This window comes from Pantherophis guttatus, chromosome 3, assembly GCF_059756535.1.
Source record: "Pantherophis guttatus breed Tessera chromosome 3, ASM5975653v1, whole genome shotgun sequence".
Taxonomy (NCBI): Eukaryota; Metazoa; Chordata; class Lepidosauria; order Squamata; family Colubridae; genus Pantherophis; species Pantherophis guttatus.
Genome location: NC_142065.1, coordinates 75,121,973 through 75,179,043, shown reverse-complemented (window position 1 = coordinate 75,179,043; position 57,071 = coordinate 75,121,973). Strand labels below are relative to the sequence as shown.

General features: G+C 35.5%; 1 protein-coding gene across 3 annotated transcripts; it reads right to left on the bottom strand.

Annotated features, from left to right (window-relative positions):
• Positions 1-15,008: 15,008 nt before the first annotated feature.
• Positions 15,009-32,837, bottom strand: PTGFR (prostaglandin F receptor). 3 transcript variants are annotated; one of them, XM_034437056.3, is made up of 3 exons: positions 32,653-32,837; positions 27,859-28,694; positions 15,009-19,704 (listed from the first exon to the last, which is right to left on the bottom strand). In XM_034437056.3, the coding sequence occupies exons 2-3, from the start codon at positions 28,633-28,635 to the stop codon at positions 19,396-19,398; spliced, it is 1,086 nt and encodes a 361-aa protein (XP_034292947.2). In that variant the 5' UTR covers positions 28,636-28,694; positions 32,653-32,837; the 3' UTR covers positions 15,009-19,395. The 3 variants fall into 3 exon arrangements, with proteins under 3 accessions (XP_034292947.2, XP_034292946.2, XP_034292945.2); XM_034437055.3 differs by having other exon boundaries at positions 32,583-32,834; XM_034437054.3 differs by having other exon boundaries at positions 32,333-32,823.
• Positions 32,838-57,071: the final 24,234 nt, after the last annotated feature.

Below are 57,071 nucleotides of genomic sequence, written 5' to 3'. Positions count from 1 at the left end.
GACTCAGCCTTCCATCCTTCCGAGGTGGGTAAAATGAGGACCCAGATTGTTGGGGGCAATATGCTATTTAGTATACTGTTGATTGTTGTAAGTCGCCCAGAGTCCTCGGAGAGTGGGCGGCATAGAAATATGATTAATAATAATAATAATAATGTCACCAAGCCACGCCCACAGAACTGGTAGTAAAAAAAAATTGGATTTCACCACTGTTTGGAACCCTTAATTCTACTTTGAAAGAAGCACAAGGAATCTTTCATCTGGACTGTTACTTTTTTGGGGCAATGGGCTTCAATATGTTGCTTTGAGCTCTACACCCCAGAAGCATCTACCATGTTCCTAATGTGCTCTTGCTTCTTAATCTATGATTATTAATCTATTAGCGATCTTGATTTTAAATCAGCACATAATAAAGAATGTAAATATGGAGATACACTTAACTAAATGTTTAGTTTAATTGTCAGTGTTCCAGAAAACCCCCGACTCCCAGTAAAGACGCGGAAACAGGCATTTTCCAAAGTTCTCTTTACCAGCAATAGGTAAACTGGCACATCTGGGAAATCCCAAATCTGAAAAACCCGGACTTTCCTTCACTAATACAAAGCTCCCAAAGCCAACCCCTTTCTCTCCTTTCGGTCACATGCTCCAATCACCGTCGGTTTCACCTCGGCCCAGCCCTTGACCACTCCTCCTCCAGATGCTGGACCGCCCTGACCTTGACCGATATGAAAAACTGTTATTATGTCTACTAACTCCCCTCTCCTATTTTCCCACACATGAGGAGATGGCAGCATTGAAGCTTCTGGCTTAATATGGCTTCCAAGGCTGACATTAATTTTAGTATGTGCTGTTAGTTAATTATATTGGTGTGCGTTTTCAGAGACAGATTGAATTGTTTCAATTCAGTGAGAAAGAGGACACATTAGTGAGGGAATCAAGTTCCAGGCCTGTGGATGAGTTATTGTGGAATAACTGGTAAGAGTCTTTCCTTATCTTCTTTAGTATAGTGAAATCAATCATAACAGAGGAAGGAGTCAAAGCCAGCCTCTGCTGAATTGGCGTGCTCTGCTAAGGCTGGTAAAAAGGGTAGTTGTAGGACTAGACAATTTAGAGCAACAGCTATAAAGATGATATATTCCCCCAAAAAATCCTGCTAAAAATATTCAAATTACCAAACAACTTAATTCATCTCACATGTAAGCAAGGTAATTATCATGATTTCACAATCTAGACTTGACAAATAAATGAGCCGGACTCAAGAAGAAGCATCCAAGATCACATTGCTTGCATTCTATGGATTATGGAATAGGCAAAAATATTCCGAAAACACATCTATTTTTGATTTATTGATTATACAGAGGCTTATGACTATATATGACAGAATAAGTTCTGGATAGTCGTTTTTTCAAACAACCCTAATATTATCTCCACAGGCAATGACAGTCCAGTACACTCAGAGATACATTATGTTGAAGAAGGAACAAACTTTATCTTTGTATTGTCAGTTTTCCCAGTTGTAACATATGGTTTGTCCAGGCAGTGCAGGAACAAGATCTGGCAGTGATCCAGATATGTGCAAAGCATTAGGTTTCTGCATGGAATGCCAGAACCCTCTCACTTCATGTTCTTTGTTTACCAAAGCCAGTTTGTCAAGACAGAGCGGAATCAAGTTTTGACAACAATCCAGCTCTGTTTGTGCAATCCCCAAAAATGTGCAAATCTCCTCAGATTTATTTAAGATAGTAAGCTCTTCACACTCTGGAATTTGACACTCTGGGATTTGACACTCTGGAATTTTTCTGCTAAAGGAACAGGGATATAGGTGCCAATGGTTTTCCAAATTAGACAGTGGGTTCTAAGCAATTCAAATTATGTGGGGTAGCAAATTTTGGGAAGGAGGCCTACCGTTTAAGATCTGAATTCATTAGCATGAGATTTTCTGTGAACTACACTGTTTCACTAGCCATGAACAAGATTTCCAAAAGGTCAGGTATAAATGTCTCAGATTCAGCACACAAAGCAACCAAGTTTTCTTCAATGACATCACAAGAAATAATTGATTTCTATGAACCCCTTGAATGTAATGTTGGGATCTGCATTTCCAGAAGTAGATAGAGGTAAGGCCCAGAGTTGATAAAACAAATTGTATTTAATTGAGATAATTGAGTGTGATTGCTCCCTTTGGTATTTAAGTAATGATTGCTTCTGTCACATTTAACAACTACAGTTAAATAACAAATTGAGAGGCTCTAAATAGTGCTGATTTGAAGGAATATATACATGCTTTGGGTCTTAGAGTATACATGGTTGGCTTGTAACATTCAACTTCATGTTATATCTATACTCCTGACATTTATTTATGGATATATGAATCTTCAAATGCTAGGAGTCTGTTTTGAATAGGCTATGTCATTCCAGAATTTAAACACTGTATTTTCACATTAGAGTTTTCCCAGCTTTAAAGATTGTGTTTCATAGAAATATGACTTCAATTGAACTGAAATAGAATTTGCTGATTATTTGTCTTTAATTCTGAAGATAAATCCAGCTGCATGTGATAGAAATGCTGTCCTTGAATCCCGGAATGCCTATTAAGACATGAAAAGCCTCAGCATAAATTTTGGTTAATTTTAAATGCCATTAAACATTTGAACAATTGACCTAATGGGATTGCACAAGCATAACTGAAAGCAAAAGTTAATTTTGGCTAACTATAGCTGTAACATGTAACATGTAACATGTATCAACGATTCTGGTTGCTACGGTTTTCAAATTCTAGCACTAAATTGGGTTTGTTTAAAGCCAATGATATCTCTCTCTCTCCTTCTCCTTCTCCCCCTCTCCCTCTCTCTCTTCATAAAATTGGCAAAGTTAAAAGTTCTATGTGAACGAAAACAAATGCTCTTGAACTCAAATTCTCAAAACCTTTTCCTTTAGCTTTCTTTCCATGAGGTCATTCTTCATTCTTGTGTTCTAGAATACTGTAGGCCCTGATTTATGACAATTGGGACCAGAATTTCTGTTGCTAAGCAAGGTGATTGATAAGTGAGTCACATCCAATTTTGTGATCTTTTTTTGCCATGCCTGCAAAGCAAATCATGCATTTGCTTTGCAGGCTTCCCCTGTTGACTTTTGTTGAATTCAGCTTCCCCTGTTGACTTTTCTTGTCAAAAGCCATCTGGGAAGGTCACACATTGTGATCACGTGATCTCAGGAATGCATCTCAGTTGCCAAGCACCCAAATTTGATCACATAAACGTGAGAATGGTGGTAAGTTTGAGGGCCATTCATAAATCACTTTTTTTCAGTGCAGTTGTAACTTCAAATGTCACTGAATGAATGGTTGTAAGTCAAGGACTACCTGTAAATCCTTCTCTCTGTTACAGTAGGATCTACGAGGCTTAAATCTTCATATGAAGGGATAGAAATTCTGGACTACAAAACAGCATGAGAGCTTCCAGCCAACAGGACCATTGATCTCTAATGGACACTTACTATTCATGGTAAATTAAACAAAACCATCAATTCCTCAGTGGAAACTAGTATGGTAGCCAGGTTGTTTTGTAATCATCAGAATTTTAATAAAAACTTTATAATGGCTTTTGCTTTGTTTTTGTGTGAGCTAATAAAAATCTCCTCCTTTATATTGTTGTATTTAAAATGTCTCCCTTTGTTTCAGCAAAACAACTTTTTGTTCATTTTATTTTAGTACCTGATATGATAGCACTGTTCATGTGATGTTTATCCACCAAACTAAGAATATCGAGACTGCCTGCTGCTACCGACGACCTCCCATTGACCCGTGCGCTCCCACAGAGAGGGCCTCCTCAGGGTGCCATCAGCCAAACAATGTAGGCTGGTGACCCCCAGGGGGAGAGCCTTCTCTGTGGGGGCACCTACCCTCTGGAATCAGTTGCCCCCAGAGATAAGGAGAATCCAAGACCTCAGTGCCTTCCACCGTGCCCTTAAAACCCACTTTTTCCAGCAAGCCGGGCTGGCTTAAGAAGAATTTTTTAAATTTTTTAAATGTTTTAATTGGTTTGTGATTTTTAAATTTTTGGGCCAAATTTATATATATTTTAATTGTTCTTAATATTTGTAGTTCATGTTCTTAATTCTGGCTGAGCACCGCCCTGAGTCCTTAGGGAGAAGGGCGGTATATAAATTGAATAATAAATAAATAAATAAATAAATAAAATATTAATATAACTATTTTTCTTTTAAAACAGAATTATTAGAAAGTCAAAGACGGGGCTATCCTTAAGAACTTAGAGTCACAACAACCTCTTTAGTCAGAAAATGCAAAGAATAGCATGAAGAGAAACTCTCTAAAATGAGAAAAATTAAATTGTAGGAGTTAAGTCAACCTGGATTTCTCCAAAGACTAGAATGCTGAAAAAAGTCGAAAAGCAAATGAAGTAAAAGGAGATGAAGAAGCTTTCTTTTTTAAAAAAATAAATTTTATTAAATTTTCCAAGTTAAAATCAACATAAGACAAAAACATTGATTATACATAACAACAAAAACCATACACTCCCCTCTCTCCCTCCCCCATTCATAACACTAGACATACAAACACATCCATCCCGGCAGATAATATTCCTGTCCTCATTAATAAATAATTATGTCCACAACACAGAATAAAATAAATAATCCCCAAATATGATTTTCAAACAATTATCTTTCAATCTAGATAAGTATATCTCTCCTCATATTGACTTAGGCCCTCACTTCATGAGATGAAGAAGCTTTCAAGTGCTTCTTACAATAAGATCTGTTTCCAAGCCATCATATGATGTATACTCCAATTACTCAGTCCTTCTGCCAGAACCTTGGAGTTAATACTGCCCACCTATCACTTCCCTCCAATATAAGCTGCAGGATGGCACACCAACGGGATATACTGTATAACAGGAAAAAATCCTTGGATGTTTTCTTTTTATCACTTACTCCTGAGTAACCTTTCTACCACTTGCTTTCTTAACTGGACCCTTGTGTCTTCCATCTCTTTTCTGTCTATTGTGGTCTTTTTAAGCTGCCTGATTCAGGAGAAATCTATCTTTAAATCTCCTCTTCCTTTCTCCCTAACTCTCAAAATAAACTTTCAGTCTCACTTTATATCTCTGAAATCTCTTGCTTTTTTTTTTTTTTTAATCTCCTCAAGATGCTTCACTAAGCTAATCACATCCTGTTCTTTTTCCCAGCCATTTCTTTCAGCTTTGGTCTCCCCTTCTTTGGGTAAAATATTGTGTCTGTCAAGTGAATTCCTTAGATCTGGGTGCATACTGGTGTATCTGCACCCTAATTGCGTACCTTCTTCTGTGTTTTCCAAATTTTTCTTCTCGCCTTATATCAGAAAGACAGTTCCAATCTCCTTGCTAGCTTCCTGCTGTCTCATGAAAGCCTTTTTATTTTATTCAAGTTACCCTTTCTCCTTATTTATTGATACATCTTTGTTCTGTTCTGTCTCCATCTAATTACAAATTCTGAGCATCCAGATTCAAGTTTTTGCTCACTTTTCATAGCAAACTTCTATCAGTTTAACAGAGTAACAGAGTTGGAAGGGGCCTTGTAAATCATCTAGTCCAACCCTCCCACCCAAACAGGTAACCCTACACCATTTCTGACAAGTGGCAGTCCAGTCTCTTCTTGAATGCTTTCAGTGATGAAGCTTCCACAACTTCTGAAGCCAAGTTCCATTGGTTGATTGTTCTCCTTATTTCTAGGTTGAATCTTTCCTTGATCAGCTTTCATCCATTACTCCTTGTCTGGGTGCTTGTTTATTATTCCTTGTCTGGATGCTTTGGAAAATAGTTTGACTCCTTCCTCTCTGTGACAGCCCCTCAAATATTGGAACACTGCTATCATGTCTTCTCTTCTGGTCCTTCTCTTCACTAGACTAGGCATGCCGAATATGTGCAACCATTCATCATATAGTTTATGCTAGCTGTACTCAGTTTGCCACTTATTGCAACCCACTGGGTTACTTTTATTATTTTTATTATTTTACAGTTAGTTTTATTTTCAAAAACTTTTCTGAATCTTTATACAACTTTAGGCTTACCTCACCAAACCAAATCATCATGATTTGGAAATACATCTGGCTGATTTTTCTTAATTCTAGAGACCATAGTTCAACTGTTACCAGTCTGGAACGTGTGACCAAAAATTTAGCTGTGGATACTTCCTTTGGCAAAAGATTAAATCTTTGATTAAATTAAGAAATGAATAGGAACTTAGTTTAGCAAAGCAAAACATCAATTTCCAGCATTGTGTTTATTTCTATGAATGCTCTTGGGCCTTCTGTTATAGCCACATTTTCAAGGAACTTTAAAAATTGCTTTCTTCGAAAGTTTGGCTGCTTCCCAACTAAAAATAAAGCGAATAAATATAGTGTGGAGCGCGATGGGGCCATGGAAAATTTCCCTTCTTATTAATGAGTATGTTGTAATTAGCTACAGCCACTGTAGTAGCAATGATAAGAAAGCATTTACAGTCTGTTCCACAATTTCCAGTGATTCTCACTCTTCTGAAGGCTGGGAATTACTCCCTTAGGTCCAATAATTCAATGTTTTTGTAATCCAGCACTTCAGGTTAGTCCCCTAGTTTTGTCTGTTTATTGGGCACTAATTATAATATAATTTATTGGGCACTAAATATAATATAATTTACTATAATGGTATAGTAAAAAATGGTAGAGTTAACACTACAGTTGCATTGATACTTCTGCATATTATTTTTTCCCAAAATGTATGGATCCAAACCAGTGGTGGGTTTCAAAATTTTTTACTACCAGTTCTGTGGGTGTGGCTTGGTGGGCGTGGCTTGGTGGGCATGGCAGGGGAAGGATACTGTAAACTCTCCATTCCCACCCCAATCCAGGGGAGGGTTACTGCAAAATCCCCATTTCCTCCCAATCAGCTGAGAGTTGGGAGGCAGAGAATAGATGGGAGCGGGGCCAGTCAGAGGTGGTATTTACCGTTTCTCCAAACTACTCAAAATTTCCGCTACCGGTTCTCCAGAACTGGTCAGACCTGCTAAAACCCACTTCCGATCCAAACCACATCCTGCAACAGGATAAAATACAGATGGTGCTGTCTTGCATATGACAAATCTATCCATCAAAGAAATTATTGGTTGCCTGTAAATTTAGCCAGTGTGGTCTCACTATACTAAAAAGGGGAGGGGAAGCATTTACCTTTTTTATGACTTCCCTGTAACAACTGATAAATTCCGAGAGACCTTCAGTTCAAAATAATTATGCCATATGTATATTGTTATACATCCCTTATATACCACTGGAAGGCATTAGCTCTCTTCTTAAGGAAGCAACTGCAGTTTTCAGTGGAAATTTGCTAAGGTCATTGTATTATTTCCCATAATTGTGCTAGAATATCATAATTGCACACCGCAATGCGATGGTTTAAATTGTCACAACAGATTTATTCTGCTAGATGGAATTAACTTTGTGCTCACTATAATCTCATTATTACGGGCTAAATCTGCATATTCAAGATACCATGAACCTAAGTCAATCTGAAAGGTTTCACAATTCAAGAAATATAACAGAGTTAAATTGCTTTTTAAAAATTATTTATTTAAACAAATCTTCAATACCTAAAGTCTGAAGCCTACATAAATTTGCCCAAATAATTGAAAATGTAAAGATGGGTTTGCTGTTCTATGAGGAACTCATTTTTATTCATGATAATGAAAGTCATAGAGTGTCACTAGTGCAGAAGTACTTTATCAGAGGTTGAATTTTTAATCAGGTTCCATTTCAGATTGAATTAATCCTCTAAGGTTAGAGGCCAAAAAGATCAGAAATATTTAGCTTTCAACTGCTTACTCAATCTTTTCAGAGTTTCTGGTTGCATGGAGTTTGGTAATCATTTATGTACTGCCACAAAAATGGTCTTAGCCTAATACACTTTTTATTTTACCATAATAGATTCATGCTATAATGAAGGTTCATTATAAATAGACCATCACAATTAAATTATGAAAATGAACGATCAAATTTAAGTTATCAGAATTTTGCAATGTTTAGTACTGAAATGGGAACCTAAGGGAGAAAACTGAATAGCATGTTTTAAAATACTTAAAGGCAGCAACATCTTACAAACAGAGCAAGCAGGGAGTAGAATGTTGCAGCATCGCAATGTGAGCGACACCCAATGTCTGCATCATTGTGATGTCTTACACCCCCGCCAAAAAGGGGCAGTTTCCTGCGTGATGTTGTGACATTGCTTTTACCACCTTTTGTCACTTTTTTTTCCTTTTATACAAAAATGAAAAACCAACTCGAGCTGTACATTAAGAAATAATTTTGACAGTGGAACCAATTACCCAGAGGTCACGTCACGGGTACTATTTATTTAGATTTATTTATTGTTATCCCATTTTTATTATTTGTATAAGGGACTCAAGATAGCATAAACACATACAATACTTCTTCAACAGCAACTCTGTGAGGTGAGTTGGACTAAGAGACAGGGACTGCCCCCAAATTCCCCTTCTGGCTTTCAAGGGATAAGATGGGAGTAGAACTCACAGTTTCCTGGTTTCTAGCCTATCCACTATACCAAATTGGCTCCTTCAGCATAGGGGGTAATACTCTTTATCCTAAACAATCCTTTCTCAGTCTATGATTTAAGGTGTTACATTGACTGACTTAATGTCAAAATATTATGACTAAACAATCCAGTGGTGGGTTTCAAAAAATTTTACCACCAGTTCTGTGGGTGTGGTTTGGTGGGCATGGCATGGCTTGGTGGGGGTGGCATGGCTTGATGGGCATGGCAGGGGAAGGATACTGTAAAATCTCCATTTCCTTCCAATCAGCTGGGGCTCGGGAGGCAGAGAATAGATGGGAGCGGGGCCAGTCAGAGGTGGTATTTACCAGTTCTCCAAACTACTCAAGATTTCCACTATCGGTTCTCCAGAACTGGTCAGAACCTGCTGAAACCCACCTCTGAAACAACCTGATGATTGATAAGCTAAACTGTAGAATCAGTTTCTTAGAATCAGGAATAAAGCCAGTTCTCCAGTCAAAAAAACCTTTATCTTTTACACAGATAAAAAAATTTATCTGTGTACATATAAATTACTTGTGCATCCCCTGCACAAGTAATTGATGTCCAGATGGTAAATATGGAAGTTATTAAATCACAAACATAAAGGTGTCCACTATATACATAATCTATATTACTTATCTAGTACCAAAAATAAGCACCAGGTAACTAGTTCAGTCTTTTCATTTAACACTTTATAATTGAATTTTTCAATTGAATGCCAGCAAAATTGTTTTTATATCTCTTGCAAGAAAACTGAGCATATAGTATTTTCAATCTCTTCCACAAATTAAAATGCCTTTGTCTTCTCTATGTTTCAAATTCTTGTTTTAAAGTAATCGATCAGTTATAATAGAGTTAATGTAATGCTTCAGCGGTCATTAAAATCAATAATTCATATCAAGTCTGTTTTTCCTCGTCTCCCTCTTTTCCTTTTTTCTTCTCTTTATCTATTTTTTTTTTGTAATGTGTAACATTCATTTCAATCAAGAATAGATTCTGATTTATCAGAAGGAAATATTTATCTGATTTTATTTAACAACCATTTGCCAGTTACAAGAACCGTAAGGCCTCTAGGTTGTGGGCTTATACCGGCTTCTAGCCCAAAAGAGAAAAAGACTCCAGCACTTTTCCATTAGTAATCAGCACTCAGATCTAGATTAACTCCAAGGTTAACTTCAGACCAATGATCAAGTAATACCCCAATCAAGAAACTGCGAAAGAGCCATCAGTACACAGCCTAGCCAAGGAATCTCTAAGACTGCTCCCACCCACACAGACATGCAAAACACCAGAATATAAACTGACAGCAAACAGCACTCCTAACTAGCACTGATGATGTTATCTAGTTAAGGTAATGAAATGTCTTCAAGAAAATAAGCAAATATTTGCTTATTAATATTTGACTTTAATCAAGTTATGAGCTTTCTCATTTGGCTCTGAGCAACTGCATACAATACCATGAATACAAATTAAAAGCAATATAAAAACAAGCAAGAAACATTAAGAACCCATGTTGGGAGAGCAGCATAGAAATTTTATAATCTACATGAAATCAATCAGAACGGAATCATCCTTAGCTGTGCTAGTGTTAAAGTAGCATTTTGTCACTCTTTTCTGACACAATCTGTGAGCAGTCTCAGTGTAAAATCTATTTAGGTCCCAGTGTACCTCGGAGGCATGTCAAGTGACTTGAAATGAAGACATTTACAGCAAGATAAGTTTGGGCATTGAGACAACAAATTTCTTACAATATTGTTTCCTGCTGATACAATTATGGGTAGAGAATACTTCAGTACCCACTTACCATCAAAACAATCTAAAAGCATGTTTCTCTGCTCCAGTTTCAAATCATATCAAGTTCCATATCATGTTACTTCAGACTTCCTTTTCCAATAATGAGCTTCAATACCTCTTTAATTGATATTTACGATACCCTCCAAGATCTTGAAGGCTTCCCGATACCATTAATGCTATAATAACACAATGGTTATAATACTTGGATTATAAATAGAAGGTTGCTTGTAAGAAACCTATCATAAATGTAGGAGTTTTGTTAAATAACTATTTTTCTTTCTTTGTTTTGAATTTCAAACTTACTATTGTGCTTTAAGTATAGTAGTGCATCATGTTTTTCGTATTACAGATGCTCCTAAGGAAAGAGTTTTAGCTCCAGCTTCCAAATAGATCATATATATATATATGTTATTTGGGAATTAAAGATAATATCTTTCTATTTTGACCAACAGGAAGGAAGGAAGGAAGGAAGGAAGGAAGGAAGGAAGGAAGGAAGGAAGGAAGGAAGGAAGGGACTGATTAGTCATTTTATCTTATGTTGAATCCAGAAAGTCATTGCTGCAGATGATAGTAGAGAAAAACATTAGAGGAATATCATATGAAAGTGCCTCTAGCCTTTTCTGTGAAGTTTTTGGAATCTGTGATGGTAACGTGAGTTCAGTGGTTCTATATGGGCTACCACCAAGTGCAGTGTCATTATTCAGTAATGGTTTAATAGGAATGCATTTGTATGGCTTGAGCTGTGAACTGTAGCTAACAGTGGTATTCTGTTCCTGTTACCGGCCTTGTAATACTTCATCCCTAATAATCTATCTGGAATTATTGATATTAAACAAACCTGGAAGAAAGGGCAAAAAAGAGGGGAAAAAACCAGGAATTCCAGTAAAAAAATAAAATTCAAAGAAGCCCAAATTCTAGTTACCTCAAGACAAAAATTTAAACTGATATCTTAAAACTATCTTGGGCCGTAGGTAGTATTTTCAGTTTAATCATTAAACTGGTTTTGGCTTAATAGAGATAGTATATTTTCCTACAATTATATAACAGATGTGTTTCTTCAAGAGTGCTCTGAGGCTAATCAGTATAATGGTCTCAAGCTTAATTAGTATAATCAGTTTTGAATACTGGCCTCAGTCAAGTGCATTTTTAAGTACACAAAGACTATAATCATTGGCTTTCTTCCCAGCCTTTCATGTTGTCTATATTCAGTTTTCCAAGAAAATATATTGACTAGATATGACATAAAGAAGAGTTTGTGGCATTCGCCAGTTTCCATTAAATCTAGTTCTTTCCTTTTTAGATGATTTTGGACGCAAGAGGGTTTTTATTCTACTTTAGCACTGAAGCCAAGCATGCTTCTAGGATTTTAATTGTCAAGTTCTCGGTGTGAAGCCAGTTAAAAAAACATTTCAGACCTAATAATATAGCACTGAGATAAATTACTAAGCAAGCAGAAAGTTAAGTACCTATGTAAGTTTAGCAATGGAACAAGAAGCCAGGGCACTAAAACATCCCACCCTTGATCTTCATAAAATAGTTTCCCAAGAACATTTATGAATTCAGATAGTTCAGAGGAATCTGGGAGTATGTGCCAGTAGCACAGAAATCACGAACATGCATTAAGTGCTGTTAGAGTTCAGGAAAGAGGCAATATTTAGAATTCTGAGGAAACACATCTCAAGACTTTTATTAACCTGAAAAAAAGCCCCCCAAAAAAGTCTAGTTTACTTATAATAATGCATAACGATTGTGTCCATTCCAACATAAAACTCACTTACTTTTTATTTATTTGTTTATGAAATTTATATGCTGCCAATTTCACTATCAAGCAACTCAGGGCGGCTTAAGATCACGGCCCTGTCTTGTCCTGCTTTGCTTCCGTAGCATGTCATTTTGTGGTCTCTTTGTCTTTAGCTTAAACACAGCACATTGCCCCATTCTTTGTGGATTACATCTTAACCCAGCCAAAAAATGAAATCATTGATCTACCGTACTTTGCTCAATGCTATCTTTACTGAGTATTATTGTATTTTCAGGGAAGGGCTTGAAAGATCTTTCCAAGTGCCAGGCCACAGATTGAGTCTGGAACTTCGTGCATGTGAAGCAGTCGTGGGATTTAAATTTTTTTACTATCGGTTCTGTAGGCGTGGCTTGGTGGGTATGGCGTGGCTTGGTGGGCGTGGCAGGATGAGGATACTGTAAAATTTCCATTCCCTCCCCACTGCAGGGGAAGATTACTGCAAAATCCCTATTTCCTCCTGATCAGCTAGGATTTGGGAGGCAGAGAATAGATGGGGGCAAGGCCAGTCAGAGGTGGTATTTTCCGGTTCTCCAAACTACTCAAAATTTCCGCTACTGGTTCTTCAGAACTCATCAGAACCTGCTGAATATCACCTCTGATGTGAAGTAGATGTTTTTCCTTTGAAAGGCAACCCTTCCCTAGGTTTCAACTAAAATATACACTTTTTGTAGCTTTTGTCTTCAAATAATAATTGTTATGTGACCAAAGCAGGACATCAACACAGAAATATTAGATGCATGTCTGGATTCTGAGGTCTCAGAAGTGCTCAGCGGTGTCTACAAGGCAGAAAGGTGAACAATAATGAAACCATTCATTGTGACGCACATTCTACCTCCTATAAATCTCTGTTCAGTGTGATGATGCAAGGGCCAAAGGGCAGGGTTGCACTATAATATCACAATATAAATTTTGGCATCATGCTGAATAGCATTGATGTCATGGAATTCTAATATATATATAGAAAAATTCTGGTGAAATAGAAGGAATGCTCAATGGCTGAAATGTGTTTGAGGCACAAATAGAATCCAGAGAAAACATCATAACTAAGTACTTGGATACCAAACTGAATGACCCTGCTGCATTTCATCATAAATCTAAAATATCCAAACCTGAGGTTCTAGTGTTGGCCAGGCTATCATAAATGATCTTGATGAAAGTTGCTATGTTGAATTGTGTTAATTGGGAGACAGATGCCTGAGTATGTGAAGATGTGTCGGAGGTAGCTGAGACAGCAACAAGTCTTTAAAAGGAAATTGCTCTGACTTCTCTGGAAATTACAATAGTTTTTTTAAATAAACTTTGCTGAAATTGCTTATGTTCACTAAATGAGAGGAAGTGATGAGGATATTTTAATATATTTTTGTTCCACAGATGTGTTTCCTTTCTAATGAGTGTGTTTTTCCTTATGCAATCAAATAAAGTATAAGTGCTTGCTGAAATATTGTACATAGTCCAGCCTTATGGGAGAATCCATCTTTGCTCGAATCCAAACAAACATATCACTTAAGTGAGAATTGGGATCTGTCTCTGTACATGCCAGGCCTGACCTGATCTAGAGATTGTGCATAATACTAGGTCACTTGCACTCTCCATATGGAATCTCTTTACAGTTTCCAATCAATTATTTTAATAAAACATAAAAGGAAATTATTAAAAACAAGGGGGAATAATATTTTGGTTTTATGCAATCCATTTCATTTAACTTACCATATATTAAATTAGACTGGAATTTTCCTTTCTAAACCTATTTGTCTTTGAATTTCTTAAAATATTTTGCCCAAAAATGGACACTAAACTTGACAGGAAGTTTGATCAAAAAGCAATGGAAAAATGATGACTTCCTATGATTTAGAAAACTTCTATTGATTTTTTTTGAATTGCATTTATGTCTATAGCTACATTGAATTGGTGACTCCATTTAGTTTGCAACAGACTGCTACCTTTTTCAAAACTATTACCAAACCAGATATTTGATATCTTATAGCTTTATATCAATTTGTTTCCTAAGTGAAAAAGATTGCAATTGCTTCACTGCATTTAATTCTGTCCCTTTTAGTTTGTTTTCCTGATTTATTAAGATTTAATTTTATTTTTGCCTTCTAGGGTTATTGCATCCATTTTTTTGTCATCACCAATTTTGCAAGCATTCTCTTTATACCAATGGTTAAAAACAAACAAACTGAAGAGTAAAGATTCCAGGATTGATTCTTGTGGTCCCCCTTTGATCTGTAGTTTGTTGGATCTTTGTTTCTCCTCTCAGAAGATAAGAACACAATTCAAATCTCCAGAATTTCTCAGAGTTCATACATAAAGGATTATTGATTCAAAATAGACAGGTATTCCACAGTCTGGTTCACTAAGGCCCCAATTATGAGGGAACAACATGTGTGTTATATGTAGTCTATTAAGTGAAAGTGAGTAAAGAGCAAATAAATATCAAGAGTCTCTTATTACCTTTAAAACAGTTAGTGGGTAACATTTAGCCAAATTTAATGCTCTATCTGAAATCCCTCCCCCCACATGGAAAATCAGAAATTCAAGACGAGGCTAGAATCTTTTTCTCTAATATATTCATTTATAATGCAGAGGATATTATTTGTTTAAAGAGTAGAGTATCTAAAATAGCACTTATTAATATAAAATCCAACTACAGTCTGAACTCTGAAAACATTTCAGTCTGTGTCCTGGACATGCAAGTTCTTTGGATATTCTTAAAAGTTGTCCAGTTGAGTGAGGAAGGTACAGAAAAGAAATTCATATGATCAAATGTTCTACCTAAGTCTGGTGGAACGTAATAATGTTATGTTCTTTTTGTTTTACATTTCCAAGGACAAAACAGCAAATATTAAATAGCTTTATTTGCAACCAGAAAAAGTTAGCAGAGTCACCTTTAAATACTGAAACTATACAGTCACCAATAATATTCCCAGTATTTGTAATACTTCTGTGACTTTCACAGTATGACTTTTTTTTTCAGCATTTGCGATTCTCCCTTGCTATTCCAAGCACATCATAACAATAAAGGCACATTATAATAAATTTAATGAGGCACTACATCATACATTCACTCTGCATTTTATACAATTTATAAATAGAAATATACATACAGAATGAAAACAATACAGCCAGAATGAAAAAAATGCAAATTACATACATATTTATTCACTTGATACCCCTTCTTCAAGCCCACAAATTTAAATATCATTTACTCTTTTCATTTGTGAAGATTTCCAAAACATCAGTCATAGTCACTGAGACTAACTTAACTATTCAAACACCCTAGGCAGGTTTTGTCCAAAAGAATTATTATAGTGAAGGAATAAAATCCATTCTTCTGGAACCATCTCTCTCTCCCTCTTCCCAAAACTACTCCAGAAAATTGGAGAGCACCCGGAAGAGACTTGCAGGATGCATGGGCTAAGTACTATAGAGGGGAAGTACCACTGAATAAACAGAAATATTCTTATGTACCTGTAAATTGGATATAACATAGTAATGCTGTGGACTCTATCTTCAAAAGTCCAGTTTCAAACATCAGAGCAAGGCGAAAGGACTCGGTTGTAATGTATAATAATATTATATGCATAATGTAATGTAATGATGTATAATGATAGCATCAATCTGTTATAGATTAAAGGGCTTTTTAGATCAAGTCAGATTTGAGGTCCATCTAGCTCAGTATTGACTATATTAACAGTATTGAAAAAGGCCCTTTCCAGCCTTCCCTGAAGATACTACAAATTTAATACCTTCCATGTATAAGTACATGTTCCATCACTGAACTGTAATCTTGCTCTCTATATATCAAGCCTACTCTATCCAGATGATAATATTTATTCAAGAAAGCTGCAAAAAATTGGTAATGATAACAAAATGATGCGGATATCCTCCACATTGTTATATTTCTTCATTTTTCTAAATGTTAACATTTGATTACTCTATCACTGTCACACCTGCAATTTAGGAATTATCTTTCACCAGCTTTACATTTCAACGATTAAGATCTTTTTCTGGAACATAAAAATAGAGACACTTGGCAGGCTGCTTTTACATAACTGGTGGGGCAGTGGTGGGTTGCTCCCGGTTCGCACCGGTTCACAAGAACCGGTAGTAAAAAAATTTAGTAGTTCGGAGAACCGGTAATAACATTGGCTGGCCATACCCCAGCTCGGTCACCACTCGCTTACCCCGCCCACCTCATCAGAGGCTTTTTCTGTTTTACTTTTAAAAACATTTTTTTACAACCTCTTTGGCTGAAAAAGTGCTTTTAAAAGTTAAAAAAAAATCCTCTGATGATCGCGCGGCTCAGCTGGGATCTTCAGAGGCTTCTGAAAACATTTTTTCTGCAACCCCTTCTAAAATCCCTTTAAAAGCTTCTGGCGATCCCAGCAGATTTGCCTGATCGTCAGAAGCTTCTAAAAGCAACCTCTTCAGCTGAAGAGATTGTAGGGAATAAAATCCCTTTAAAAGCTTCTGGTGATCCCAGCAGATATGCCTGATTGACAGAAGCTTCTAAAAGCATTTTTTTTCTGCAACCTCTTAAGGTTGTAGAAATAATGCTTTTAAAAGTAAAAAAAAAAAAAAAGTTGGCCATGCCCACCCATTCACATTACCTCCAAAGCCACGCCCACAAAATAAGCCATGCCCACAGAACTGGTAATAAAAAAAATTAGAACCCGCCCCTGTGGTGGGGTTAATTCAGTATGGTAGGTTAGAAATTGTACAGGCCTAAATTTGGAAAACGGTTAATAAAACTTTGCATTTTCTCTTTATTTCTCTCTCATACAGTATACCTAACACATAACTCTTTTGGATGACCAGCATGTAGACATGAATAGTAATAAAATATTATACGCTACGGATAATAGCAATAATAGCACTGGCATTCTTTAGCATGCTGATTTCATTCTGTAAAATTCTACTTTAATTATCTTTGCCAGTTTTGTTTTTTAAAGAAAGCTCCAGCATAATGCAAGTGAGAAAAAATCCTGGGCACTTGATTGCCTGAGATCCTAGGAACCTTACTAAATCTAAACCATCTATCTGGAAATTGTGTAGGGACTCCTGCTTGGGCGAGAGGGTTGGACTAGATGACCTACAAGGTCCCTTCCAACTTTGTTATTCTATTCTATTCTGTAAATTTATACATACATTTTATACAAACTATGTGAAGCTATATACAAACAATGAAATGATGCTAACTTCTAACAATTTACAGCTAAGATCTATGACACAGAGAGAGAGAGCGAGCCAGAGAGCCAGAGAGAACATACATACGTTCTATTAAGAGTCTGTATTTATACATATGTAAATCAATTTAATAAGCTGTTAATTTAATAATATATTAATATGTGTAAAAGCTTCCATTTAATCTTTTGTGTATTGAAAATTCAGTTTATTGGGCATATTTAATGTCTTTTACATTTAACATGAAGTATTATGATTTAAACTAAATGTAATGCATTCTTTTATTTAGCTCAAACCAAGAATGATATATTCTCACATTAATGTTGCCTGAATCTACTGTCAATAAAACCAGCAAGTGTTTGACTTTTGTGTATCTATTAATAAGATGAGCCTGCAAATATGAAATAATATATAACAGTAAAATTAAACCTAAATTAACATTTGACATATAATACTATATATACTATACAACTTTTCTATGCATACATGTGACTTGACTGTAGTCTTAAACACTCACAATACTTTGGAAGTAATTGTATAATCATATGACTATAATTCAAAATATCAATATAGTATAGCATCCAATTGTTTAGTAACCATTAAAATTGTAGGGTGGAATTTTCAGATTACAAAATTAATTTATTGTGTTACACCAATTTATATACATTTGTTTCTGCTCAGAAAATCCAAAATGCAGGGCTATTTCATTTATAAAGTAATATTCCATCTGTTTTATAAGATTTAGATAAAATATTTGCAAAAAAACAACAACAACAGCAAAAGCTTTATACTAGCAAGTCAAGGAACATTTTCAAAATTAATGCTTTTTACATAATGTCACTGCACATCCATTGTAAAATTCAACACTACGATACTTAATTATCTAGTTTTTCATGCTTGCCCTGGTTTCATTCTGCTCCCATCTGAAGTGTTAATAAAATATTACTTCTCAAAAGTTGTGTTGTTTGGACACACTGGTCTCTAAATTCTGTCACATATGTATGCATATTGTCATCAAATCCAACAGAGCTAAACATTTTCAAGAATAATCAATTTTAATTGTGCTGTTAAGCATTTACATTTGATAACATGTTTTTAAGTTTCATTTTAACATAAACCCCAAACATTTAAATCTCTACTTCATTCAGAATTATTTCACAGCCGCTAACGTGTTATTTTTATTGAGGTTCTTTAACATTTTTATTTAATAATTTTAAGTATTATAATCATTGCCTCCCTTTTTTTATTTTAGAAATTCCGGAAATACAGGTAGTCCTCGACTTATGTCCAAGTGGAGCCCAACATTTCTGTTGTTAAGAGAGACATTTGTTAAGTGGGTTTTGCCCCACTTTACAACTTTTCTTGCCACAGGTGTTAAGTGAATCACTGCAGTTGATAACTTAGTAATCTGGTTGTTAAATGAACCTGGCTTCCCCTTTGACTTTGTCTGTCAGAAGGTTGCAAAAGGGACAGAAAAAGTCATAAATATGATCCAGTTGTCAATCATCTGAATTTTGATCACAATCATGTGGATGCTGCAAAAGTTGTAACTATGAGCCACGGTGGCGCAGTGGTTAGAATGCAGTACTGCAGGCTACTTCTGCTGACTGCCGTTTGGCGGTTCGAATCTCACCAGGCTCAAGGTTGACTCAGGCTTCCATCCTTCCGATGTGGGTAAAATGAAGATCCAGCTTGTTAGGGGCAATATGCTGACTCTGTAAACCGCTTAGAGAGGGATGGAAAGTACTGTGAAGCGGTATATAAATCTAAGTGCTGTTGCTATGAAAAATGGTCATAAATCACATTTTTCAGTGCCGTTGTAACTTGAACAGCCACTAAACAAACTGTTGTAAATCCAGAACTACCTGTATTTGGCACTAGATGTGGCTGGTTATGTCCAATAAAAAAGATTTTTTATATTCACAAGTCAAATATCCTGTAGTAGCAATTCCAGATTGAGACATATCTATAATTGGAGCCACTTCTTGGGTTTTAATGTACACAACAAACCTTTACTTTCATCATTTTCTGTGCTTCATTTTATGGTACTTTTATACTGATTTGTTGGTTTGTCAGCTTAGAACTAATTGGTGAATCTGAAATTGCTGCCACTTTTAAAGAATTTTTAATGGAACTGAGTTCCCATGTAGACAAATTAATGAGGTGTACTCCACAAAATCTTCTAGCAATCTCATACAATTTTTTAAGAACAGCTTTTCTCAAAAGAATATATACCCATGGATCCAATATTTGGTTACACGTTGCCATTCGAAGAGCAAAAATTATAGTTTCACAGGGTACTATTTTATGGGAGGTATTTCCATTTATTCCAATAATGGCCATGATTACCTACAAAATGAAATAAGTTGTATTATTCATCAGAAAAAAAAGTCAAAAATATATTACTATTTTTAACAATAATACATGTAATTTGGTTTAACAGTAAAATAGGAATTACTGAATATCTGGAACTACTTTATAGATATTTTTATAAAGCTGGTTCTGGATTTGAACCATCGTGGATTGAAAATTAATCCATTAAAAATTAAAGTTGATATCATAAGGAGTCAAAATCTCTTTTTGAAAAGAGATCATATTGCTTAGAAACTAGTAACAGATGAAGAAAAGTTAATATAGTATAGTGTTGCTTACATAGCTGAATTATGTTCCTATAATTATCTTTTGTGTTCATTTCTAATTCTGACCTTTTCAATATTATTTACTCTTAACTTCTACATTATTCTTTCTTACAATTTTTTCCATTTTGTTTATTTGAAGTTATTTGCAGATGCCATTTTCCCCAATTTGTACTTTTTTGCATCAAATCTACACAATGATAGATTATTATAAGTAAATAATTATATACTTCTGAAAGGCATAAAGGCTACCCTACTATTAAGAGTCAGGCCACTGGAAACATAGAAAATAGTTTGAAAAACTTCATAAGTAGAAATTGTATTTTACAGCTATTCCACATAATATCTGGAAATTATCATTCTGTGTGTTTATAAACACAGCTAAATACCAGTTGGCCTTTCTGGAGTTCTGGTTCTCCTTGTGTGGAGGTAGAGAAGATATTACCATCAGTAATAGCAGTCAACTTCCAACACTCTAGGTTTTTAGTACTGGGAAAGGATAAGTATTATCTTCTCTACTGCCAAAGAAATATTTTGGATTTAACTTTTATGTTAATTTATGATGTTCTAAATAGATATCACCAATATGATGTAAGCATGTATAAGAATTTAACACATGTTCTGAACATAAAAGAAGTTATTATGTGTCACTCCCACTAGGTAAACCAGAAAAGAAAATCAATTCTGCAGAATAGCTAAAACTACTTTTACTGAGATTGGTTATAATAACAAAGTCTTGCAAGTGATTGTGCTGTAGGAAGGCATCTGCCTGAGCCACTTTTTGTCATTCTTCTCAACTTAAAAAAATGTTTCAACCCAGATCAGGGCTGTCAAACTTGCGGCCCATGGACCAGATGCGTCACATGCTGGCCATCCCCACGTCCAGTTTAGTGAAGGGGGGAAAGTCGCAATATATCACGTGACGCTGCCATGACAACACAAGTTTGACACCCCTGGCCTAGATCATGGTTCCTGAATATTTCCATCAAGGTCATCTTCCTTACTCTCTATGGTTTTGGATGAAGTTTTAGAGTCCTATGATTGAAGATATCATACAGAGCCAAAAAGCCTACCACAAAGAAATTAAAATTGACGATTATATAAAATGTTTAACAATATAAATAAAATGTTCCTAAAATGCATATGTATCTATTAAAATAAATAATCTAGAGAGATAAATTTAAATTTTACTTTTAAAATTATTTGGAAATAAGTCTAGAAAATTAAAGGCATGCAAAATAAAAATTAATATAAACATGCCTGGTTGTAGTATTTAGCTCAGTAATTTGTATTTTGCATGATGGTAAACAGCTATGATGATCAGTATTTACATAGAGATAGCAAAGTTACCCCACAGGAGGTACTTTCACATAATCCAAATAACTGACCCTCCATAGGATCTAAAAGAAGGACTCTCCCATTGAATTATAATAAACAGAATTGTAAGGAAGAATAGTTATCTTGCTCCCAATTGCACTACATTTAACTAAAAAGATTACTATTTTTCCTCATAATAAATTATCTATAAAATCAGCGGTCTTAATTCAGACAACTGCTAAAAGACTCAAGCAGTATTACAACATCTCTACAGATACCAAAGTTTGAAAAGGCATAGAAAAACAAATAAATTTTTCCAAAGGATCCTCAAGATGAAAGAAGTTTCCAACCTCAAACTGATATGGTAAAGAATAACAATGGACACATGGTATCAATTTCAAAGAAGATCAAATGAAACAAAGCAAAAAGAGTATACTGAAATATTGTACAATAGAGATGTCAACATCTAAGCCACTTTAGCAAAGAATTCTGAAGTTCTATATCCCACTATAGAACACATTGATTCATCCAAAGAGGATGCAATTAAGTCATATATCACAGGCTATATCTGATATCCAAAGCAACAAGAACAAGTGACAGGAAAATTTTAGCTATATAGTCTTAAAACATTAAAATCTAGGCATCTGAATTCATGGGTGTATCCTGGAACACACCCAGACTGAGATCCCCTCAGTATGGCTGCAAGTTTCATCATTTTCATGGCTATGTGTAGAATACCTGCTGGTGGCATTGATCCTACAACTACTCAATGAGGGACCACCCAAAATAGGACTAGCAGCTAGCACTTAATCCTTTTTCCTATCCTTCTTTTTCTTGACACTTTTGCTTTTTGTGGAGCCAACTAGTTATTGTTTGACCGGAAAGAATAGAGGGCAGAAGTCAATGTGCAAAAGCATCTTGCTTTTTAGAAGGGAAACATAGAAATAGGAGGAAGAATAAGGCAGAAGTTCTTGCCAATTGGAAGTCATCCCACCACTGCATAGCACTGCAGATAATCAAAGAGTTGCTGATAAGGGGATACATTATCATTTCTTAATTTCATCATGTTTTATGCTGTTGATTTGGGAGAGAGATTAGAAGTGATAGGCTCTTCTTTTGAGTTTTATTGCGCCATTGATTTTGAACCATACTCTTAAAAACATTGCACTGTATTAATATTAATAGGTCTGTTATGGTGAGACAGAGTAACATTTTTAAAGGAAACTGTTGTGGGATTGTAAATTATATACAATTGTATAATTGTAAATTATATACAATTGTATAATTATAAATTATACAATGAAAATTATAGTGAATATAATTCCCTGTAATTTGCCTATTTAAAAAATAACTATATCCATAACAACAACAATAATAACTATTAAGGGCATAAGCAAATCAGTGATTTTCATTATTTTCATTAAAAATGGTTGGCCAAATTATCTTTATATGCATAGGATGTGCATTCTTATATAAAATTTACAATGCAATTGTAATTATACAATACAATTTACAATCTCTGCTAGTATTTGTACAAATCGAAGCAATTCACAACTCATATAAATACCCAGAATCCAGTGTTCACAAATGGCTCAACATCTCTATACCAGTGGCCCCCAACCTTTGGGGCACCAGGAACCAATTCCATGAAGAAAGGTTTTTTCCGTGGACCGGAGAGACCATGGTTTTGCGTGCTGCCTGCATCCTGTAGATGGGGCTTTCCATGTTTGTATGGACCGGTTTCTGGCATGCCATGGACCAGTGCTGGTCCACGGACTGGGATCAGGGACTCCTGCTCTATACCATCCAAATGTGAAAAAAAAAGATTTTACATCTAAGAAGATGATAACATGCAATTAATGAATGGAAATAATTATTCCCCACTACCCTTTGGGTACTGGCGATAAATCACTGATAATATGAATAAGGCTTTGCTCTAAGCAACAAACACTTTAAATCCACAGATTTCATAAGCAAATACTCAGCCATGTTCTCCCAAAACATTTTTGTTTTTTTGTTTTTTTGACATTCAAAAGAGAGAGAGTTAGTTTCAGGTCCACCAAAGATTAAAAATTATATAGTTTCACTAAGTCCACCAAAGTAATTTGCCTGTAAGACATTTTAGAAAACTGCTCACATAAACTTATTAACTTAACTATGATCGAAGTGTGAGGCAAAATGAAAAATGGCAGAAATAATTACTGCTAGTTCATAGGAAGGAAATTATTACTAGTTACATGATACCAGATGAGCCTGAAAGGTACAAAAAGCCCGAAACGAATTCAGAAGCAATATTTATGCATTAGCAAAAATTATTAAAGAATTATCTACTTATTAGAGAATGTGTTCCATACATGATTAAAGAAAGTATTTGGTCGTATTCAGTATTTAAAATATTAAATTCAGTATTTAAAATCTTCTAATGGAATTGATAATCAAGAGACTTTCTTTTTCTACCAAGATGTGAAGCAAACAAAGTGTGAAAAAGTAATAAGGGTATGTCAATGATAGTTATCTTTAAAAATATTAAGAAGAAAGTGTCAGATCCTGTGGAGTATTGACAGGAAAAAACCTCTTCCTAAAAGAGTTCACTTTTCTTTTGAAAGCACCTAATGAGGTTCTTTCGGGAAATATTAAACTGAAACAGGCAGCTGAAGAAATAAGAATAGTGGTGACTACTTTTAAGACTTTTTTTTAATATCAAATTAATATTTTTTCCTTTCCTTTTTTCTTAATTTTACAGAAGAGCTGCATTGAAGATGTTTCTTCAAATACTTTCTTTTTTTCCCACAGATACACAGAGACTTTCGCATTATCTCTTCCTGTCTGAATGAAATGTGATTCTCTATAAGTGCTCTTGAGTTACTGCAAGTAACAAAGTAAGAAAACATCTAATGGGAAAGATATTTTTTCTACTGATTATATTTTCTATTCAAGTTTTTAAAGGAATAGAAATTTTCAATAAAGGCTTCAGTTGCCTAAAGAATAACTTGGAAAAATGTAACTAACTGTAAAGCAAAGTTAGTTTAATATATTTGTGGGATAGGGAAAAAAAGAAATGTAAAATGAAGAATGAAATAATGCTATTGGAGAGAAAAAAACAGGATTATTTTTAAAATAATATCAGAAAAATATAATGAAATCTTAAATATGAAAGCAGACTATGCTTTATGAAATCCATAAAAAAAACATCAGGATAACAAGTTGTAAATCAAGTATTCTAAGTATTGAGAAATCAGATAAGTCCATCTACAAATAGAACTCATGTCGTTTTCCTCCAATTACAGGATAATTATGTTCAGTACTTTTTCCCATATAAAGTATTCTACTTTCTATTAAGTGGGCTAGGCCTTTTGAATTTAAGAGGTCCAATGCATTATGGTACTGCTGTACTTGCAAACTGCTATTGGATTATGACCAAATGTATCTACATATAGAAATACTTAATAATCTGTTCATGATAAAAGAATTATAGAGCGGGATTGCTCATAACTAGGTAACAGAAAAGGATCCTGAATCAGTTACTGTAATAATGTAATCAGGATTAAAATTTGATTTTTAAACCTAGCATGGAATTACCGGTACTCAATTATTTTTTCAGTTAGTCATTTCAAGCTAAAAGTGTATCAGTGGGTATTAATACCTTATTATGTAAAACAACTTTACTTATTGTGATTGATCCAGCTGGAACATGCTTAATTTTCATATGCCTGATGCTACATGTAGATTAACCCTTGAATGCATATCTCTGCATTATACAATATTAACTGATTTCCAAAGAAAACTGTTTTTATAAAGCAGCTATAATTTATTAGATAGGTAATTCTATTATAAGTGAAACTTCTATTATAATTGTGACTTTTGCATTTCTGTCATTATGACCTAGGCTGAACTCTCATTAGCCTCAGTAAGAATGATTAAAGTACTGTAGTGTGATGATTTAAGAAGTTTAAAATTATCATGAAATACTGAACAATGAAATATTTTATGCTCTCTTTAATCAAACATCTTGTGTATTTCCATTTATGCTGCATAGGATTGCTGTTTCCATACAGTTAATTCATATCATAATAATGTTGTGTGGATAGACTTGTAAAAAGTTTAACAGGACATTCTTTCCACTTGGTGCTATCAGGCAAATTCTTCTAAGTACAAACTTATTGCTTCTTTTTATCACTCTTTTTTTGCTGAACATTCTTTAAAGACACTGTTTATGATGTACCCTCATCCACACTGATGATAAAAATAAATTACTGCTGACTTAGGAGGTTTTTATTATTATCCAGTCCTCATTGATTCAGTAGTATTGAATTTCTAATGCACCTTATGGCTTAATATTTAAACACCGAATGTCGATCTATAGTGCATTATTCTCCAAAAATGTAAACAGTGCTAGATTATTTTTATTTTAATTAAAACAAACAAGGAGGTGCAATTTAAGATAATAACTTCCTACAATACCAATTCCCTAATGATTCCAAAGTACCAGATGTTTTTCCATAACTAATGTAACTAACATTACGTAAGTAACATTAAAGTAAGTAAGTAACATTAAGTAACATTAAACTCTATGCCTAATTTGTCTCAAGTACCTATCCGAAATGTCTTAAAATATTCCATATCATATTTATTCAGGAAGAGCATGTGATTCTTCTTGGAATAAATAAAAGAAAACCCTTTAGCTGATGAAACTATAGTTTATAGTCAGAAAACACTATAGTGTTAAACAGTAAAAGAGAATGAGAATCATTTATACATTTGAATTAAAATTAATTTTTTTCACATATTTCATGGAATTTGAAAATAGTCATTATGTTTACTATTTATTTATTTATTATTTATTTATTTATTTACCACCCATCTCCGTTGGTGTAAAGTGCTACTAAATTACAGCCCTTCCATATTTAAGAAAATAATGGCCATTCAAATATTAGGCCAATCCATGGTTAGGGGCCCACTGCATGAATTGATTCCAAGCATACAAAGTTAACAAACTATGATTTTAAATGTGCTTCCTGTGCATTTTTGCTATTGCAGTTTTTAGGCTTTTATCATTCTGTAACCAAGTACAAAAAAGCAACAAATTTACAATAAAAACAGTGGGCTTCAAACCTAAGAAAACAGTTTCTTTGGTTTAAAGCTCATGCAGTCATGATTTCCCTTACCCATGATTTGTTGAATAAACCTTATATGCTTCTTAGATCGTGCTAAGACAGATCCAAATAAAATAGATTCTGATTAGCACAAGCTATTTTAAACATAGTTTGCTGTGATATTTGAATCAAGCTAACAAAATGCCTTCTTCACAGAAGACTAGACTGAATGTCTGCCTCATATTTTACAATTTGTTACCTATAAATAACAAATAACAGAATAACAAAGTTGGAAGGAATCTTGGAGGTCTACTACTCCAACCTTCTGCTTGAGCAAGAGACCCTATATCCGTGATGGCGAACCTATGGCACACGTGCCAGAGGTGGCATGCAGAGCCCTCTCTCTGGGCACTCACACCGTTGCCAGCTGCTCTTCTGGTTTCCAGTGCATGTGAAGACTAAACCCAAAGACCCAAAGACCCAAAGGCCGGTGCACACATGTGCACCGGCCACCTGGTCTTCGGGTTTCCAGAGCCCCAGCACGCATGTGCATATGCATGTTCCAGTTTGGGCACTCAGTACCAAAAAGATTTGCTCTATATCATTCTGGACAAATGGCTGTCCAAACTCTTCTTAAAAACCTCCAGTGATGATGCACCCACAACTTCTGAAGACAACCTGTTTTACTGACTAAAACAGGAAATTTCTTCTTAGTTCTAGCTTGGTTCTCTCTTTGTAAATTTCCATCTTTAACCTCTTGTCTTGCCCTCAGTTGCTTTGGAGAATAGATTGCCCCCCGTCTTCTTTATGACTGCCACTCAAATACTGGTAGACTGATATCATGTCACCTAGTCTTTCTCTTCATTACACTAGCAACACCCAGTTCTTGCAACCATTCACTCTAGTCCTCTAATCATCTTATTTAAATATTGGGGAAGAAGCCATGTAGTAAACACTTTAGTGGTAAGTACAAACTTAAGGTATGGGTGGATTTACATTCAAAATACAAAGTAGCCACTTGTATTTTGGTTTTGCTTTGATAGGGAAAAAAAACTTTACAACTGTTTCAAGAAATATTGCTGTAGATCTTTGAAGGGGCACATTATTTCATTACATCTTCAAATGGAACAGCCCTTCAAAGCAAAGCTGTGATGCAATTCACTGTTTGCATCCACTGCTTTGGTAAATATTCAACATTTTTATATAATACTCTTTCCTGTGATACTGTAAGTCCCATTATCTAAGGAATTGGTTTTCAAGATAAAAAAGAAAAACAAAAGAAACCATAACTTCCATTAAACCATCCTGTGAAAGCTTGACATATTAGTCAGCTTCCACCCTCATCTAGAAAATGTCTGTATCATTATATTCCACCCAAGATCTTAAGATATTATCCTAGAACAAGATAAGCTATCTATAACATGAGAATGGAAGTGGTTGAGTGGTTAAGATCTTACCAGGAAAGGAGTCCAGCAAATGCAAGAGACAAACATTATACCCAAGAGCTGAATGATCATTTCAAAATGATGAGATCTGCCCTGTCTATGTTGACTCTTAAATTTGACTCTTAAAAGTGTAATTCCTGTCACAGCATTGCACAAAAGTGAAATAACAAGGGCCAGCAAACCCAAACATGAAAAAAGTAAGAGGTAAAATCTATCTTCCCAATCTTGAATTTTCTCTGTTTGATAGAAGCACCAGGTTTTTGATGCTTGAATTGTATACTTCTTTGATGTCAGTATTGGCAGCAAAGCTATGAAAATAGCAAAAAGACACACCATAGTCAATATCATTTTTACATGGTTAAAAGTCATTTTTGTTGAATGAAATATTGGTTTTGTCACTCCAATGCAGCGTTCCACAGCCATCACACTGCCCAGAAAAAGAGGATAAAGTCCAAAGAACACCATGCAGTTACCAAAAAAATTGCAAAATATCTTTTCTGATGGATCAAATTTTTTCCATTTTTTTTCATTTGCATATACGAATACTGCAATAGTTCCAACGATGAGATGGCCCAACATGTCTGTGATAACCAAGCTACTAGCAAAAAACAAAAACAATGCTTTTGATTTCTGCCTAAACCTCTTAAATGCCTTCATGAGAATTACTATTGCAAGGCTATTGGATAAAATCCCAACAGTCATGAAGATGGCAGAAAATAATACATTGAAGCGTTTTTCTCCACCACAAGTAGAAATTCCAGACAAGGATGATGATTGTGAACCATTCATTGTTAGAAAGAGAATTTCAACATTCAAAACATCTTAGTGGCCAGGAAATCATCAGGCATCTGTAATACAGTAAAAGAAACTGTTTAAATACAATAAATAATATTATACATTTAATCTTACTCACTTCTGATACAAAGACAGGCATAATGTAGATGAATATGCAGAAACACCAGTGTAGAGAATACAATTAACAAAATATAAAAATGATAATATAATAGAACAATTAAGTTAGTACAAAGCAGGAAAAAAAGTAAAAAGGGGAATGTTTAAAATTTGAAAAATTTAAATGTTAGTATAAACACTAATGGGATATTAAATTATCAATATTCAAGAACATTTGTTCCAAAATACATATCCATTATCTGATACAGCTTTCCTTTTTAAATTATATAATTAAGAGTGTATTATATAGCTTCATGCACTGTTGTAGTAATTTTTTTATGTTGTGGAATTTGATTGTCTAGGGGGGGTTTCAGTCTTTTCCACTTTACCTTTGCTATAATCTCATCAATCAATTTTCACTCACATACATCATTGGCAATAACACAGGAGATAGAGATAGATGGTAGGTAGGTAGGTAGGTAGGTAGGTAGGTAGGTAGGTAGATAGATAGATAGATAGATAGATAGATAGATAGATAGATAGATGGATTGATGATAGACACATACATACATACATACATACATGCATGCATACATACATACACACACACACACAAAAGATAGCACTTCCACTGCCCAAGTTTAAGAGTTAATCAAGTAAAACAGAGTAAAGCGTGAACAGACTCTTCCTCAGCCCTTCCAGAGAATGCTCTGGAAAGTAACACATTTTCTTCTATTGAAGTCTGCAGCACTCGGACAACCAATAGATGATATAAACTTGCCCTTCCTGACTAATGGATGTGCACAGAAGTGTCTCAGATAATTAGCATTCAGCTGCTGGCAATGAACTGAATATATTGCTTTACTCTCAGTTTGGCCTATTCTTCCCGAACAGTAGAATAAAGTAGCATTTTCTAGGCCCAGCAGCCTGGTGCATATCTCCAGATTTCATTGGTCCATTATTTTCCTCAAAATGTCACACATGTAACAGGAAGAAACTAGAAGTAGTAGAAGACTAAATAACCATTGATTAAACTGACTGATCAATTTGTTTCACAAATAGATGTAAACCAGTCTCTTACGTTAATTATAATATTTCTTGTCCTGGAAATAAGTATAACTTAGAACTTGAGGTAAAGACGAAATGCCTGTAGGAGTCTACAGTCTATATTTAGGTATGTGCAAAGGAAGAGTTATGATATTTAACTGCACTTGGGAGAGCAACAGAAAAATGGGTAAAGCAACTTCGATGCCTGCTATTTTTCTTTAAGTAAGGATAGTCGACATATTACGCAGCCTCCAGATGCTACTATTCACTATCTGACATACTATTCCTTCATCAGTGCAATATTACAGCTAGATTTTATCATATTTAATATATAGATAGTAAATTACCATATTTAATATATAGATATTATTTTTCTATTATACTATATGACATATACATTTGCCACAATGTTCACGTACTCCTTACTAATGTTCTAATCCATGGCATCAGGAAAACACACTGAGAATACAGAACAAAACACAATAGATCAAACTAAAATCTCAGCTTATTTCAGGTAATTGAAGAAATACTGAATAATATAGTTTTTTCAAAACTCTAAATTATAGGAGAAATGAACATCATACTCTACATTTGTAGGAATTTGGAATTCTGTTCAGTGGATTTTATTCAGTATGCAAAACACTCTACCATGTGAATCTGAAACTAACTGAAATATTTTTATAGAAAAAATACGAATTTAAATATAAACAGGGGGGGAATCACACACGAGCATTTTTCCCCCATTTAAATGCTTACATTGATTTTTCTTTTACTGTCATTCTTTGTACCAAATAGCATTTAATGACCAAACAAAGTCTCTCTATGTGTTGACCGGGTCAGTTCACTCAACCAGTCCTTCATTTATCAGCTCATATACATTATACATTATTTGATTCTCCCCTTTATTTATTTCTTAGAAAACAAAGTTATATAGCCTTATGCTAGTAAAAGCTCAGCATAAAAACAAGGTGATCTTACTAAACTTTGTAAAATTTAGCCATGCCAAATATTTCAAAAATCAACAGTTGCAGTTTTAAAATAAAGACTATTCAACGGAGGAAGAATTCTATACAAATATACTTGAAATAAAAAATAATATTTTGGCATTATACCAGACATGGTGATATAAATCTGAGCACCGATATATTATAGTCTACGTTGCCTGACAAATAAATATTCCTTTAACTAATACTAAGCCAGTAGGGGATAATGTAAACAGATGATAAGTATATTACTTAAATAGAGGAAAAGCAACATATATAAGTATGCATTTTCATAAGTAATTCCATTTGCTTCTGTTTGAATATAGCACTTTAAAAAATTAAAAGTACTCTGCATAAATGGCCAATTTTAAATGTAAATTCAATTTTTAATATGAATTCAAATTAGGTATGCGACCTAATTAAAATGTCAGATATTTTCTTAGCAAATTTTAAACTACTACAAAAACTAATGCACAGAACAGCATGTTTAAGCAGACTATTTAAGTTGCCAAGCTTCTTTGGGGTAAAATGACCACAATTATCCATAGATGTAAGACTATGGCATTCTCCTGAACAGACTTGCTTCATATAGTTCAGTGTACTGCAGCAACTAGTCTAAGTCCCAGAGAGAACACTTATTTGGATGGCAAAAATACGTAATATGAAGTGAACAATAAGTATAATGTAAAATGGACAGAAGAATTTAACATGAATAAAAGAACTGCATGAATAAAATTGGAACCAATTCTGAGCTGCTGGAGTAGGTAAAAATGAAAATCACTGTTGGGAATATATCAGTGAGGTACTTTTGAAGTGACAGTGATCTTCAAAAGTAAACATTGCCAAAGGGTGAAAGATTTCAGGATTCATTAGTCTGCTCTGCAGTCTAATGAAGCTCTATACAGTCCTTAAGAATCAACACCAATTTGATAGCATATAATAATCGATCAATCAGCTACTACTGTAGAAGTCTATTTAAAAAAAAAATCTTTTAAAATTTAAAAAAAAATAGAAATGTGACATGAGAAAGATAGGAGCTATTGAGGGAACAGCAATCAGCTAGTCTAGCAAGCTAAGTGGTGGAATCAAAATGAAAAAAAAAAATCTAGGAAAAAAAGAAACAGGTCTGCAAAAGAAAACCAGAAAGGAAAGTAGGAGGCAACTGAAGAATAAGTAAGGGTGAACTCTGAGGAATAAAGTAAGACTTTGGATGGTAAGACGTTTGGATGGAGACAGGAGGAAAATTAGATTCTGTTCTATAAGAGAATTAATATTGTTCTGTAATCCTCTCACTGGAACACTTGCTAGGAAAAGAATCCTATTGAACTTAATGGAATTTGCTTCACAGAATTTGCTTTCTGTGAAGCAAATTCAATGGGATTCTTTTCCTAGCCAGCGGAATTGGATTACAGTCTTGATTCAGCCAATTTGATTTGAAGCTACCTAGCCTAATATTGGATCCTCTTATACCCTCAAGCGTCTGACCAGATAGGGCAGCCTTGTCTCTTTAGTCACCCAAGCATCCAAGTCTGAAGAAGGTAAGAACAAAATAATAACACACTTACAGGCGGGATTCAAAGAGCCAGCGGGAGGCTAAAATCAGACGAGCGCTTTCCAGCGCCCTGATTTAACAGTAACGCAGCCACGTTTGATATTGTACCGTCACAGCCACGGCTAGATGATCTTACGAAGCCTTGGACGGGCTAAACTGGAGAGTCTGCAAGAGCTACTCAGAAGCGCAGTTATTCCCAAATCTTCCCCCACAACAAGCACGCGACGAAGGCGTCCGCTTTCTTCTCCGAAGCCGAAGCTCACCTTTCCTTTTCTCCCTGAAAGTTTTTGGGACTGCGAAGCTTGGAGGACAAAGCGTGGGAGCTCTTTTTACCTCAGGCTCTGGGGTCCCGCCAGCGGTCGCGCTCCTGCCTCGCTCTCCGGGCATCGCCGTCACCCACCAGATCGCTAAGGCGGCGACTCCTTCCCACGCTTCCCGCTCATCCAACTAATAAAGACGGAGGGAGGCTGCAGCTCCGCAGGCTCAGACCGCCGGGCTCGCCCACGCTCCCGCCCCTTTCAGCTGGCAAAAAAAAAAAAAAAACCCGTCACACGTGCTACCGGCTGGCTCTTTTCCCTGACTTCGGACTCTTTTAACAACCCACTGCAACTTTCCCGTGGGGAAGATGGTAGCCCTTTCCAAGAAAACCTCCGCCCTTCTTTGGCTCTGCCAAAGAACCAAGCCCTACACCTGCAAGAGGGAAGGAAAGAGACTTTTTTATTTTTATTTTTTATAGAGACTTTTTTATTTTTATTTATTTATTCGTCAAGCATATATAAGATAACAAGTATAAACATGATTATGGATACAGGGTAAGGATACGAATATGTGGGGACAGTAGGACAGGGGCGGTAGGCAAATTGGTGTGCTTACAGACCTCTTAGAAATGGGGTGAAGTCAACAGTAGACAGTCTAAGGTTAAAGTTTTGGGGGTTTGGGGAAGAAATCACAGAGTCAGGTAGTGCATTCCAGGCATCGACCACTCTGTTGCTGAAGTTTTTCTTTGTTTTTCTTCACCATCAAAGGGGGGGGGGGCAACCAAGCATTCCTGTTCTTTTCCAGTGAGATTTAGGGTCTCTGTCTACAGATAAATCTCAGAATCCTGTTTTCTGCCATGTCTCCATTCATCGTCACCTTCATTTCGTCCCCAATCCGTAGGTGTCTACAGAGGACAAGAGGTAGCAAGAGACCACAACACAAGGACTCCCATATCTGCATCCAACATTAGGGCACAAGTACAAAAGGAGGTGTAACTGCATGTATGGCATATTTGCGTTGTCCTGGCTGGCTGTGGTCGCTTAGGCCTCAAACCATAACTGAGAATGAAGGTCAATTTAGCCATCCAAGCAGTGGTGAAATTCAAATTCTTTTACTACTGGTTCTGTGGGCATGGCTTGGTGGACGTGGTGTGGTTTGGTGGACATGGCTTGGTGGGCGTGGCAGGGGAAGGATACTGCAAAATCTCCATTCCCATCCCACTCCAGGACCAGCCAGAGGTAGTATTTGCCGGTTCTCCGGACTATTCAAAATTTCCGCTACTGGTCATCCGAACTACTCAAAATTTCTGCTACTAGTTCTTCAAAACCTGCTGGATTTCACCCCTACGTCCAAGGTTAAAATAGCATTTTCTCCTTTAAGAGCCAAGATACAGTGGCAGCTTTGCCATGATAGGCTTCACAACCTTTTAGTGGATGCCAATATTAAGTGGGGACGTAGCTGTGTACTTATCCCTTTCAAGTTGTCTGTTATAATTTGAGAGCAAGAATTTGCACACTCAACCTTCGTGTGGCTAAAATATCTGAGGAGAGGAGAAGCATATCACATGGAAGAGCTTTCTCTTTGAAGGGGAAAAGATAACTCATGACAGCCCTATGCTTCAAACTCCCCAAGTTCACCAGAAGCCATGACAAAGCAGCTAAAAATGCATAGTTATCTACTGCCTGGAAGCTCTTCTACTCAGAATATGAGGAATCATTTTGAAATCCTAGTCCTAGATTATCCCCCCTACGAGCAGAGGAAGCTGATAGTTAAGGAACACAGCCAAGTGGATAGAGCTACTAAGCTACCAAAGCTCACCAAGCCCCCCCCCCATCAAAAAAATACATTGAAGGAAAGTCAACTGATCTCTAAGGGTTGGGATCAAGCTAATATGTACTGGGTATTTCAGATGAGAGTAGACAGACCTTCTCCTATTCTGCCCCCAAGATTTGCTTTTCAGGGCCATTCTGCTTCCATCAATAGGGGAATTCAGCTCTTTAAAACCAACATGTCCTCCATATACATCAGATTTTTGAGATGATCTCCATCTTAATGACCTTAAATCAGCAATTGCCTGCCAGAAACAGTAGGTAAGTGAAATGAAGGTCTGTTGCAGTGTGAAGTTTGAAATAGAGATTGTTAAATGCACTATGAGAGATGCACCCAACACTGTACCTGTAAGCTGTTTGGGTTGGGAAGGGGGCTGAAATATGAATCCAAATGTAGCCTGGACTCAATTCCGATTTATTATAGATATTTTACCTGGTGCATTCCAAAGTATCAATGCAACAGCTGAGCATTGTGATTTTGGGGGGCTGGGGTTTTAGTGCTATTTCACAACAGCACTAATCGTCAGCAAGTCACTTGTTATGAGCATATAGTTTGGCTAACTTTAGATAAGCAGCCCAGGCCATGCTCATTATGTATTAAAGGGGCTGATCGATAGATCTTTTCCCATTTCCCATTGCTTGTTTGGAAGAGAGGGAACATAGCTAGCTAACATATTAACCCTTGTTCTTTAACATATCCTCTCTGCTGGGATTGTGTCTATGGCACAGTAAAGATTGTCCCAATGCAACTATAGCTTATATAGTATAACTGTAATAAAGGCCCTTAATAGGAATGTTTCTCTCTCTGATAAATTAAAATAGTTCTCTTCACACAGAACACAATCTGAAAATCCAAACCTCAAATATCACAGGAAACTGACCTTGATTTAACATTTCTATATAAACAATATATCAATAACCTGGACAAACAAGTCTAGTTTACGTGATATCTGTGTCTTTGATTAATAAGAGATTTTCATCTTCAGTGTGATACCAATGAAGAGATATCTTACAGTCAATTATCTCAAAAAATTCTCAGCAACCCCAATTGCACTGAGAAGATAGTTATAAAGAGATTTTAGAAAGAATAAGAAAGTTCCTTGAGCTGAGACAGTTTCTGTGACATAAACCCTGCTTTCATTTTTACCAAGCTGATTGTAAATTTAGCTGTTAGAGTGCAGTTGGTTTAATTCAACCCTGCTGGATTCAATGACAGTCCACTAACAATAAATTATGGACTATAGCGTTTCCAAAAGCTTTTGCACTGGTAAACATGCAAATTAAAGTCATTAGAATTTGAGTCAGTTTGCACGAATAAGTGCTGACAAAAAGGAAGTCATATTTAATGGGTTAAATTCCCAAGGTGTATGATACACAGAATATAATACATGCAATTACGTCTGTCTTAATGCAGTCCTTCCTCTAGCTTTGAAGATTACTCAATGCATTGTAAATTAAAATTGATCACTGAGCAAATGCTCACAATTTGTCTCTTTCAAATTATGAACTTTTCAACTGGACGATTAAAATGTCTTTAAATAAATTAAATATGTCAACACCAAACTTCATATACACAGATTCACATTCAGAAGATTACATTATAGTTCTTTTTCTTTTCCTCCTGCTTCTTGAATGCATTCTGAATTTTGAATTGCATTTTAATTCTCCTCGAATGAATATAAAAGGAAAAAGGAATGACATTACCATAGATGTATACTACAAACGACCCAAGCAAACAGAGGAAATAGATCAACATTTTGCTAATCAGTTATCTAAGATGAGCAGGAAGCACACTTATAATAGTAGTGGGGGGCTTTAACTACCTGGACATCAACTGGAAGACAAACTCTGCACCAAGTGAGAGATCAAACATGTTCTTGACAAACCTAGCAGACAACTTTATCATTCAAATGGTAGAGAAGGGAAGTAGATAGTTAGCTATACTGGACTTAATACTTACTAAGGGATGAAATGATAGAGGAGGTTGAAGTTGCAAGAACTTTGGGGGAAAGTGACCATGTCATATTGGAAGTCAACATAATACAGGTAGAAGTAATAGAAAAAAGTTGAAAGGGTGTCTTAGACTTTAAAAGAGCTGTTTTCCACAAACTTAGAGCTTAAAAAGGATTCCATAGATGGAAATCTTAAAGGTGAAAACAATTCAATAAGCTTGGAAAATTCTGAAAAATGAGATTATAAAAGCCCAGTCTAACACAATACCACTGAGAAAGAAAAATAAGAGACCCAAGACAAAACCAGCCTGGTTTCATAAAAAGCTCTCTGATAAATTGAGAAACTAAAAGGACAAGTATAAAAAATGGAGGGACATATAACTACAGCAGATTTAGCCTGAATCTGCAAAGACCAATTCAGGAATGCTAAGGCTCAGAATAGAAGAAGAGGAGGAGGAGGAGGAGGAGGAGGAGGAGGAGGAGGGTGAGGGCGAGGAGGGTGAGGGCGAGGAGGAGGCGAAGAAGGAGAAGAAGAAAGAAGAAAGAGGAAGAAGAAGAAGAAGAAAGAAGAAGAAGAAGAAGAAGAAGAAGAAGAAGAAGAAGAAGAAGAAGAAGAAGAAGAGGAGGAGGAGGAGGAGGAGGAGGAGGAGGAGGAGGAGGAGGAGGAGGAGGAGGAAGAAGAAGAATTCCTTCAATGTATAAAAAAATCAAGGAAAAGTCAAGGAAACAATAGTCCACTAATGAGAGAAGATGGCAAGGAAATGATGGGTAGCAGGGAAAAAGTGGAACTGCTTAGTTCTTTCTTTCCATCTGTCTTGGCACAAAAGGAAAAAATAGTCCAACCTATCAAAAGCAGTACCATAAAAGACAGAATAGGAATTCAAATTAAAATAGGAAGAAAATGGTGAAAGAATTTCTATCCACTTTAGACAAGTTCAAATCACCAGGAGCAGAGGGATTACATTTCAGGGTTCTGAAGGAGCTAATAGAAGTGATCCTAGAACCATTGAACAATATCTTACAAAAATCCTGGAGCACTAGGGAATTACTAGAGGACTGGGAAAAAAACTGATGTGGTTCCAGTCTTTAAAAAGGAAAAAAATGGATTTAGGAAAATACAGACCAATAACCTGACATCAATACCTGGGGAAATCCTGGAAAGGCAACGGATCTGCAAACACCTATAAGCAAGCAAAGCTATACTAAAAGCCTATACTATGGGTTTGTCCAAAATAGACCATGCCAGTCAAACCTTATTGCATTCTTTGACAAAGAGACTAAATTAGTGGATCAGGGAAATACTGTGGACATAGTTTACTTAGATGTTAGTAAGTGAAGCATTCACTTACTTTAGCATTTAACAAAGCAGATTATAGCCTACTTTTTTTTTTAATTTGATTTATATGCCGCCCTTCTCCGGAGACTCAGGGCGGCTTACAATGCGCTAAGCAATAGCCTTCATCCTTTTGTATATATATTTTTCAGCATCCAGCCAGGATAGATTGTTTATGTTTAATATTAGATATATTCGACATTTGTGGTTTCCCCCACTTTTCCTTTATACACAAAGATTTTTTTTCTCTTTTTCTTTGTTAATCTTGGATATTTGTTTTTGTGTTTTGTATTTTGCTCTTGTTGATAAACAAAAATAAATACTTCTTGGATGAGAAGTGAAACATTTTCAAGAAAGGAAAAACAAGAATGTCCAGTTGCCTTTTAGAAAAGCACCTTTGAGATAACCATGACTTGGATGATTGAGAATTTCCATAAGTTATTAACAGTGGTGGGTTTCAAATAATTGAACAACTGGTTCTCTGCCCTAATGATTTCTTCCAACAACCAGTTCACCAAACTGGCTGAATCCCACCACTGGTTATTAAGCTTCATGGACGAGAAGTGAAACATTTTCAAAAGGAAAAAGTAACCAAAAAAGTCCAGTAACCTTTTGAGGAAAAAAAGCACCTTTGGTATGTTGGCAAAGTTTTAGATAATAAAACATTTGAATTAGTTTGGAATTCCAAACTCTTTAAGGATATTTTTTTTAAACTCCCATACATCTCAGAGCTGTCAAATCTGGAATGCAAAAATCTTTATCTTCTATTGCCATATTTTTTCAGATTTTTTCAGTTAATAACTGGTAGGCCTGATACATCCCAAATCAGAGAAAGAAAATTATTTCAGTGTATTAACTCACAGTTGTAGCTAATTGTGTATTTAGGATATTAACTGGAATTTTTTGCCATTATGTAGTGGTGTATTTCATCTGAATAATCATTGCTTTTACTGTAGTAGTTTACTGTAATCATTGCTTTTACTGTAGTAGTTTACTACAATTGTTGCTTTTACTGTAGTAGTTTACTATAATCATTGCTTATAGTGTAGTAGTTCTACTACTACAAGCTAGGTAGAAAGTTTGAATTTTCAAGTGTTGACGAAGTTTCATTTAATAGTTCATATTGTTTCTTCCATTTGCTTCATACTGAAATTCATTAGTACAGGAACTAGTTAAAATGTTAGTAACCTAATAAACTTAAATATGTAACTATAATAGTTGAGCTGTAGCACTGACTATTAACATTTACTATAGCATGACTGCACAGGCATTATTTCCTAGCAATCTGTTTCTTATTTCTTGCCCCTCCTCTCTCTCATATATATATGCACATGCAAATGCATACATTTTACAGCAGGAATTTAGTTACGTTATGTGACTTCTATTCAGAACCCAAACAGCTTTCTAGATATTAAATTATTTAACTTATAAAATGCAAGTGAGGCGTGGAAGTTGTAACCATAATTGGCTTCCTTAACACAATAAGGAATTTTTTTTTCCAGACAGTCTCCGGGAAACAAAAATCTTTCTATATATTTTACTCTTCATTTATCCATGCACTTCATTATACTCCATCCCAAAAAATTATTAACTGAACATGAAAAATTAGTCATAAAAACACCCTTCTAGTAACACTTTGAGTGAAACACAAACCGAAAGTCCTTTTTTACTTTATTTCTAAGGCTGAACTAAAGCTGGCTAGAAATGAGACTGGAAGCTTATTCTTAAGAATGTTGTACCTGTATCTGGATAAGCCTACCAAACGTCTGTCCTTTATTAGTAAAAGTGCTGCTATGTCCGTTGAATAAGTAGGTAAAGATTATAAATCTTAAAGTTGTCTAAATCCTCATTTTAAAAAAATAGCATTTTCTACTGCTAGCTTCCATCATTTTTTTAAAAAGGTTGAATGAAGGCTGGCCAATTCATTCTTATGTATTATTTGCACGGAACACTGCTTATTTAATACAAGCCAAGGACTTCTGATAAGATGAAGTGGCAGTTATTGAGCTATTCATGAAATGAACTGCTATTATAATCAGGATCAGATTCCTAGCAGTTTTAATACTATTGAAAACAGAATACAGCATAAAACACAGAATTAATCAGTAATCAATAAAATATGACAATACATCATTCTGGTGCCCGCCTTACTAAAACCAGCAGCCGTTAAACCTCAAGCCATGAGCTTCGCTTTTACAGCTTTTCAATATGTAAGTATATGTAGTAAGCAATTCTTGCTCCCAGTTTGTTACCTTCTTTTTCTATTGGTGGATATTTTGCTTTGAAATGCGGCACATCAGACACACTTTCAAAAACAATAATTCTGGAGAGGAAAGTATCTCAGAATTGCTCCTCTGTCATACTGAAGCTATCGATGGTTCATTACAGAAGTTATAATTCTTTTTATTGTTCTCACTTGAAACAGTATTTCAAAATCAAAAGTCCCTTCTATTAAACACTACTTGTCAGAAGTATCAGCTACTTAAGCCAGTGTTTAGTGTTTGCATGTCCAACTCAACTGGCTATTTCTTCTTAAGCATTTTTTCAGAGTGACGTTCTACAATTCTACTTATAATATATTCCTTCACCTCTCCTTAATCTAATAATATTTTTTATTATATATATATTATATTATATATTATATATATATCAGTAATATTTCTCCTATATTTTTTGTATATTTCTGATTTTTAACCAATTATACCAATTATTCCATATTTTATAATAGTCTGATTCTTCTCTTTCTTGTAATTCTTTGGTTAACCTATCCATTTCAGCGCATTCTAAAATTTTCCCTATTACTTCTGTTTCATATGGTATTTTTTCTTGCTTCCAATTTCTTGCGTAGGTTATTCTTGCAGCAGTTAATATGTGAATTGTGAGATATTTGATATCCTTAGGGTATGATTTGTTAAAGATTCCTAATAAAAATGTTTCTGGTTCTTTTTCAATCTGTGTTTTTGTTATTTGTTCCAACCATTTTTTGATGTTAGACCAAAATTTCTTTGCTGCCGGGCACGTCCACCATAAATGATAGAAAGTCCCTTGTGCCTTTTTGCACTTCCAACAAATCAGGCTATTTTTAGGTTGTATTTTTGCCAATCTGGTTGGAGACATATGCCACCGATAAAACATTTTCAGTTGGTTTTCCTTGTACGCCATTGCTTTCGTTAAATTTAGGTTTACCTGCCAGAACTTTTCCCATTTTTCCAAAGGTATTGTGTGTTTGATGTTTTGAGCCCACTTAATCATCATTTCTTTGACTGTCTCTTCTTCCAATTTATAGCGTAGAAGAAATTTATAAATTCTACTAATTAATTTATTTTCTGAATCTAATATAATTTTATCTATTTCTTGTTTTGATTATAAATTTCATATGTTTTTATATGTTCTCTGTATTTGGATTGTATTTGAGTATAAGTCCACCAGTCTATTTCTCTGTGTAAATCTGTCTCCAATTGTTGTTTTGTCTTTAATTTGCCTTGATAGTCAATTATATCTTTATATCTAATTATTTTTGTCTTATCTGTTAAATTTGGGTGCCTAATTGATTCTGCCGGTGCTAGCCAATTTGGTATCTTCATATAATGTTGTTTTTAAATTTTAAGCCAAATTTGTAATAATGAGTTCCTTATTGTGTGTCTTTTAAAATATGAATGTGTTTTGTATTTCTCATCCCACATAAAGGAGTGCCAGCCATCAACTGGCTATTTCTTATACAAAGGAACACAAGGAAGGAAGGAAGGAAGGAAGGAAGGAAGGAAGGAAGGAAGAAAGGAAGGAAGGAAGGAAGGAAGGAAGGAAGGAAGGAAGGAAGGAAGGCATAAGGGAAAATTTGCTGAATGTTGACTCTGAATTTAAGATTCATTTAGTTTTGAAACTTCAGAACTGTCTTCAGAACCTCTTAATGCTGCCATCTTTTCTCTTTACTGACTATTTTATGGAGGAAAAAAAGTAGGAAAAATATATCACTAGTAAAAACCAGAATAATCTAGACACACATTTTAGAATATGTCCATTATCATGTGTATTAGTACTTAATAAAAAGCTTGTCCGAAGAGACAACGTCTACCCTCATTCTTCAGCTGGTGTCTTTATTCAGTCCAAGCACTTTCATGAATAGAAGGAGTTACTCCATGCATGGAACAGCAGGTCCAGATACAATTCAATATATTCATTATGTTTAATTAATGTTGGGTTTGTTCCTTCTCTGGAAGGAATGTACTACACTTCTGTTTAGTTTACTATCTCTAATAGTACCAGCTATAATAGTGCTACACAAAAATATCTAGGCAATTGCCATTAATATCTATTCTGTCACATTTTATGAAAAATAAAACTGATTAAAACTCAGAATTGATCGATACAAGTTGTCTGTTAGTAAACAGTTTGAAGCCGGTAGAAGTTATGTCCATTTTAATCAATAAATTATTCAGTATTCAGCAAGCAGTTCATTAAAACAGATAATGACAAGTCTGGCAAAAGAATATAACTTTGTCATAAGCAAATAAGAAAGTGCCAAATATGTCAAAACTGCATTAGATACCAATAAACTATAAGCTAAAATACTTTATTTCATTACTACTTAACCTTAAAAGAATTAACAGAAAACGATATAACACTCTCAAAAAATGCCAAAGAAGCTAAGATTTGCCAGATAAAGAATGTAATGCAATACTACATTTGTGCTGATGGAAATTCCACTGATATACCGTAGGCATAAAACTGTACAAATAATTATACAGATAAAGATAATACTTGTAGCTCAAGGTTGAAATGAGGGGTCCTTGGTGCTCTCTGTTTTGTTTTGGTTTTGGATTTTGGGAGGGTTTTTTTTGCAGACATTTCATTACTCATCAGTGTCAGTGTTGGTGAGACTGGCCTTGGAGGTTCTTTGGTTAGGCTGTTTACTGTTAGCTTATTTCTTGATTGTTGCTCTGATGTTAACCTTGGTGTGATTAACACCAAGTGGTGTGAGGAAAGGGAAGGGAAGGGAAGGGAAGGGAAGGAAAGGAAAGGAAAGGAAAGGAAAGGAAAGGAAAGGAAAGGAAAGGAAAGGAAAGGAAAGGATGGTGTGTGTGGGTGGATGGGTGGATATGTATGTCTGTATATAAAATAAAATAATATCCAGGCAGTTACCATTGATTCAAAGATAGCCAAAAATGTTAAACTTTGAAACTTGTTTCAAAGTCAAGTGAATATGTGTGATCAGTGATGGGATTCAAGTAAGTTAACAACCGGTTCTCTGCCATAATGATTTCTTCCAACAACCAGTTTGCCAAACTGCTCAGAAAGTTAACAATCAGTTCTCCCGAAGTGGTGCGAACTGGCTGAATCCCACCACTGTGTGTGATGTCTCGTTATTAGAAATAACTATTTTAAGGAAATTGCAAAATACACATTAATGAATTATATTCTTATTGTTTTTTCTGTAGCAATATGGTAGGGTTAGGGTTAGGGTTAGGATAATAATCCTTCTTTATTTGTTTTTATATGACCGTCTGTCTCCCAGCTGACTCTGGGCAGCTTGCAACAGTGAAATCCAATATAATATGCACCACAGCAATAAATACATAATTCGTAGCTGAGATAAAAACCACAAACACCCATCAACATAACCATCTCACAGGCTCTGGCAAACATTCTGACTGCCCTATAGCCAGTAAAATAGTCACATCTTCAATGGCTTACAAAAAACCAACAGGGTCAGGGCCAAGCTAATATCTGGGACAATGATGTTCTAAATAGTAGCTGCCATAAGAGAAAAGACTGTCTTCCTAGGTCGTGCCAAATGACACTCTTTAATAGATGGGACCAGTAACATGGATCTGTTGGGACAGACAGATACAGTTGGAGAGAGGCAATCCCACCAACATATCTATTACATCTTTCCCCAAATTTTTGTCTGACAATTTATTGAATTTTATTGAGCTAGCTTTCAAAATTCTGAGCCAACTGATCTGGGAGCAACAATTTAGAAGGACAGGTTTATTGTTACAGTTAGAAATTGCTATATAATTCAGATTTAATCATATTGCAATGGAAAGCATTTAAATGAAATCGGAGTCATATCAAGCTATGAGCAATCAAAATAAGGTCAAGGATAGAATCAAATTATTCTTAATATGGGCAGAAAAAGGATCAGATTATCCTTCTTGGGAAAATATCAATTTAATAGATCACTTTTTCTTCTCTCTTTTTTTTTTTTTTTTGGTACACTATTTTTTTTCCTTTTTGTTGCTGTTGTTAGGGTTGAATGTATGCTTTTCGTTTTGTTTCATTTTGTTTGTTTGCTTTACTGTTTTGTATTTTATTTTCTATGATAAAACAAATAATAAAAGGAAAAAGGAAAAAATCAAGCAAATTCTTGTTTCTGTTCTTTCCCCATCTTTATTTTTATTTTATCCTTTTTTTCTTGTATCTGGGTTAGTTCACTTGCATCTGGGTTAGTTCACTTGCTTGACATATTGTTGGGGGGAGGGGTGGTGGTGTAAAAATTGTTTTACTTGTTTGGATTTTTATTCATTAGTTTCATATTATTCATTAAGTGTTATTTTTGAAGATATTCAGTTAACATTGGTGCTTTGCTTTGCTTTGCTTTGCTTTGCTGGATCAGACAAAAGTTCTGTGTTCACGATTGTGGGATTCATTGTTTACCATTGTCGCAGCCAATTTGGATTTTAAAAGAGAACTGGGCAGATTCCCCTACAGGGAATGCTAATATTTATGGCTATATAAAAGTTCCTGACTCAAAAACTATGTATTAATATTGCTGGGAAACCACAGAAAAAAGGGAGTTATCACGCTCTAATCCAACTTTGTCAGCTTCCCAAATACATCCACTTGCCTACTGTGTATCATTAAAACCTTGATGAAATGGGCCTGTGGCCTGTACTAGCAAACTACTTTTCTTAGTTTTTATGTTCTTATTTCCAGTTGTCTATTGATCTATCATGAGAATAATAGATGCAGTACATCTCAGGACAGCCAATTATATAGTTTAACTGTGTATTATGTGACTCATTTTTCCCATCATGGGTTTCCCACCTTTATGGGATGAACCAGTTTTAGGAAACACATTATTTTATTCATAATATATATAATAGTATAGTACTGAACCATTTCTTGCTTTTAACCTACAAGCTTCCAAATATTGTAACATTTATCTTAGTATAGGACTTATTCAGGGATGGGTTCTAAAATTTTTTACTACCGGTTCTGTGGGCGTGGCTTATTTTGTGGGCATGGCTTGATGGTCATGTGACAATTCTTTAGGATTTAGCAGAGGTACTGGTCTACCAGGCTTTTAATTGCTTGCAGAGCTGTACCGGTCTACCCATTTATTTTTGCAGGCACTGGTCTACTCATTTGTTTTCTTTTAACACTGATCAGCTGTAGGGTGGCCCTTTGAAGCCCCAGGGCAAGAGTTTAAACAGTTTTTTTCCCTCTAGCTATCAGCTGGGACCAGGGATGGGTTCTAATTTTTTTTACTACCAGTTCTGTGGGCATGGCTTATTTTGTGGGTGTGGCTTGGAGGTCATGTGACTAGGTGGGCGTGGCTAGCTGGTCAGAGTCATTTCTGGAAGGTCCTCACACTTACAACCAGTCCTCGCACTTACGACCCGACTCATTTGTTTGCTTTTAACACTGATCAGCTGTAGGACGGCCCTTTGAAGCCCCGTGGCAAGAGTTTAAACAGTTTTTTTCCCTCTAGTCATCAGCTGGGACTCAGGAGGCAGCAATAGATTGGGGGTGGGACCAAATAAAAGGTAAGAATAATGTGGGTGGAGGGGTGGGAGGGCGGGGGGGGGAGAACCGGTTCGGTGATGTCATATTGTCACTGCTAACGGCTCAGCTGAATCGAACCAAACCGGGAGGAACCCACCACTGGCTGGGACTCAGGAGGCAGCAATAGATTGGGGGTAGGGCCAAATAAAAGGTAAGAATAATGTGGGGGGTGAGGGGGCACAGGGGGCGGGAGGGCAGAACCGGTTTGGTGATGTCATATCGTCACCGCTACTGGCTCAGGAGAACTAGGCCAAACCGGGAGAAACCCACCACTGGAATTGTTTCAAATTCTTGATAATTTTGCTTGGTGTTTTTTTCCAGCTGTGCAATATTTCTTCAGAGACATGGTGAGAAGAGTTGCCCACAAGCATAAATATGTATGAAGGAATGTGAAATGTTGGCAGCTTGATATCTTTTTTCTTTCTTAATAATTTCTAACATTGAATTTTCATTTCTTTTATAGTAGCTCTTATACTTTCTGACAATTACTTCACCTTAGATGCCATTTGCCTTTTAGTAGAGATAATTATTTTACCTGAATATTGACCCATGTTAACACTCATTTCCCCATTTGGGGAAAACATGCTTACATTTTTGGTATTTTTTTTTTTTTTTTATTGAAAAGGTTTTCAAATACAAATTTTTCCCCCTTTTTCCCCCCCCCTCCCCCCCCTCCCTAACCCCCCCTCCCCACCCTTCCCCCCCTGTGACTTCTTCGTAACAATTTTTGGTATTATTTTTGTTTTAACTTCCCCAAATAATTGGTGTCATTCAACCTGGTTATCATACAATTCATGTCTAAATTATTTGTGAAAAAGTTTAAATCCATAAACCAAATACAAATCACAGGATGTGGTAGGTGTCATTAGGGATTGATGGTACAAAGGGTTTCATGTAGAAAAAGGTTTCACTGATTGAAAAGGAGATTTCCCTCATTATTATTCCAAATAATTATCTACTGTAAATCCAACCTGGGTTCTTCTTTATCTCTGTTACAATACCTATTCTAATATCCTATTTAGATTATTCTAATATATTTATTAGATATTAGACTATATACTGTTTTGTTGCCTATTTAATTATTTTCTAATTTCTACTTTCTAGTGTTATTGCATGCATTCCTATAACTTTGATCCAGCTGAGTATATTTTTGTTCCAACTTTTGCTATTGATCCTACAAATTATCCTATCATTCCTTTTATATATATATTTGAATGCATGTGGATTGATAGATGGGTCGATAGAGATTTTGGGTATTCAACTCCTCCATTTACTCTAGCTCAGATTCTTCCAGCATCCTAGGCTTTCTTCCAACAGGTGCTACCAGTTGGGTTTTGATGGAATGTCTGTCAGCATTCCAGGCTTCCATATACACTTGCTAATGCTCCATAAACAGTTGCAAATGTTTTATACTCAATGCAAGCACTTGGGCTGTTCAGGCCAATTTGGTGCATCTTTCATCGTCTAAAAATGTCAGCACCACAAGCTCCTTTAACAGTTGTTACCACCCTAGATATTCATAGTATTTGTTTATTTATCGAAACTTAGAAGTTATCTAGTTTCAGGACCTATTGATCACAAAGAGGAGATAAGATATAGATAAAAAGTTAAGGATTTACCCTTATTCCCACTTGTATCTCTCTGCCTGTTCTTTGTCTATGAGATTGCTAATGCTAATATAAGGTCCTGTCCTGCTTTTCTTCCAAGGTACACAAGGACAGAGAACATGTGTAGCATACATCTGTACACAAGGACAATGTACCTTCTTCTTAGGTACACAAGGACAGAGAACTACTACTCTCTTGCATAATATAGGTAGTTGGATAGCTATTCCTATGATGTATAATTCTATTTTCTGTGTTAGTTATAAAAAGCTGCTTTACTAATTTTTTCTCAGATTAAGTTCCTGCTTTTACTCAGAGAGAGAATGCTTCGACCTGTCCAACGTTAGGTAAGGGACAGAGCTGGGTGTTAATTGCTTGATGATAGCATTCCACACTCTGAAGCTCTAATTGACCTGGTAGTTCTCCAGTACTATGTTCCATGCTGATCATGCCAGAAAGTACTGTATCCATTGTAAAACAATGCTCTCTCCTCAATCCTGCCAGATGGTCCAGAAGAATAACATGGTCAATGGTAGCAACAAGTGATTCATTCCAAAAGAGAGAGAGAGAGAGAGACAGGGAGAGAGAACGCAAAGACATTTAAAATTAATACAGTGTTCATAATTAGCAAAGCTAGCAGGTATTTATTTTTATAAAAGTGAGTCTTCAATGCAGGATAACCCATTTTTCTATCAAATTTATGACAGAAATAGTTTAGTTCATGGAAAGTCTAGGAATGTTAGTGCCTCTTGAGTAGTAGGAGATTTGATGTGTGTGTGTGTGTGTGTGTGTGTGAGAGAGAGAGAGAGAGAGAGAGAGAGAGAGAGAGAGAGATTGCTTAGTTAGATCTACAGATGTTTTGAATACTGCAGAATCTACAAAACTCAAGTCTAACTTCCAGTTATTACATGGACCATCCATGTGGTTATCTTGGTAACAAAACACATGCAAATGAAATCCTGTGATTAACTCAAGATGTTGAACTGGGATCATGTTTAATATTTTGCAGATGGTTTGCAAATATTATCTAAATGAATGGGGAATTGTTTGTTTTCAGTTTGCCAGTGTGGTTTAAAGTGTCACATGTTCTCACCTATTCCCAGTTCCATCTGAATTAATTTTGCTCATCCTTTGCATTTCCTGTTCCTGTTCCTGTTCCTGTTCCTGTTCCTGTTCCTGTTCCTGTCCCTGAACTAACTGAAATTGAGGCTCAAAAATGTTCCACAGACCTCACAATTTTGTTTTTCCTTACATGCAAAGGCAGGTTTTGGAGAGGAGGAACAGTACATTGAGTGAGCTAAACAGGGACTCACAGTAAGTTAAATTAAGTCTTCTTTTCTATCTTGAATAACCTGCTTTATATTACATGTGAACTATTCTTGTATTTCTGTGTTTAAGATATTTCACATTTCACTTTCCAATTTATACTGCTCTGGAAATGAACTTTGCAATAATATTATAGGTTTCAAAAACAGCACAGTGGCTCTAATAGATATGGCCAGTTTCTTGTAGCTGCAATGACTGCATGCCAGCAAAACTCATAAATAAAATATGTGGATTAGGAGATATTAACTCCTACCCTTTCTATGAACTGTTGGTCTTATCACAGTTATTCTTTTCCTTCTTGACTCCCCTGCATTCCATTTGTCAGATACATTTTGATGTTATAACATGGAGCAGAACAGATTTCCTAACAAGGAAAGTTTGAACAGGTTAAAATGTTGCAGGTATTACACGCCTTTACAAGGCAAATTTTGGGCAAAAAACCCATGTAATATTTTTGCTAGTAGACAGATACGTGAAACATACCCCAATAATCAGAGTTGTGCCTTGTTTATTCTGATAGTGTGTCCTATTTTTCAAAATAGCTGTGTGTTTTTTTTTAATCTCTCTACATTACTCACTACTAAATTTTCACCTTTTCATTCAATGGATACTAAACATTATTAACTTCAGGACTATTCAGGCATTCTACTCAACAACATTAATACCGCATGTAAAAGAAGAACAAAAATTTGGATTTCGTCCCTGCATCGTCCACCTTAGCACCTCACATTATTTATGCACATATAAGGAGAGGCACATTAAGTGGCAAGACTGTAGTAATTGCTGATATTCTTCCAATCCTACATAATCCAGATTCAAAATGATGAAGATAACTTATATACGATCAGCAAACTCCTTGTCAGACTTTTCCACAGTGAATGGAGACTGTGCAACTCCTGCCAGCAACAGATTTGGCATGAGTGGGTTGCTGACAGACACAGTCCTATTTTCCTTCTCTGTAAAATGTTGAACATGTGGAATAAAATAGTCAAATAGAATCATCTTCAGGATCTAATCCAACATATGCAAACCTTCTGCTTTGGCTGAGTACAAAAGTTTAAAATAAAAAGCTGCATAGCCATTGTTTACAGTGTGAAACCTTTGCCCAAACAAAACCAGAAATTAGTTGTTAAAAGGGATATTTTTTTCTGGGAAAATACCCACAAGACTGAGCTGTAAAGAGATTTCCGTATCCTTTTTGTGTGTGTGAGAGAAATAATGTGATTAGAAGTAACTTCTAATCTGGAGAAAGGCAGGCAATTATATTATTGAATGCTGCAGTAATCTCTACACTCTTATTACCATCTGCCCTAATATTACTGTATTTCTTTAGTGATTAAATTCATAGTCTGCTGCCTTTCTTCCAGCAGCTCCCCTTCCAGGTTTTCCCCACAACAATATATTTCTGAAGCAAGGCTGAAAAACAATGAATGGCCAAAATCACCAAATGAGTTCCATACTCGCAGTCACAGTTCAAGACTTTAATCACTACCGGTATTAGCTGTTGCAAGTAATCTTTTCATTTCTCCCCTTTCAAAAAATGAAAGTAGCATTGCTGCCTTTTTATAACCTAAGACAAATTGACAGATCAGATATGGCTGATCCATTCTGAGCTGGCAATATGCATGCTTGGTAAATATATTTCTGCTCACTATTGAAGGAAAGAAGATATGAAGATCCTTCCCTAATTCAGTACCGGCATGGAAAAAAATACAAGTACAGAGTATGGGTTTGATGTGTTGCCATTAGGCATATTATATCACTTCTTTCCAATCTCCGTGAATATTTGAACACTTCTCCTAATCTTCCCAGTTCATTTGAACAGTTTTTCAGAAGACCTAAAATCAAGATAGTACACTGGAATACAAAATAGATCTACTTTCATTCATTTTGCATGACATACTGAAGTCATAAAAGTTTGTTATTATAAAATACATTGTGTACAATGTATTTTATTTCGGGGAAACACGAATGTATTATAAAATACATTCATGTTTCCCCCAAAATAAGACCCTGTCTTTTTTTTTTTTTTGAACAAAATAAGCGCTTGGCCTTTTTTTCGGGGAGGTCTTATTATCTTGGAGCACATGGAACAAGATGGAGCTCTTCTTGCCATCTTACCTGATTTCCAACTCTGTGTTTAAATATTTTCGGGGAAGGCTTATTTTTGGGGGGGGAAGCTTATTTTAGCGCATGCACTCAAAAGCCCGATTGGGCTTATTATCAGAGGATGTCTTATTTTTGGGTAGTTAGAAGATGGACATACACAGAGATATAGGCACAAACATTTTTCACATAATTGAATGATTTGAGGGTGCCAATGCTAATTACTAATAGCTAAGGTTTTTGTTCTATTTTGATGAGCTTGGATGATGAATTTTGAGTTTTTCAAAGTCTAAATTATTTTTGGGGCTTGATTTTAAGCAATGATTCTCTAGAAGCTGCAAAAAAAAAGGAAGTTTAGGTGCAACAGGTTGTCCACCATTGCCTAAAACAATTTAAAACTAGGAATCAAAATTAGATATCCGTAACAAGTAGAAACCACTTTTTAGAAGACATATAATAATATTTGTGTCACTCATCAATGTTCGACTTCTTCCTGCTTTCTACTTCATATTAGTGCTATTATTCTGGATTTTCATATTTCTCTACTGAACAGCTTGCTAGTAAATCTCTTACACTCTTTTTTTTTTCTTCAATCAGTCCATGCAATCAACCAATTCACCAGGTGAGAAAAGAAGGCAACATCTTTAATAGCTTGGTAAAAAATACAGTTGCACTTGGAAATTTTTCTTTTATATTTTCTCTTCTTTCCCAAAATGAATTTCTAATAGATCCTACTGAACCTGTTTCCAGGTCATCATCTCTAATGGGGAACCCACATTAACTCAAAAATTCCTGACTGAAAATTCTGAAACTTAAAAACAAAAATATGCAACTATCGCTTATCCTAGTTCAGTAAAAAGAGGATCTATGAACACATCAGTATAACGTATATGGTTTCGAGCTCTTCACATTACTAAAAGTTACATTTCTGCAAACGAAGTTAAAGGATTGAAGCTCAGAGCTAAGCGTGTTTACCAGGAACACTAGATTTTTTATTAATGTTGGCCTGGAACTGCTTCACGTCAAAACTCATGTCGCCATGCAATATCATGCCTCTGGGCTTATATGGAAGAAACTAGATTGTGAATAATGTCTCTGTGACCTAGCAGTGCAAATGTGAGAACACTTTTAAAAGATGAAGAATTATAGTAATAAATGTTCCATTAGAAATTATATAAATGCCAATTCAGCAACAAAATAACACATAAGGATTAATAGGTTACATAACTAATTTTATGGCTGTCATGCATGAAGATAACTTGTTTGAGATTACCTTAAAAAATACATTTCATTTTTGGACAAGTAGCAGTTTTTGCATGCAAGCTGGACCAAAGGCGGGGGGGTGGGGGGACTGTTATATTCAACTACATAAGCTCCACGTTTCTGATTTTTTTATATATAAATTTATATTCCCTATTTCTGAGTGAAATGCCACTCAGAATTGCAATGTCAGTTTGCATGCTGTAAATAAAGGTGTAATTAAAAGCAGGGTTAACTAATGCTGAAAAGCATTTTGGTTTGCATTAGGTTCAGAAGAAAATGAAGGCAAAAACATACTTTTGCTGAAGAACTCATGTTTTGAATTCATTATTAAAGTTTTTCATTTGATTTTTGACTCGAAAAAAATATTGATAAGAGAATGAGGAGAAAAAGAATTTATAACTGAAATATGAATTATAAATAGTTTTTTCCATAGAATTAATTCTGATATTTCTCAAGAAGATAGATAGATAGATAGATAGATAGATAGATAGATAGATAGATAGATAGATAGATAGATAGATATAGATATATATTTGTCTTTTAATTACCCTGTAATCCCTTGCATCGGGATGGAGTCGGGGCAAGTGAATGGAGCTGAGTGTTTACTGGCCAGATGCCCTTCCTGTCGCCAATTCAGAATTCTCAGCAGATATACACTCATTGTGCCCATAGCTACCTAGGATCAAACTCACAGCCTCCTGATTGTGATTTCTCAACAATGTATGTCCGCCTGAAAGTCAGTTCAAACATTATCTAAAAGTAACAGGGAGGGGGTTAAAAACAGTTCATACCTTCCTTCTTTCCTTGTTTATTTGTTTGTTTGTTTATTACACTGATATGGTCGTCCGTCTCATTTGCATGTAACTCTAGGCAATCTATAATATGCCTATTACAGATTTGAACTTCCATATGACAAGAAATTCTATCTCATGTCTTTTTCATCAGAGTTCTAACTTTACAAATTACAAGTTCAGTTTAGTCTCCAACTGTCCAAAGTCAGCAGACAAAAAGCTATGCATCGTTTTTTGTATAGTAAAGTTGTACTTGATTTTTCTAGTGAATATACTTTAGTAATGTTTTTTCTACTGTGAACACTTGTGCAAAATGATTCTTCGTTGATTATTATTTATTTATTTTTGTGGGTAATTTTCTGTGAAACATACATATATGCATTTACGTTGCATGCAAACTATCCAAATTGTCTTAAAGGTATTAGTTTTAGCATGCAAAAATCCAGATCCAAAAATCCATAATAACTAAAAATCATGATGCTAATTTTTATACAAATGTACCATCCTTACACCAGTGATCACAGAAAAGATAGATCTCAGTACTAACAACCAACCAGAGCTCAACTGCAGCTGGCAAAACAGCAAAGATAGCATAGTTTCAAAAGAAAGAACAGTCTGATATAAAGTAGGACTTTGAAAGAGGAAAAAAAGATAAAAAAGAAAATGACAATCTCTTAGATTCACTATTATCAATTCTGAAATATTACATGAGTTCACACACTGAAGAAAATCATACTATGTAATGCTTGGATCTCATTCCGTTGATTTTCTTTGGCATAAGTTAGAGAATTCACAAAAATAGTTTTGCTCCAATATTTTTCTCATCATTTCAATGAATAAAGTCATTTACATGAGCAAATCAGCTTCTTTTATTCAAATTTATGGTACTATTGTGCACACGCACATACACACACACAAATTTACCAAAACGATTAAAGTCCTCTGCATGAATTTACTGTACATTTGCATTAGACTCAGTGGGGGGTTTTTACTGGTTCACCCTGGTTTGGGTGAACTGGTAGTGGTGGTGGCAGCGGGAGGCTCCGCCCACCCACCCGGTTGTCATCATGGACGTTCTGCGCATGCACAGAAGTGCCACACGTGAGTTAAGCAAGAGCGCATGCAAGCGCACTCACAGTTCCGAATCGTAGTGAAGGTAAGTGGAACCCACTACTGATTAGACTCCATGCATTATGTCAACCTAACACACTTTTAATTTTTGTGAGTGTGTACTGAACTTCCACAGAGGACTTAGGAAACTGGTCATATTAAGATTAAAAATGAGAGTGAGTTATCCTTACTTGCTCCCTTTACATCCTCACTACTAATTATGAACCTTGGTTCACTGACTCCATTTAATGGTCTCTAATAAATGATTTAAGTCAAATGCCAGCACATTATGTACAACAAGTTCTTCTAAGGGAACTTAGGTTAATCTTTTGCAACATCAACTAAAACAAAAACGCCTCTGTGTTTTGATGTGTTGGATGATAATTATCCTTCACTTGATGTGATCAAGAAATGGTTGGATCTTTTAGATTACAGGTTCCTTGTTTTATATTATGATGTAATTGATGTTGATGTTACTACATCAGTGTTTATTATATTTAATTATAATTTAGAATTATAATTAGTTATACAAATAAATAATTAAATACTTATGTTCTAATTCACATCCTTGGTGCTCCTTTCTTGCTTGCATTTGTCTGTTGTCTCCAGGGATTGGGGCACAATTTGATATTCATTCATCTGTCAACTTCTCCTTTTAGAGTCCATAATTTATACCTATGTCATGTTGTTCGTTAGAAATCATATTTGTATGTATGTATTTACATCCCGCCTTTATTATATTTATAAATAACTCAAGTTGGTGAACATACCTAATACTTCTTTTTCTCCTATTTTCCACACAACAACAACCCTGTGCAGTGGATTGGGCTGAAAAAGATTGGCTAACCTAAAGGCTTTCAGGCCTTAAGACGAGACTTGAACTCACATTCTCCCAGTTTCAGCCTTCATTCCTTAATCATTAGATCAAACTTTAATATGTTGTTTAACATATTTAACCCTTTGGTTAATATGTTTAACCCTTTGGCTGAACAATACAGGCAAATTTGGAGCTCAAATGCTACATTTAGCAAGCAATATACAATAACAACACATTCAGTGACTGTATTCTAATAAAGATCTCATATCACAGAAAATTGTTTGGAAGAAGTTCTTGGAAATGTCAAGACTGAACCTACTGAATTTTCAGATGCAACAGAGTAAGCAAAGAATTTTAAGCACTCTGCTTACCGCTTTCTTTCTCCCAAATTTTCTATGCTTTTTCCTAATTCTATGCCAAAGCATCCTACATCTAAGCCAGTGGTGGGTTGTCCCTGGTTCAGAGTGGTTCTATAGAACTGGTAGTAAAACCGGTGGGAGGCTTCGCCCACTGACCCTGACATCATCAGAAGAGATCTGCGCATGCGCAGAAGCAAGGCGCGTGCATGTGCGAAGTGAGCGCGCACACGTGATCCCATTGTGAACAGATAGTAAAGGTAAGTAGAACCCACCCCTGATCTAAGCTAACCAAAGCAATGCATGTATGTGTGTGGGTATACACACAGACACACACAGAGAGAGAGAGGTAGGTAGGTAGTTAGGTAGACAGACAGACAGACAGATAGACAGACAGACAGATCTTTAGACTGTAAGTTATTAAAAATATATTTATCACCTGCCAAAGTTTGCAGCTTTCCTATTCATGTATGCAAATTTATGTTTCCACATCCAATTTCTTATAGTTGTTCAACTATTACAGTAATATTAAATATGTTGTTATAAATGGATGTGTTTCTTCACATAGAGATAGAGGATAGCTAGATAACTAGATGACTAGATAGACAGGCAAACAGATAGACAGATACATACATCCCAATTTTCAAATGGCTTCTTTGTAATCCCTCCTCCCAAAAAATCCCAAATCCAGATGTTTGAGGAATTCAGTGAAGTATTTCAGCCTTTGAGAACTCTGAAGTTTGGTTTTGGTTTGTGTGAGGAAGTGTTTTCTTTCACACTGGAGACCAACAGCAAGCAGCCACATCTGGATCATTCTCAGCCAAAGATGAGTAAGTAAGCAGTAAATGAGAAATATGTCTTTATTATGCAACTAAGAGCTGCTAGACAGAGAAATGGGCAGCATATAAATTTAATAAAGAAAGAAAGAAAGAATAACTTCCAAAGGCATGGCCAACTTCTCTGTTCTTTACCTATTTTTGTTTCTTAATATGTAAGTTGGTTAACAGCTCAACCTTCCAAACTACAAAACAGTCAGTTTGTCTTCTTTAACATCAGACATCAATATAACACAACAAATGGTTTAGCACTGAAGACATGTTAAAACGTTTGGATCAACTGTTACAAAATCTGTTAAAACACTAAAAAAAATGGCCTTTTAAAAAATGCTGAATGTTCACATAAAACAACTAGTGCTGCTCTAACTATATTTATCAGCCCTGATCAAGAAGAGAATATTTGGATGATGTAGAGATGTGTTGGAAAGGGATAGTGTCTTTTTCACTTTCTAACTAATGCCAAAACTTTTTTTTTTCATCATGCACAAATAAATACCAGTTGATATTTCTGATGGCTAGGAAGTTGACAAAAAAATAGAAAAGACCCATTCTGTTATTCTGTAACAGCTTCCAGTGTGTGTCCACTATTGCACTGGAAAAATCTTTTATTTCTTCTGAATTTGTATTCAAACCAGAGATTCTATATTTAAATTTTCTGCACTGTCTCATAAAGCACAGCTGGATCAGAGGTGGGTTTCAGCAGGTTCTGACCAGTTCTGGAGAACCAGTAGCAGAAATTTTGAGTAGTTCAGAGAACCGGTAGAAAAAATTCTGACTGACCCCGTCCCCATCTATTCTCTGCCTCCTGAGTCCCAGCTGATTGGGAGGTAATGGGGATTTTGCAGTATCCTTCCCATGCCATGCCTACCAAGCCACACCCACAGAACCAGTAGCAAAAATTTTTGAAACCCGCCACTGAACTCGATGTTTCACTCAGTATGGTGGGAAAAGATACATTTTTACTGTAGGTCATTCCCTTCTTTGTAGCTCCAAACCAGATCTGAAGAATCCCTCACTTTTTGGAGCAGATTTTAAGGACAAAGGAGTCAATAAGGAATTATGAATGGCTGAAAATCACATTCTTCTCCATCTTCCTTCCGTCTTTGATGGATATTAGCTCATTATTCCCTTCTTTTTCATTAATTTCATTTTGACAGTTGGGTTCCCCTCACCTCCAATTATATAACAATAATAATATATTACTATTAGCATATACAGTTTGTGTTATACATATTACATATTCAATGATCTCATCCCTATTATTTCTTAAAGCTATTTTTTTTAGTTTTACCAGTATTTATTTTTCAAAAACTCACATTTGTCCTTTATTTTGGTTATTTAACTTATACCCCACAGATGGTACCAGTTATTGCACAGGGTTGT

Bases quoted from the DNA above. Each gene is read 5' to 3' on its own strand.
- PTGFR (XM_034437056.3), bottom strand. From the start codon at position 28,635: ATGAATGGTTCACAATCATCATCCTTGTCTGGAATTTCTACTTGTGGT. The intron at 19,705-27,858 runs GTAAGATCTTAA...TTCATTTTGTAG, and splicing joins TTTGCTGGACTCCTTTCCTG to GTAATCATGGCCATTATTGG.